The sequence below is a fragment of the Hakea prostrata genome, chromosome 11 (genome assembly GCF_041222555.1).
Source record: "Hakea prostrata isolate BN-2017 chromosome 11, UWA_Hpros_2, whole genome shotgun sequence".
NCBI classification, from domain to species: Eukaryota; Viridiplantae; Streptophyta; class Magnoliopsida; order Proteales; family Proteaceae; genus Hakea; species Hakea prostrata.
In genome coordinates, this window is record NC_142610.1 from 4,222,535 (window position 1) to 4,294,264 (window position 71,730).

A 71,730-nucleotide genomic window follows, 5' to 3' on the forward strand; every position below is an offset into this window, starting at 1 on the left:
ATAACTCAGGAAAGTTTAGTATAAAAACATTAACCTCTGTTGAATACGAAATTGAGGCCTTATTAAAAGGACTTGATTGTATGGAAATATTCTTAACAAATCGACCATTTACAATTAGAACAGACTGTGAAGCCATAGTCAAGGCATATAATAATTTAAATGAAAGGAAAATACAACATAGGAGATGGGTTCTTTTAAGAAACCATTTTTATAATAGAGGATATAAAATTACAATTGAACATATAAAAGGTGTAGACAACAAAACTGCTGATTTACTATCCAGGATACACCAAATTTTACAGGACCCTGGTTAACCACCTTTATTTTATGATTACACAGGAAGATGATATGATCCGAGATCTCATACAAAGGAGTAATACAACTCCAGAACAAAGCTCTCTGACTTCTCCTCCGATAACCCCCTCACAATTATTGAATAATACTTTCTCACCACAAACACGGCGTTTACTGCCGGCATAATGGGAACGAGTCGGTAATTCAAATACCAGTGCAGCTCGCACATTCCCTTCTTTCTCACCTCACAGAATTCCCTCTCCCCCAGAAACTATAAACTTTGGAAAACATATTCTGTTCAAAAACTCTCACATGAAGTTTGAAAATAGCAATGGCTATATGATCAGTGATGAAGAGCAAATATGTTTGGACAACATATGGTACAATGCAAACAAGTGTATCACTCAACATAAAGCTATCTCGGGATTAGCCAATGCCATACATCTTCTTTGCTTTCCTATACGGACAATTGCGAACAAAGAAAGGCAAGGCGAAGTTCTACGTCGTCTACCAAGGACACAATACTGGCATTTTTCTTGATTGGGAAGATGTTGCAGAAGCTACAAAGGGTTATCCCACTCCTTTCTTCAAGGGATATGAGACCCTCGAACAAGCACAGATTTTTGCCAAGTCGATGATTGGCCCAACATATTACGTAGATCCAAAACTACGTAATGCTCCTCCTCAACAACCTTCTTTCTCCAACATGGCTCGAGAGGAACACAACTTGTATACAATGCGAGCCAATCAAGAACAAAAACCGGGAACTCTTGGATCAAGTAGCCAATTGTTCTATGAGGATAAGCAAGTTACAAATAGAAAATGCTACAAAAGAAAGACTAATTCAGCGATTAGAAGCTTCGAACAAAAGCCTCTTAGGCTGAGCTACAACTTTACAAAGCACAAGATACTCCATCGACAAACGAAGCTCAACAAGTTGAACAAGTATCACCGGGGCTCTAGCTCACAATCACCAATGGAGGCCTTCAAAACAGAAATACTTGGAGAAATAGAAGCTCTCCTTCAACAAAAATTCACACAATACGGCGGAAGCTATCGTGGGCCCATAAACCCACAGGACGAACAAGAAAGAACATTGACCCCACAAGAAGACACTGAGTATGAAATAGTACGACGAAGACACAACAAAGGAAAGTCTCCGTCAACATCACAAAATCTCTTGGAAATGTAGATTGAACAAAGGGTGATTCCCTAACCATCCGTCTCACACCCAAATGACGTTAAACTTAGGGATGGTTTTTGTGGACCTTAACAAAACCACAAGGATTTTGGCCCAATCCATAAAGGACCACATGGTTCATGGGACGACCATGTAAAACTACATAATTGTCCTTAACCCTCGATCCGGGCTACAACGGGATCCATGCTAGTACCAAGCATGAAAAACATTGGGTAAACTAGGCCAGGCTAGTATAAAACCGGCTAACCACGAACACGGGTTACAAAGCGTAGTGTTCATCACACTTTAGCATGCTAAGGATAAAGGTATGCCAGGCAAGAACCACATGTCGTAAAATATGGGTTACACACAGAACCAAACCAATGTGGAAAACGGTAGTTTTATACTACATGGAATGCCACGGGGTGGTTCTTGAAGAAATACCAAATCTACGGTCCCCCAGCGAAGTACAAAGCTGCATGCGTAGAGGGTGTTGCATGGGATCATTCTTTAATCATTAAAGTGACACCTCGGTGGACAATGTTGTAAATACCAAAAAGGGCTAAGGGTATTCTAGTACCCTGAAAAATGTACCTTAGTCCTTTTACTTCCATCTTTGTAGTAATTTGACAAGTGTAATAGTCAATTACAACTTAGCTTAAAATAGTGACATGTGTCTTTAGGAATAGGAGGCACCCTTTGCCTATAAATAGAAGTAGTTGGTGTAAGAAAAAAGGGGAGGAAGGATAGCAAAAGGATGAAGGTGAAGGTGTGAAGTCTCTCTCTCTCTCTTCTTGGCTCTCTCTTGTATCAAGCTCTCTTGTAACATGCTTTTGAAGAAATAAAGACAAGTTTACATAATGGTATGTTTGGATCCTTTCTTCTCTACTTAGTATTTAGTTAACACTTCGGGGGATCCCGAAAGGGAACCCTAAGTGGTTAAGATGTAGCTAATCTTGTGCCTGTGTTTTTATTCTTTTTCTATTAATTTCTTAGAGGAAGGATTTGAGGATGAAAGCCTACGATCGTGCTTCTATCATCTCTCTTAGGCCCCTCTAAACTTTGACATCATGCATCATCATGCACTTTATATGTATATTTACTTCTTTCATTTCTTTCTTTAATTTCTTCGAGGAAGGATTTGGGATGAATAGCCTACAGTCGTGCTTCCTTCATCTCCTAGGCCCCTCGATAATTTTTCATGCATCTCATTAGACCACATAACCATAAATGGTCGGCTCTGCCGCTAAATTTGGTGAAAAGTGGTATGCATTTCATCTGTAAATTCCTACTCTTGTAAATAAATAAATAAATAAATAAATAAAATTTTGGTATTTATTTTTCTATATATCTTTCGGGGAAAAAACACGTTTTAATGGTCTTTGGTTACGAAGGATGAATCGGCATAAATTCCGGTCTGTAAGACCAGTTTAATTTTAGAAAACTATTAAGATCTGATGTGCTAGTCTCTAAATTCCAACATAAGTCCCGCTTCATTTAATGCTGTGTGCGTCCTCTTCTTTATCTTACACCCAGCGCAATTGGTTGTGGCTGGATCTTCCATTCGCTACGATAGACTTCGAAAGCTAGGCAGTGGAAGAGTCGGTTGCTGCGGCCGCTCCAGCGAGAGGTTGACATGCGAACAACAAAGCAAGGAGATATTACTATACTTCTTCTGTTTTCTGTTCTTCCAATGATCTTGTAAACGTGAAGGCTGCAGCGAAATCGGTAGACTCCAAGAGGATTTTTGAAACTCCGCTCCTTGGTGATGCTTTGAAGGAGCCTGTTGAGAGAAGTTGAAGAAGATGGGCTAGTGGTGGTAGCGAACCGAGCGATGACACCTTCGTTATCCCAGAAGCCATCGGTGTCGCTGCAGCTTCTTCCTCCTCCGATCTCCTCTGCGACAGCCCTTACCTTGACGGTCTCATCCAACACCTCGCCGAACCTGATGTCGCTCGTTACCACCGTCCACCACCCATCATCGACTCCTGCTTCTAAATCCTCCGTCGAGAAATCGGTATCTCGCCAGTTTCGGTTAGAAATCAGCGAGAAATCGCCGAAAATCGGCGATATCCTGCAAGTTTCGTTTCGGCCCCTGGTTTCGTTTCGCCAGGGGGCGAAACAGGCGAATTTCGCCGATATTTCGGCGAAATTCGCGAAATTTCTTTCCTTTGTATATATATATATATTGTCGAACTATAGTGTATATTTCATTTTTGTTGATTTTCACATCTTAAAAATAACAGGGTTGATTTGTTCACAAGTTATGAGGTTCGAGCCATGTTGTAAATGCTCTCGTTAAACTTACTGATGGTAGGGATAAAATTTTGGCTTTTGAATCTCTGAATCTGCAACCCTAGCATAAAAACTTTCTAATTAATATCTTTTTATGGTTAGAACCTCACAGGGGTGGACGCAGGATTCAACAATACTGGAGAGGGGGTGAATAATTATTATAAATTTTTATCCAATGTTGCAAAGAGTCTAGAACTCTATAAATAATACAAACTCTCTGATTTTGTTGTGTTTTGAATTATAGGATAGAGTTTGTTGGGTTTAAATTTAAATTTAATTTTGTGTTAAAATTCATGCTCTCTCACATCAACTATAAATAAAAATAAGTAATTAATAGGAAAGACAATAAGAAACTTTCATACTCTTATTCATACGTATTCAACATTAAAATATAAAAAATAAAAATAAAAAAAAGAAGAAGAAAGAAAGAAAAGAGAAGAAGAAGAATGAGTCAAAGACAAAAATAGAGAGAGAAAGAGAGAAAATAAACTAAAAAAGAGGAGAGAGAAATAAGAATACTTGATTGTGGTTTTTGGAAGAGTTTTAGGAGAAAAGTTTACATTTTCTAAATCCAAGTTTTCTGTTTAGTCTTGTGTGAGGAAAGTTGAGAGAAGCTGAGAGAATAAAAAAGAAGAAATTTATGAATTATGAATTAATTTCTAATTGGGAATTAATTGTTTACTCCTTAAAATTTTAATTATAATCGTGTAGAAAATAAGAATGACATGTATATCCTTTATCTTTATTTTATAACTATTTTTATTAGCGGAGGGCAAATATTGGTATTTTACTTATAAAAAAGAAAAAAACTAAGAAATTAATCAAAAATTTTGAAAAAATTCGTGTAGTTCCACTTAACCTCATGTACTGTATCAGCATGTCTTTCAAGTAAATTGCATGGAAAGAATGAAGGAAATCACTCCACACATCACTTTGAGGAAAGAGGTTTTCAATTTCCATATTCTTTTTCTGCGAAATTGACTGACTTCATCTAAGAATTCTGAATCAAGAATTTTGAATTTGAATGGAAATGAGGTTTCACCATCTTATTAGATGCTGCTTCGAAAAATCCATGAAAGGGTGAGGAAGGAAGAGTATGAAAATTCTATAATCCATGAGAGTGGGGTGGGTTACTTTTAAACTGAAAGAGACCAGCAAGTTTCTTTTTGTGAACGGCTTCTTCTTCTTTTCTTTTTTTTTTTTTTTTTTTTTTTGCCATGGCTCGCTATCTTCCAAAAAAATGGTAGTTGACGACAAATATTCATAAGCTGAGAAACCAATTGGAGCGGGTGCAAGCAGAAACACATGCAAGCTTTAACCAAAAGGAGGAGGACAGGATCCAGATACTTTTAGAGGAAGAATTGCTTAAAGAGGAGATCTTATGGCATCAGAAGTCTAGACTTACATGGATCCAAAGTGGGGATCAAAATTCCAAATTCTTCCATGCTACTACAATTCAACGAAGGCATTATAACAGAATCCTAAAACTGAAAACTGAGGATGGGTCATGGACTAAATCTCCTGATGAAGTGAATGAGCTTCTGTTGGCTCATTTTGCTGAAGTTGTTACCTCACAAGGTGTGGATACTGGGATTCTGCAGATGGCTATGAACAAAGTTCAACCTGTGGTGGATGATGCTACTAATGAGAAGTTGTGTTGGGATTCTGCAGATGGCTATGAACAAAGTTCAACCTGTGGTGGATGATGCTACTAATGAGAAGTTGTGTAGATGTCCTTCTGATGATGAAATTTTGGATGGACTGAAGGACATGGGTCCTTTGAAATCTCCGGGTCTAGATGGCTTTCCCCTTTCTTTTTTCAAACATATTGGGAAATCACTAAGGAGGACGTATGTAAATTGGTGAAGGAATTCTTTGATTCGATCCGGCTGTCTAAAGATCTTAATCGAACGTTCATCTGCTTAATTCCAAAGTGCCAAATCCAGAATTGCCAGAGCAATTTTGCCCCATAAGCCTTTGTGGAGTGATGATGAAGATCATATAAAAAATTATGGCAGAAAGGCTGAAAACCTCATTATCAGGTATCATCTCTCCTATGCAGTCAACTTTTGTTCCTGATAGGCTAATTTCTGATAATATTTATATTGCTCATGAAGTATATCATTATATTCACCATAGGAAAAAAGGCAGGAAAAATTTTTTTAGCCCTCAAGATAGATATGAAAAAAACATATGATAGGTTAGAGTGGCCTTTTATTTATGCTACATTGAGGAGATTGAGTTTCTGCAACAAATGGGTGGACATGGTGATGGAAGGCATCTCTACAGTTTCTTATTCTCTTTTAATAAATGGGGTAGAGAAAGGATCCTTTATTCCCTCTAGAGGAATCCGACAGGGTGATCCGTTGTCACCATTTCTCTTCATACTTTGTTCACAGGTTCTCACCTCTATCATCTCTAAAAGTGAAGAAGCCAATCTCATCAAAGGGATCAGTGTTCGTAATCGTGCCCCATCAATCTCACATCTATTGTTTGCTGAGGATTGCTTACTGTTCTCGGAGGTGAAACTAGATACTATCATTCATCTACAAGAATGTCTTTTGCAATATTGCCAAGCTAGTGGGTAGGAAGTCAATTTGAACAAATCCAAGGTCACTTTTAGTCCCAATACACCAAATAGATTTAAAAGGTGGTTTTCTCGAGTCTTAAAAGTCAAGTACGATGGTGGACCATCTAAATATTTGGGTTTGCCTACTGACTTTGGTATTTCAAAGAAAGAACTATTCTTGGATATTGGTAGTAAAGTTGCCAGAAGAGTACAAGGGTGGAAGCAAAGGTTGCTATCTTCAGCTGGGAAAGAAGTTCTCATCAAGTCAATTGCTAGCTCATTACCCTCCTATGCTGGTTTGCATTTCTCTTTACCAGCCTCGGTGTTGAATGATACTAGAAAAGCAATGTCAGATTTCTACTGGGGATCGGATGAAGAAAAAAGGAGGCTACATCGGATTTCTTGGACTCGGTTGTGTAGATCAAAGGAGAAAGGGGGCCTTGGCTTTCGTGATCCTATTATTCATAACAGAGCTTTACTATCCAAAGTAGCATGGAGGTTATTCACTGATCAAGGGTCTCTCTGGGGAAAGTTCATTAAGGCTATTTATTTCCCTACAACGGAAATTTTGACAGCTAGGAAAGGAAACAAGCCTTCGTGGGCGTGGCAAAGTCTTCTAAAAGGGAGAGAGTGTTTTTGAAGTGGGGCTTATTTGGTGAATTGGAGATGGCTCTACTATTGATGTATGGAATTCTAGATGGATTTCAGGTTTGCCTGGCTTTAAAATTTAGTCCCCAAAGCCTATTGGAGTTGAGGTATCTAAGGTTTCAGATCTGATAAATAGTGGAGAACCTACTTGGAATCATGGCCTACTTAATCAATTATTTTCTCCAAGAGAAGTGCATGCTATTTTGAATATCAAATTAAGGAGGTTTTTTTCCAGGGAAAAACTGGTATGGGGTGGGTCAAAGAATAGTCAGTTTCTGTTAAAAACTCCTATCATCTTTTGTCCAATCAGAAAGATGACCAAATGAGTCTTGAAGCATCATCATCCAGACAGCATTATTTGACACAAATTCAGTCCCAGGGATGGATGACTAGCTGGAAAAGCAAAATGCCTACCAAAGCTTAAAGCTTTTGTTTGGAAAGCAGCAAATCAAGGTATCCCTACTGTAGATAATCTTTTGCGGCGACAAATCATGGTGGATCCCGGCTGTAAAAGATGCGGGTGTGATTGTGAAACAACTGATCACATGCTTTTTGATTGCCCATATGTGAGAGCTATTTGGTTTGGTTGTAATTTGGATGCAGTTATTAGAGGCAATCAACTAGCAAATTTACCAGCTCTCCTAAACAGGTGGCGATTACTTAGCCTACCTAATAGTTCGGTCAAGAAGGATATGTTGGGGTTGGTTTTTATGGTTTGTTGGTCTATTTGGCTTGCACGTAATGAATTGATCTTCAGGGGTAATAATTGGGACCCAGGTATAGTTGTGGATAAAGCTTTGAAGGCTCACGCAAAGTTTACTTCTGCTCAAATCATGAACTCTCCTTTGCCTTCTGCAACTAGATTGAGATGTCACTATCGGACTTCCCCTCCTGTTGGTCAGCTGAAATTGAACTATGATTTCTCTTGGCTTTCCAACGAATCTCGTGGGGGTTGTGGATGCATTGCTCGTGATTCTAGTGGTGCCCCCCTTTTGGCTCTATCAGTACCATGTCAGTCTCAATCAGTTTTCGTGGGCGAAGCTACTGGTGTCTTAGAAGGTTTGTTAGCTGTGATGGAATGTGGTTTTAGCGAGGTAATTGTTGAGATAGACAATATGTCTCTTGCTCACATGATTAATCAGGAGATCCTCCCGCTTCTTGAAGTGGGCCCCCTCATTGAAGACATTCAATATATTTGCTCTCTTCGGGTGGATTTTGTGGTTAAGTATATTTCTAGGGATGCTAATTCAGTTGCTCATTCCTTAGCTAGGATGGCCGTGTCTTTGGCAAACAAGACGGTTTGGCCTATTTCCTCTCCTTGGCTTCTTGGTCTTTGTAATCAGGGTGTCTAGGTGGTAGTTTGCCCCTTTATTTAATGAAAATTTTCTCTTACAATAAAAAAGACAAATACTTTTAAAATGATTGGCCAGAATTATTAAAGATGAAATCATTAAAATGTTGAATCAACATACCTTTCAATTTCAGACAAAATGTTGGATTGGTATTGTTTGTATTTATAGCTTCGGTTGGGTTAAGGATTTGGTTCAATGAACCTTTGAATGAGTTTATTTGAAAAGAAGTGTGAATAGTATAAACTCACTCTCTCGTCTTCTTCAACAAAAATACACATCCGTCAATCAACCCTATAATGAGAAGTGTTAGATTTTGAGGTGACAAATCTCGTCATGTAAGTCTTTAGTGCCAGATTTAATTATAATGAGAAAGAATGAAAATTTTCATCAAAATTTGTAACAAAACTAATTTTCAAAGCTAGTGTTGGTGAAATATTCAATATTTCATTATGTTAGGTTTGGGTGACTTGTATTTTGTGAGTCTGTATAATTATAATTTGTTTGTATTTGTAACTAAAACAGAGTTTGAATCAATTATTAGTACTGTATTAAAATTGTAACTATATTAAGATTAAGGTTCTAGGTTTCCCTATGAATAATCTATGTGGGATAACCTAGATTTATCAATCTGTGTAGGGGAGATTGAGGAATCCATCTTGAGAATAGGGATTGGGGGCAAACAAAAGGGTAACACTTTGTGAGATGTGAGAGTGGTGTGATGTTTCCTGGAAATAATAGAATCTCTTTCTCTATGGTGGACTAGGTAGAGTTTTGTCGAACTACATTAAATTCATCTTATATGTTTTGTTTGTAGTCTTCTTCGTTTGTAATTGTACATCGATACCCTCAACACATTATGCCAAAGCTAGGCTTTGCAATTGATATGATATTGGCTTAATATGGAAACTACTAATTAAAGTGCGTAAGTAACATATTATATATAGCCCGATACAGAGATATGTTTGGTTACTTGAGTCTGTAGATTTAAAAAATTTAGAGATTTCAAATCTACAGACTTCAAATCTCTAGAGTCACGGTTTGTAAAATTAACTGTTTGGTTAGTTTGAATTTTTGGAATGAAATTTCTAGATTTATCCTAAAAAAATATTTATTGAATTATGGTTCAAATCTTTAACGCTTTGATAGTATGGGTGAAATCTCTGGATTTCACCTCATACCCATAAATCTACAGATTCACGTTTTTAGTGTAAAAATGTGAATCTCTAGATTTCATGAATCTAGAGATTCACACAACCAAACAGGTAAAAATCTCCCATTTGTGAATCCAGAGATTTCAAATCTCTGGATTCGCATAACCAAACAGGCCCTACTATGCATACGATTCTCCAAAACCAATATAAGTATCCCAAGAAGTATCATTAATTTTCAACAACATTTTTATTTGTGTCACCATATACTCATTTTTAACGAAAATTTTTCGAGAGCCGTCAGGGAACAAATATTTGGCGAGAAATAGATATATGACAACGATTAGAAAAAATCATAGCCAAAATCATAGCCAAAAACCCTTTTTCTTGTTGTGATTTAGGAGACCTATTATTGTGCTAATTGGGCTCAACCTAATTCACCTCAATTTTGGCTAGATTTGAAATCTCCTACCCAAATGTGCTTTTTTTTAATATATTTCTTCACCACATAATCTGAGAGAAAGATAGTCCATCTCTCAACACTCACAAGATTAATCTTTGATATTACCGTTGTAAAAGAAGCAACAAAATTTACAGTTTTGCTAGATGATCCGAGAAAAAATCCAAATAATGATGGCACACCAACCAAAACGGAGAAGGGAAAGAAACTTAATTTCAGAACCTATATGGCTATATGAATGAATTTAATAGTGGGAAAGTCAAAACGATTGAGATCTAACTGATGGCTCTCACGACTCATTCATTTATTATTTGGTCCCCCACCTGTCCTTCATTTCGTGTTTCACGTTTCAGGGTTTCTTTCTTTCTTTGATTAAAAGGACGTTTTCGCAGTTCAGAACACGTTAGTCGCTTTAAATAGTGAGTACTGACTGGCACCGGCCCATAATTCATCATCTAGATTTATGAAAGAACCGCATTAGATAAGGTGTGGCATCCGCCGGTATGGGTCACTTTTTACAATTAATTTCTGGTGTACGAGGACGCTTTTCTATATATAAGAAGAGAGAAGAAAAGATGATATTACATTTTTTTTTTGGTAAACAGCACTTCATTCAGTAAACTAAAGAAAATACAGATATCTGCATGAATTCACAAGATTTGAACCGAACCAAGGAGCGGAAAGTGACCAAACTGTCATACATGCAATCGATATAGTCATCCAGGCTAAGGGTTGGGATAAGCCCAAAATGGGTCACGCCCAAAGAAACCTTAGAACAAAGACTGTAACAACTACAGCAGCAAATATAACACGCCACATAGGGCGGAGATACAACACCCTCATAGGGGGACATACAACACGCCTCAAGGGCGGACACAAAACTCGTGTGGTTGTTGTTGTGGTAGCATCAAAAGTGCGGAGGAATGTCGGACCTGCCATCCGGCTCCGCCGTAGAGGTGTACCTATCAAGCTTGCCGCAGAATAACTTGGATCCAGATTTGGAGTTTATCGGCGGTGTGCACCAATGATCACTGCAACCAAAGAGTTTATTTTTATTTTAAAACTGAAAAAAGGAAAAAGAAATGCTGCAACCAGGGAGAGAGAGATCGGCCGGAAAAACAAACAGATCTAAAGCAAAAAAGCTACAGACCTGGGTGTCCGATCAAAAAGACAAGGAGGGAGAGGAGCGGATGAGGAAAGGAGGGAAGTAGATGAGGAGGGCTGAAAAATAAAACAAAATACCAGATCTGGGATCTGGCGTTCTGCGGCAGCGAGGATGTTAGGGTTAATCTGGGAATTTCCTTTCCTAAGCTGGGTTATTATTAAACCAGTTGGTTCATTTGTTGTATATCATATTATTGTCCGGTTTAGTCTCATGATGGGTATGCAAAACATGATTCAGATTTTGGGGGTTTCTGGAATTGGGAAGTCCAACTGAGCTTTGGCGATTCTGGCTAAGGCATCGTTCTACCTTGTTCTTCATCTTTGATCCTTGTTCTTGTATGATCCTTGTATCATCTGAAGAGAAGATGCTCAGTAGAAGGGAAGGAACACTCGTTGGCTTTCGTGTGGCATTTCGGTGAAGGCTTGGCTATGTTTCTGGCTGTGTGAATCGTCTTCTCTGGTATGTTCTTTGGAGTTATTCGAGAGGTCTTTTGCTCTTCAGATATGGAGGGATACTCGATGATGACTTGAGCCAATTTGGTTGCCGTATATGGTGACATCTGTAACCTTATTCTTCCCTGTTTTTCTGTAATTGTTGATTGATTATAGTGGATCGGACTCCAGTCTTGAGTCCCAGAGACGTAGGCTCAAGAGCCAAACTCCGTCATCAAACGCCTGTGTCTCTTCTTCTTCTTGCTTCCAATTTTCTTGTTAAATCACATGACCGAATGATGGTTAGGCTAGGTTAGGGTTTATAGGTTGCGTTTCTTCTTCTTGATTCAATTGATAATTCATATGTGTTAATCACCTAATGCAAACATGATTTAATACTTGGGAACAACAAATTGGCATCAGAGCTCAGGCTAGGTGTTTCGGTTGAGCTTTGGCTACTGCTTTTGCTAGTTCCGGTTTTGGCTACTGCTACTTCTTGTTAGGAATTGATGACATACATAATTTTTTTTTTTTTGTTTGTATAATTTCTGCCTGTTAGCATGTCAGCCTGTTAGCCATGTTAGTCTAAGATAGCCTGTGTTTCGGTGATTTTCTTTTTCTTGTGATTCTGTGGAGACTAATTGCTATTATCTATGAGTTTTATGCTTAATTGGTTTATATGATCTCATAGGTAATTTCAGGTTAAATTATTGAATCATTTTTCTGATTATATAATTTGTGTATGCTTCAGCTGCTGCTCTTCTGGCCAGGACTTGATTATATACAGTTGTGTATATTTTTCTGCATCTGTTGGTTAGAATTGATGATATACATTTGTTCTGTATAGTTTCAACCATTGCTGGTTCGGATTTGATTATATATATAATCTGATTTTTTGTTTAGTTCTACCACTGTTAGCCTGTTAACCTGTGTTAGCTAGTTAGCCTGGTTAGAAGGTGATGTTTGTTCTCATACGGTTCTTAGGTTTTTTACATTTGTTAATTTTCTGATTTTGCATATACCTACTTCTGCTACCCTGATCATATTTGGTCCTATGCTTAAGAAGAATTTTAATTAGTGTAATGAAATAAGCCTATGTATGAGAAGATATTCTGATATGGTTAATGTTTAATTAATCACTGTTATATATTTTTTGCTAAATATTCTTTTATAAAATTGCATTATTATATTAGTTTGCTAATATTGGCACTTTACTTGGTTTGTATTGGCCTGTTGTGTTAACATCTAATGAAATAAATGCTGATGTTTTTGTTTTGAATGATATTAGCAAACAAAGTGTGATTAATTGATACTTGATTAGTTTAATCTTCCTTTCTCAGAATTGTTTATATCAGTATTGTTTGAATTATTTCTTATATACTGATTTGTTGTGATTTACTTGCTTCAAAGTGGAGCCAAGCAAGGGATTTGGTCTACCAGGGGAGGGCACTCCTCCAAGTGTGGTCAGTGGGGTTACCATAGGCTCGAGTAGAGCAGTAGGTCTAGGGTTGAATCCTAGTTACCTAAATTTGGATACTCCTATGGGGGGTTTCAGGGTAGATATAGAGAAGTTTGATGGGACAAGGGACTTTGAGATATGGAAAAGAAAGGTTAGGGCTTTAATGGCACAACAGAAACTCCTAAGATCTATAGATGACCCAGTTGCTTTCTTTGAAAGCATTGACCCAGTCTTGAGGACTGAAGTGATGGAGAATGCAATTGGTTGCATGCTCTAGAACATCACTGATGGTGTTATCAGGTGTTTGGATGATGATGACAATACCCCTATTAAAGTATGGAATAAGCTTGAACAAATCTACCAGAAAAAGAATCTAGGTAATAAGATTTATCTGAAAGAAAAATTGTATGGGTTTAAGATGGACCCTACAATCAGCCTTGATAAGAACCTAGATGTATTTAAGAAGTTGATTCAAGACTTGGCCAGTACTGGGGAAAAGACCAAATTGGAAGACCAAGACTTGTCTATTATCCTATTGAATTCCCTTCATAATGACTATCTTGTTGTTAAGAATTCAATTAAGTATGCTTGTCAAAACATTTCTCTAAAACAATTGATTGGTGCTCTGAGGAATAGGGAGTCAGAGTTGTTGACTTATGGAAAGACTTCAGGGAGTGGGGACAATTTGTTTCTTAAGGGCAAGGGCTCTTACAAACATGGGAAGTCCAAGGGAAAGGGTAAAATGTATGACAATCATGAAAATAACAACAAGAATAATAATGAGAATAATAATAAGACTGATTCTAACACCAAGAGATGTTATTTATGTCATAAAGTGGGTCATATTTAGAAAAATTATTTTGCATACAAGAGAAAACTGCAAGAAGGTGAGACATCTAATAATAATGTGTCTAATTCTTGTGAAATAAACATGTTTGAGGTCCTTTGATGACCTAGGTGCTTTCTGTGTTAGCATAGACCTTGTTTTAAGACCTGGTTGTTTGGGTTTCCATTGGGTGCACACTTTGGTTTATCCTAATTTGTTCCTTTGTTAAAGGGAGGTGGTCTATTTATCTTTAAGGTGATATGCTTGTGTAAGGAAGCTGTTTATTTTAATAAATCTGGGACAATATGTTTTGTACTCTCATGGATGCTTTTATTTGCATTGATATACATGTCTGACTGAGTTTTTTATGCTAAAATGGTTATAGGTGGTGTTGAGACTGTTTAGTACAGTTGGTTACACACATGAGGATTCCTATTTCACTTGGTATAGCATTAAGTATATCCCTGGTGTTTGGAGAGGTGTAGTCTCCATGTTTAGCATGAGTGCTGGTCTTGACATAGGAGATGTCAAGAGGGTGTGTCCTCACAGGTTGTTGGGGTTCACATAATATTCAGGGGATATGGTCTGTCAGCTTGTATGATTTTGAGTGGGAGTAATTATTGTCAGATTTATGGAGTTGTCTGGTAAGATGACTTGCACCAGTTTTATTGGTTAGATTATGTCTTGTTTGCAGTTATATTTTTATGTGGTCATTGAGTCTGGTCTTGTAGGTCAGAGTTGTTAATTCTTATTGAGTTTACTTCTTTTATCTCTGGTTTGGTTTCTACTCTAGGTGACCTGGATGTGTCTAGTTGTGACTTGTGCCCGTCATGTGTGGTGAGTGGGTGAAGAGGTCCTGGTTTGAGTAGTGGTAGTAAGCCAGTGATGGATTGAGGAGTGTTATTGCCTATTTGGATTTGTTTAGAATATTTTCATCTTGTTGGTTAAATGTAACGCTATTAGAATGTTTGCTATCCTGAGTTACTCTCTTCATTATTTTAATGGGTAATTGGATACTTGTTGTCTTTCTTTACTTTAGTGTGGAAGAAAGAAAGATTTGCAACTTCTTTAGGCATTTTAACAACTGAATTTGAAAATATGACTTGTTAATGAATTCTGTTGTGATTTCATTTGAATACCCTTGGCATTGATATATAAGACTTGATGTTTGAGTTTTTTGCATTGTATTTGCATTTTTAGGTTGACATTGCCTCTAGTTTCTCATTTCATTTCTGTGTCTTATATCTGCATCTATGTGGTTTACATATTGATTGCATGATTGTATTCCTTGGGGAAGGTTTTAAAATCAGAATTTGAAATGAAAATACATGGATTTGTTAGGAATTTCCTAAGTTTTGGAATCTACTGATTGAGGGGGAGAGATTTATGCTTATTTGTTATGTTTTATATTTGAATTATTCAAACTCTCTTCTCTAGGTTGGTTAAGTTCTTTTATGTATCATGTGATATGTTTTAACTTGACTTGGCTTATATTGTAAGCATTTTTAGATTCATGGGCTGTATTGGCATTGTCAATTATGTCTGGATCCATGTTGTTCATCTGTTGATGTTTGTGAGGATCTGTTAATCTGTGTTGGTTTTGGATATCACCATGGATTTCTTGAAGTTATACTTGTCTCTTGTTTAAAGTCTTACTTGTTTTAATTCATATATTTATTATGCTTTGGTTAGCATTAGTAAGTCTATGTGATGGATTATTACCTTTTGTGGAGATTGTATACCTTGTTTTTCATTTATCTATGGTGTGGTGATGTCCAGGTATGTCTTTTGTTTGTTTATCAGGTTTGCATATGTTGCAGTTTTAGGGGAGATGCTGCCCAAATTTTTATGACTCTTGTTCAGTTTTTCTCTGTTATGAGATATATGCCTGGTGTGTGCATATGTACTCTCAATGTTGATTTGGTTGAGTTGTGAACTAGGAGTTGTTGTTGTTTATGGGTTTCTCTACCTGATGCAGTTTGTTGCATGGTGTGTCTGCAGTGAGTCCTTTAGTGTTGCATGGTTAGTTCATGTCTAGGTACTTTGCATATTTTTTGTTTGCGTTGTACTGTGGTCTCTTTTCTTTTGTTTGTGCACGTACACTTGGACGATGACGGTTGGAGCCCGGTCTACTATAGTTTAGAAATTACAGATTAAGGGGGAGATTGTTAGGGTTAATCTGGGAATTTCCTTTCCTAAGCTGGGTTATTATTGAACCAGTTGGTTCATTTTTTGTATATCATATTATTGGCCGGTTTAGTCTCATTAGGGGTATGCAAAACACGATTCAGATTTTGGGGGTTTCTGGAATTGGGAAATCCAACTGAGCTCTGGCGATTCTGGCTAAGGCATCGTTCTACCTTGTTCTTCATCTTTGATCTTTGTTCTTGTATGATTCTTGTATCATCTGAAGAGAAGATGCTCAGTAGAAGAGAAGGAACACTCATTGGCTTTCGTGTGGCATTTCGGTGAAGGCTTGGCTATGTTTCTGGCTGTGTGAATCGTCTACTCTGGTATGTTCTTTGGAGTTATTCGAGAGGGCTTTTGTTCCTCAGATATGGAGGGATACTCGATGATGACTTGAGCCAATTTGATTGCCGTATACGGTGACATCTGTAACCTTATTCTTCCTTGGTTTTCTGTAATTGTTGATTGATTATAGTGGATCGGACTCCAGTCTTGAGTCCCGGAGACGTAGGCTCAAGAGCCGAACTCCGTCATCAAACGCCTGTGTCTCTTCTTCTTCTTGCTTCCAATTTTCTTGTTAAATCACATGACCGAATGATGGTTAGGCTAGGTTAGGGTTTATAGGTTGCGTTTCTTCTTCTTGATTCAATTGATAATTCATATGTGTTAATCACCTAATGCGAACATGATTTAAGACTTGGGAACATCAGAGGAGAAACGGGATGAGGGAGAAGAAGAGGGAGGGCGGAGACAGAGAGGCGGGATAGGAGAAGGAGACCGGATGAGGGGAAGAGGAACAGGGGAGACCTGAGATGGAGAGGCGAGAGAGAAGAAAGAGATTGAATGAGGGGAAGAGGAACGGGAGAGGAGGAGATCGGGAGAGGCGGGAGAGGAATAGGGGAGGGAAGAGGAACATGGGAGGCGAAGAAGGGAAGAGAACAGGGGAGGTGGAGAGATCACTTAAGCGAGTCTCTCCGCCTCAAGCATTGCGATCTGGAGAAGTTGCAGAGCGTCGGTGGGAGAGTTGCAGAGCGTCGGTTCCCCTCACCTCATTACTACCATGCCCTCTTAAGAAGATATTAAATTACTATCAAGCAAAGTTGAAATATGTACAGGCGAATACAGTTAAATAGGAGGTGTAATTTCAAATGTAGATGACAAATTTTTGGGAGGATTTATAAAGAGAGCGACGAAACAAATATTTTGAAAGTTGAGCTACAAACAATCTTCGAAGAAATCAAATTTGCACGTGAAAGGGATTTCATGTCTTGATATGTGAAATCCAACTCTCTCAAAGATATTGACATGCTGAAGCCAAATGTAAGAATACAAGGGAGAATAACGAGAATGGTATATGTGATAAGGACAGAGTGGGAAACACAGGAGGAATCAGATTTCAACATATATGCCAGGTGTCCAACTATGTTGTTGATTGGCTTATGAAGAAACCAACATCTTTAGAGGAATCTTCACAAATCTTTTTGGATCCACCCCAAAAAATGGAGGAGATCCTATTGGCAGATAAACTTTTGCATGCTTGATTAGTTTTTTCAGGGTTATTTAACCCTGTTTGTTTGTTAAAAAAAATAGTTTTAACTCATGACCTTTTCATTTAAGGGTACGTGTAAACAGTGCCGTTTTTAAATGGTATCAAACTGAAAAACATCAAGCTCAAACATAGCCCATTTGCAAAATAATGGTTCCAGTTTGGTGCAATTTGTGTGAGTTGAGTAACAGTTTGTGCTAACGGTTTGTATTCGAGTTGTTGTGGTTTGAAGACTATTGCCATCCCTGTTATCAAACCGTTATAGTCCATTTTGCATTATTGTTATTCACTATTAACAATAGATTTTGAACAGAAAATAGAGAGCATTTGAAGCAATATAATATTTTTATGGCATTGGGTGTAAAAAACTCGAAATATGTTAGTCCACTAAACTTCACTAAAAGTATACTTTAGGAAAACTAACGGGGCAGCATACGGGCTGGTCTGAACCAACCCAAACCATTCAGACTTTGCTCCCTCAGTCCAAATACAACCTATTAAGATTGCGTTTGGGATATAAGAGACTGATATGGTTTGATTTTAACTGTTCAGATTGCAAATTGACACCCCTTCACTATTTTGATATGACACATATGGGAATGACCGGATCAATAAAAACCCAAAACATAAAACAACATGGATTGATTTGGTTCGGTTTGGTTCAGTTATGAACCATTTTCTCCCTCAACCCAATCTATGAGAAAATTAGCCAATTAAACTAGAGCCTTGAGCTACCGGAGCCTTGTCTCATCTCAGCTAAAAGAAATCCTCTTCAGCTTCCACACCTAGTCAAGTCTGAAAGTTCACACTTGAGACAATATCCTATAAGAATGAAGAAATTTATAACAATGTCAATTATGAAGATAAGTGATAAGGAAAGAATAAATAAGCTTAAACCAGTTCGGTTTGAGCCCAGTCCGACCAGATCGAAATCAAACCAGTTCGGTTTGAACCTAACCCGACCAGTTCGGATCAAGTTAAACCGACCAAGTCAAGGTCGGTCGAATAACAAGGTAGATCTGAATAAGATTCTAGCCAGAGAAACAGTATTCAGTCAAGACTCTACTACTCATGTTCGAATAGGACTCAATAACTAAGATTCAGATCGCAACCTAACTAAGGTTTAATCCCACTCAACCTCATACTGAGAAAATCTATGAAAATATGAGAACACAAGAGAAATGTACACTGAATAGAATTATCACTATTCGTATTATTATTGTTCATTACTTTCTTGTCTTCTTTAGTCGGATTCCTAATGAGATCGTCAGAGGTGAAAACTCGACCTCCACGGTCGAGCTCATCCTTGCAGGTTCAACCGGCTGAAGGGACGAACAGGATTGTGCAGCAACAATAAGAATATAAAAAAAAACGCTTTGGAGTCACCTTGTAACACCCAAGAAGCTCGCGTTGTAATTTCTGGGTTTCTCATTATTCCACATTTCCATGACACGCGTATACCGATTCTAACTCACTAGTCCCACCAGGTCCCCCCAGTGGTTTCACATTCTCACTTCCCCACCCATTATAAATGTCTAACCTCACCACAATAGAAATTCACAGCAGCAGCAGCAGCAGCAGAAGCATCTCTTTCAACTCTCTTTTCAATCTCCAGCAACAAAGACCCATTTTTCAGTACCATGGCTTCCTCTTCTTCATCTTTAGCTTCCTTGAAGTTCACTGTTCGACGGCGTGAGCCGGAGATGGTTGCACCGGCAAGGCTCACACCACATGAGTTTAAGAATCTCTCAGACATTGATGACCAAGAAGGTTTACGTTTCCAAATTCCGGCGATACAGTTTTACAAGAATGAGCCTTCCATGAGAGGACAAGATCCAGTGAAGGTCATCAGGAAGGCAATAGCAGAAGCTTTGGTATCTTACTACCCATTTGCTGGTAGGCTCAGGGAAAGGCCAGGAAGGAAGCTGGTGGTGGAGTGCACCGGCGAGGGTGTCGTCTTCATCGAGGCTGACGCCGATGTAAGACTTGAACAGTTTGGTGAAGCACTTCAACCACCATTTCCTTGCTTGGAGGAGCTCCTTTATGATGTTCCTGGATCGGGTGGTGTTCTTGATTGCCCTCTCTTACTGATTCAGGTAAATTTATTAATTTATTACTGTTAAGGGTATTTTTTCGGGTCAAAATTTATAAGGGTTTTAATATTCTAATAAATTATGTTAACCCCAAAAAATATTCTAATTAATTATTTATTGGAGGGTTTCTTAGATTCTAATGAATTTGAAGATACCTTTTCATTGGTCTTACTAACTTATGGTTGAAGATTTTTTTGTTCTTTTGAAGACTACAGAGTCTATTTCATTATTTTTTTATGTTTTTTTTTTTTGGTAGAAAAATGAAATATATACTAAGAAATTATGAGAAATTACATTAAAAAAAATTAAAACTATATGAATAAAGTGTATAATCATGCACTGCTTCTATATATAAGGATCCGTTTTGATTTCTCAGTTCTTAAGATGAAATTAAAGAAGAAATTGAAAACCCCTAATTGACACTCGTGCATGTCATATAAACTATCCTATGCTCATGCAGAAAGCACAAGATTGGATAACATTCTTCTCCTCTCCTCTTTTTAATGTTATCTTTTATTTTTATTTTATTTATTTTTGGTATGTAATTTATCAAATACATTTTTGGAGAAAAAAAAAGTTTCTTAGACTCTCAACAACCATAAAATTTACATGATTCTAATTATGCTACATACAAGGAATATGTAAAAATTCTGAATTTTAAGATATTAATTGGATCAAACACAAATCAAATTCTTATGGTTGAGAATTCTATCCAAAACAAAAATTCTTTAGGGTTGAGACTTGAGAGGGGCTTTAATGGAGTCGGGTTATGTTGGTTTTCTAAAATTTTGATGTTGACTCGTCAAAGTGATAATATTAGTTGATCCTTATCTTATTGCTGGACCAGGCTTGGCCATAATTCAAGGCCACCCTAATTTAGCTCTGACCATTATTCAAGTTCACTTTGATTCGGCCCCAGCTTACAATTATAAGCCTAAACTTATGGGGTCGAGATAGGTTTAGACCATTAGAGCCAAACTTGTACCCCTAGATTGACATCTTCAGCATAGGGTTAGATGGTAGATCCCTATAGTGGAACTGAGTTGTCTTGAAATCACCTACCATTACTATAACCCTTTGATAAATTTAAATCAACTAGTATGACTCTAGAATTGTTCTTTTTTTTTTATTGGTAAAAGGATCTTTAATTAGAAAAATGGCAAGAAAAAGCCAAGATATCTCAAGTACAAGCTTCAAGAAACCAAGGAACGGAATTAGACCAAACAATTCTACTTGCCAAGGAAAGGACCTTCCTAGCTAGAATATCGGTTACAGAGTTAGTGCATCTAGAAACATAATGAACCGACCAGGAAGGTTCAAGAGCAAGAAACTGACAATTGTCCTTACATGTATTATTGTTATAATCTAATGACCCTAAAATTCTTTATTTCAATTTGGATGTAGGTGACCCGTCTGATGTGTGGTAGCTTCATTTTTGCCCTCCGGTTGAACCACACCATGAGTGATGCAGCCGGTTTGGTCCAATTCATCTCTGCCGTAGGTGAAATAGCGCGTGGCCAGGCACTGACTGTGCCTCCCGTGTGGGCCAGGGAACTCCTTTGTGTAAGAGACCCACCAAAGGTAACATTTGCACACCGCGAGTACGATGACGTGCCTGACACTAAGGGTACACTCATCCCTCTTGATGACATGGCACACCGATCTTTCTTCTTCGGGCCCACTGAGGTGGCTGCTCTGAGAAAGCACGTGCCACCTCATCTCCGGTCGTGTTCCACATTTGAGGTTTTAACGGCATGTCTTTGGCGATGCCGTACAATTGCTATCCAACCCGACCCGGAAGAGGATGTGCGTGTGATATGTATTGTCAACGCACGTGCCAAATTCCAACCTCCATTGCCGGCGGGATACTATGGCAATGCATTTGCTTTTCCGGTGGCGATATCTTCATCGGAGAAACTATGTAAGAATCCATTAGGGTATGCATTGGAGCTGGTGAAGAAAGCGAAAGGCGAAGTCACTGAGGAATACATGAGATCTTTAGCAGATCTGATGGTAACGAAGGGTAGGCCCCATTTCGCAGTGGTGAGGGCCTATTTGGTTTCGGATCTGATACGTGCCGGGTTTGGAGAAGTGGATTTCGGGTGGGGAAATCCCGTATACGGTGGAGCAGCCAAGGGAGGAGTAGGGGCAATTCCTGGAGTGGCAAGCTTCTATATACCTTTCAGGAACCATAAAGGAGAGGATGGAGTTGTGGTGCCAGTTTGCTTGCCTGGACCAGCGATGGAGAGGTTTGTGACAGAAATCAACAGCATGATTAAGGAACCTCCAGTGGATCAGAGCCCCAATAGTAAGACCACCTTCATCATATCTGCCTTGTAACTTTCATGTTTTTAAATATCCAAGATGGGGATCTTGACCCCAAAAGGAAAAAAATCTTCAGAATGTGTGGGTGATTTTTTCTTCTTTTTCCTCTTCCCTGTATGTATGTATCAATGGGTTTTAGTTAATTTTGTATGACGATGGATGATGGTTGAAATGCCATGAGTTTTCTTTGGTTGAGTTAAAACTAATTTGCAGCCCATCCATCTTACTCTGATTTGAACCAGAAACGTGGATGCTTCAACTGGAATCAAACAGAGGTAGATTGATACAATAGAAACCTATGATAAAATATCCGCCAATAACCCAATAGATAAAGTACATTGCATAGTTCATTCAATGACTTTGGCACTGAACATTCACAAAATGGTGGGTCCAGTGAATTCAATACAATAATAGAAGCCTATTATGTTCATTTTTCGACACTCTGATTATATTGTTTATTCATTTCTTGATTTTAAATCTTTTGTTTATAATATTTAAACCTTGATTATTTCCTGTTTATGATTATGTTATTGTATATGTGGGAGGATGATTTCCTCGATACTTGATCTTCGGGGTTGTGGATCACACTCCCGGGTATGCCAGTTATGGTATCGGCTAGGGGGATGTGACAGTTTGGGTATATCCTTTGGCAACAAGCCTAGCTTTATATCTGTCAATTGTGCCATCACTATTGTATTTGGTCTTATAAACCCATCGACAACCAACTGGGTGTACACCATTTGGGAGTGGAACAATATCCCATGTATGATTCTTATCAAGAGCCTTTAGTTCATCTTCCATAGCCTTCATCCACGCTAATGAATTCTTGGCTTCAAAATAATTAATTGGTTCCTTATGATCCTCAATAGTAGTTAAAAAGGCAAGGAATTGAGGAGAAATATGATCATAACAAATATGAGATTGAATGGGATATTTTACTGTATGATATGTTGAGAAGTCATGCAATCTGATGGAAGGTTTAGAGACTCGAATTGACCTTCGAATTTGTATAGATGATGTCTGCTCATTCTCAAGTGGAGCCAATATTTGTGGTTCTTCTTGAGTATCAAGATTGTTTTGTTGCTCAATGTCAATTGATGAGTTATCTGACATATTTGGTAACGAGGTAGGAGCAAATTCTTGCACAACAAGTTCATTATAATGATCCATATTCTCCCCTTGAATTTGACTCCTGTCAGGATAAACATGTAAGTTTCATTAAAAGAAACATCACGAGAAATAAAAACTTTCTTGGTGGAAGGATTATAGCATTTATATCCTTTTTGTGATGTCATGAAGCCCAAAAACACACACTTCTGTGAGTGAGGATCAAGTTTGCTACCATGCTGCGAGTGAATATAAGCAACACAACCAAAGACTCTAAGATGAGTCATTGTAATTGGACGATTATAGAGAACCTCCAATGAAATCTTGAATTGTAACACTATTAGAAGACGATTAATCAAATAACAACTTGTAAGAACAACATCAGACCAATAAATTTTGGGAAGATTTCCATGAAAAAGTAAAGAACTGGTCCCCTTAAGCAAATGCCTATTCTTACGTTCAGCAACTCCATTTTGTTGAGGTGTGCCAACATATGATGTTTGATGCAAGATTCTCATATTTTTTAGATAGGACTGGAAAGGAGTATTTGTATACTCTGTGCCATTATCTGTTCGCAAGGTTTTAATACTAATTTGAAATTGAGTATGAACCATGTTGCAAAAGTCTTGAAATATCTGCAAAACTTCAGTCTTGGATCTCAATAAATATAATCACGTGGCTCGTGATTTATTATCAATAAAACTAATGATTAATTTAAAACCATCTCTAGAATCCATAGGAGAGTGCCAAACATCAGAATGCATAATCTCAAAAAACGTACTGGAAATATGAGTACTGTTTGGAAAGGACAACCTATGTTCCTTAGCAAAATGACAAGCATCACAACAACTGGAATCAAAAGAAAAAGAATTCAAAAAATTTAGAATTCTATCAGAAGGATGGCCCATACGCCAATGCCAAAGTTGGGATTTCTTAGGGTTTCTCAAAGAAATCAAAGCACTATTTGGAGAGTCCAACACATAGAGACCATGTTGCAGGCGACCTTCACCAATCGTCAGTCCGGTTCTGTTGTCCTGAAATATTTCTTTGTCCTTGGAAAAGATCACATGGCAATTCAAACTTTTAGTGAGCTTTCTAATTGATAGTAAATTCATAGACAAAGATGGCACAAATAATGCATCTGCTTTGGTTGAAAATAAATTCAACTTCCCATGTCCTTGAATAGGAATAGTGGTGCCATTAGCAACCGTAATAGGAGGGAAAGAATCCACTTTATCAGTATTCAAATCAGATAAACAAAATGAAGAATAACACATATTTTTAGTTGCACCTGAATCCACTATAAAGTAATTTTGAGATGAAGTTGAAAGTGCAAGGTGAGTACCAGTAGTGTGAGCAACATTGCTTGATTCAGCTGTTGAGCGAATAGAACTATTTGACTGAAGGAGCTGTTGTAGTTGAGTTGCAATCTGTTCAAGAGAACCCTAAAAATCTGAAGAGCCTGCTTGAGCAACAATTTTTGGATCTAATGTTTTAGTGGTAGTCGAATCCTTTGAAGAACGTAAGTGAGGGTGCAACTGTCAGGATAGTTCTTTAGAATGACCATCATGATTACAATGATCACAATGATAAGTAGGTCGAGTTCCACGACCTTTCCCACGATGCCGACCATAAGAGACTTGATTTCCCGAGCCAGAATTAGGAAAAACTCAAACCTAGAACATGATGAAAGCATGACTAAGGGTAGATTTGCTATGTAATGGGTTTTTTTATTATTATTATTATTATTTTTTATTTTGAGGTTCGTTCGGGCCATCTTGTGCGCCCACCTTGATTACATCCTCAGGGGAATGCTTGTCGTTCGCAAGGGTCGAACCCATGACCTCTCAACTGAGAAGTATGGATCTTATCACTCTACTACCAACCCAACATTGACTATGTAATGATTTTCTTTGTACAAGTTGTAATGATTCTTTTTTCAAGAGTATAAAATCATTTTGAGTGAAACTTAAATTTTGTATAAAACCGAAAGGGAAAAAGAAAATTATATCTAAGATATTCTTAAAATATCTGATAGTTATATTCGAAAATTTTCTGGACTGGGCTGGGTTTTCAGCCCATGGACCAGCTTAGGGTCCAAAAATCAGCCTGAACGTTCTCAGATAAATATTTTTTTTTGTTTTTTATGTTTTTTAAATTTGGTTGGAAAATTTGATTCCTCTTCAATTTCCTTGCAACTAAGTAAAAACAAAGGAGACACTCTCGCTTGAACAAGATTGCAACATTAGGAACTTGTTGAATCAGCCTTGCACTAGACACATACGAGGAGAGTCATTTTTTATAGGTGTTTATTGTGTTTAGATCCTCTCCATCAGGGTAGGCTGTCCTCCATTCTCTTACCCTCACACAACTTATCCTTCATTTTGCATTTTACATTTTATTGTTTACATTTTTTTATCAAAAGACGTTTTACTTTTAAGACTATTAAATCCGCTCTCTCTTGCCATCTGAGTATTGCTCAGCCAGTAATGACCAATACTCTTAGTGAAGAGGTCCCGATTTAACTCTCCTTGTGGTATATATAACAATCTCCACCCCCTAATATAAAGTTACCAATTCCCTGAAGAAAAAAAAAAAAGAAAAAAATTGCTCTCTCTCTCTCTCTCTGTAAACATTGAAGCATCAACCTATCAATTCATCTTCTTAGATTTGTTTTACCAAAAAAAAAAAAAAAGATCTTCTTAGATTTGTGAAAGAAACATATTATATAATGTGTCAATCCCCCAGTTTGGATTAATTTTAGACTCAGTTTCTTTCATTTTAATGCGGGGAGGAATTATTACAAAGAAAAAAGTGCAAATTGCACTGGCACCCCAAAATGGAGACCTTAAAGTACTGACACCCCCACTTTATGTTTAAAAAGCACATAGACCCCAAAATTTGATTTTTATTTGATATATTTGTCAAATTTATCACTAAAAACAGTGAACTCACTGTTTATTTTAAAAAATACCCCTATAATAAATAGTGTCTGAAAGGTTTTCAGTGACAAATTGGACAAATATATCCAATGAAAATCCAATTTTGGGGTCTTTGTGCTTTTTAAACATAAAGTGAGGTGTGTCAATGCTTTAAAGCCTCCATTTTGGGGGTGCCAATGTAATTTTTTTAAAAATAAAGATGTTTGGAAAGAACCTGATAGGTGGCTGAGATAATAAACAACCAACCCATCAAAGTAAGAAGGTTAAAATTTGAATCCTTTGAGGCCAGGGATGAAGCTCCGCTATATATTATATAGTACTTCTGTTGTATAGTCTTAGTCCCACATCTAGTATAAGTGAGAGTTGTTATCCCACATAAAAAAGAAGTGGGAGTTTGTTAAGAATTTTAGTCCCAATTCGAGTAGATGTGGGAGAAGGTAGGATGGGGAGAGGCTATAAAAGGATGTCTCCCCCTCCACATGTAATTCATCCCAAAATCTTCCTTCTTGTATATTTCTTTATCTATAGTGGAGTTTTCTCTCTTGCCCGTGGTTTTTTCCCTTTAAGGGTTTTCCACTTAAATTCGTGTGTTCTTCTTTTCTCTTATTTGCTGATTATTCTATTCGGTGGGTTTTTTCATAACCCAACAGTGGTATCAGAGCAAGGTTTTGTTTTCATCCTACGGAGGAGTTGCATAAATTTTTTGAAGTCGTTATTCGCGTATTTGTTTTCTTTTTTTGTATTCTAGAAAGGCATATTGGGTGATTAAGTGCATGTCTAGAAAAATTTTGTCTAAGGAGTCTGGTATTTAAGCGGACCAGTTGTGTCCCTCCAGTCTTTCCTGGAAATTTTCCTAGTGTACTTTGGTTCAACAATATACCAGTTGGAGGTAACCTGAGGAGATACTTTTCACATGAAATAGTGAGAGTATTATGTAGTCAAAAACAGTTCGTGATAGAAGCAATGGAAGCAAAGATCGACATCGGCAAGTTTGACAGCACGAAATTCTCATTATGGAAAATGAAGATGAAGGCATTATTGATAAAAGATAACTGCCTGGAAGCCATCAGTGTTCGGCCGGCGGAGATTACAGATAACAAAAAGTGGAACAGAATAGATGCAATGGCCATTTCCAATTTGCATCTGGCATTATCTGATGATATTTTAGCAGGCATAGAAGAGAAGAAAACTGCTAAGGAGATTTGGGATCACCTCATCAAATTGTATGAAGCCAAATCACTTCACAACAAAATCTTTTTGAAGAGAAAGTTGTATACCTTACGGATGGAAGAATCTACATCAGTTACAGAGCACCAAATCACTTCACAACAAAATCTTCTTGAAGAGAAAGTTGTATACCTTACGGATGGCAAAATCTACATCAGCTACAGAGCACTTACATACTCTGATTTCATTATGTTCTCAACTTTCAACGTTGGGACATAATGTTTCACCATAGGAACGTGCTGAAATTCTACTCCAAAATCTTCCAGATTCATATGACCCAGTCATCATCAATTTAACCAGTAATATCCTCTCTGATTATCTGGTATTTGATGATGTCGCTACTACAATTCTTGAAGAAGAAAGTAGACGAAAAGGCAAGGAAGATAGACATGCAAGCTCACAACAAGTAGAAGCTCTGTCTATGACTCGAGGAAGGTAAATGGAAGGTGATTACAGTGGGAGTCACAATTAAGGGAAGTCAAAATCAAGGGGTAAGAAGAATTTCAAGTGCTATAATTGTGGCAGAAGGAGACACTTAAAAAATGAGTTTCGATTAAAAAAGGGTGTAAATAATGCAGAAACATCTCAAGGGTGCGTTGCTAAAAGAGATATTATTTACAGCGAAGCAGAACGGTATCCAAGGATAGATTGGAGCTCACTAATGCTTGGATCTTAGATTCGGTAGCAACATGACGCATGACCTTTCGCAGAGATTGGTTTCACGCTTATGAACCTATCTCTACAGGGTCTGTGTACATGGGAAATGATCATGCCTTGGAGATTGCTGGAGTTGGCACCATCAAGTTGAAGATGTACGATGGTATGGTACGCACTATTCAAAATGTGCGGCATGTGAAGGGCTTAAAAAAGAATCTATTGTCTTTAGGACAATTAGATGAAATTGGGTGCAAGACACACATCCAAAATGGAATGATGAGGATCGTCAAAGGAGCGCTAGTTGTAATGCAGGCTGAAAGGGGCGCTGCATATTTGTACAAATTAATGGGAGAAACATGTCTGGAGGCAGAAGCATCAGTTGCATCAATCGGTACTGCGGAAGAGATGACAAAAGTGTGGCATAAAAAATTGGGCCACATGTCAGAGCAAGGGTTGATGGTTCTTGTTGAAAGGAAATTACTCCCAGGCCTCCCAAAGGTTTCATTACCCTTTTGTGAGCACTGTGTTACAAGTAAGCAGCATAGATTGAAGTTCAATGCATCAGATGTTTGGCAAGCATCTGTTACATCTCTGGGAGGAGCAAAGTACTTTGTATCTTTTATTGATGATTATTCCAGAAGATGTTGGGTGTTTCCTATCAAGAAGAAATCAGATGTGTTTTCATTTTTTAAAACATTTAAAGCGCAAATTGAACGAGAAACTGAGAAGAAAATCAAGTGCCTCAGGACGGACAATGGCGGAGAATATATATAGGGGATGACTTCGCTGAGTTTTGGAATCAAGAAGGCATCAAGAGACAATTCACGGTGGCTTACACTCCTCAACAGAATGAAGTAGTAGAGCTTGAATAGAACTATACTCGAAAGAACGAGAGCCAACATTGCCTGCTATGTGATTAATTGATCACCAACAAGATTGATTGATCTGAAGACACCGATGGAGATGTGGACTGGCAAGCCAGTTGATTATTCATGCCTGCACACATTTGGGAGTCCTGTGTACATGATGTATCATTCCCAAGAAATTTCGAAATTGGATCCAAAATCCAGAAAGTGCAGATTCTTGGGATATGTTGATGGAATCAAGGGGTATCGACTGTGGGATCCCACTGCCCACAAGGTCGTCATCAGCAGGGATATTATTTTTGCAGAAGATAAGCTGCAAAAGGAAGATGTGAGTAGCATTTCAACAAAAATTTCGGAGAGTACAACAGTTCAGGAGGAGAGAAGTCCAACCCAGAAAATTCTTCTGGAGTAGAATCAGAAAATGAGGAACAAGTACCAGTTGTATAGTCTTAGTCCCACATCTAGTATAAGTGGGAGTAATTATCCCACATAAAAAAGAAGTGGGAGTTTGTTAAGAATTTTAGTCCCAGTTCAAGTAGATGTGGGAGAATGTAGGATGGGGAGATGGAAGGTAGGATGGGGAGAGGCTATAAAAGGATGCCTCCCCCTCCATATGTAATTCATTTCAAAATCTTCCTTCTTGTATAATTCTTTATCTATAGTGGAGTTTTCTCTCTTGCCCGTGGTTTTTTCCCTTTAAGGGTTTTCCACGTAAATTCTTGTGTTCTTCTTTTCTCTTATTTGCTGATTGTTCTATTCGGTGGGTTTTTTCATAACCCAACAATTTCCGTCTCCAATATATAGAATTGCTTATTCCAAAAGATGTTTCGAAGGAATTTAAACCCAAAACATAAACCGTCCTTTCTTCACTTTGGTCTCCTCTTCCTATTCATCACCATCATCACAACCATCACCACCAATGTCCATTGTTGCCCTGAAGACGCCCATAAGTTGGGTGTTTGTAATAGCGTGCTGCAGAGGTTGCTCAAGATAACTGTGAGAACCTTACCCACGAACTAGCTCTTGCTACATTCTCATCCAAAATCTGGTTGATCTTGAAGCTGTTGTTTGAGGGCATTAAACTTTGCGATATCCCAGTCTCCTTGAGTTTACTATTGAACAATTGTGCAAAGAATGTCCCGTCCGGCTACTTGTACTCTTAAGCATGTTATCATATTTGCATACACCACGATGCTTTATAGATTTGTGTTCCTTGTATACTTCTGATCCTCTCTTCTCTTTCAGGACTTTGGAAATGGTTATTGTAAGCTCTCCTCTCACGTAGAGTCATATGATCAATATAAAAGCTTCTAGCCTCATATGACTTGTATTTCAATCCTAAGTATATCATAATTTTGTAACATTATATGCTATTGAATGCAATGTACAAATTCCATGCTCTTATACACCCCCCCCCCAAAAAAAAAAATCCATGCTCTTATACTTTTATGGCTTCTGTTTTTGAGCTATTTCTTGATGTTCAACTGTTTTGTAGCCTTGTTGGTGGATTACAGTATCTTACTATGACTCGTCTAGACTTGTCTTTTGCAGTTAATTTAGTTTGTCAAAGTATGTATACACCAACAGTTTTGTGCTTGTTGAATGTATTCTTCATTATGTCTACGGGACTCTTCACTATGGTTTACGTATTCATCAACATGATTCTTTTTAGTTATATAGGTCCTCAATGCTTATTGAGCCATATGTCCTATTACTCGTCTTTGTATACGAGTTTTATATATTTTTGGGTACTAATTGCATTTGTTGGAGTGATAAGAAGCAGCCCACCATCTCGATCTAGTTCTAGTATTGGCATCTACCACAGACTATCTCAATTAGATAAGTTTCCTTCTTCGAGACATCCGAGTTCCTTAGCCTAGCCCTACCAATCTCCTTTGCAATAATTATAGTGCATCACATATGATCATCAACCCTAAATTTCATGTGCACACCAAACATATCAAGCTTGACTACCATTTTGTTTGGGAGAAAGTTGTTGGAAAACAAATATTTCTCGTCTATGTGTGAATCAAAGACAATTTGCAATATGGAAACAAATAAAACAAAGATAAGCAATCAAGCATACAACTACATGAACACCAGAATTTTTAATGTGGAAAACCCTTCAAAACGAAGGTAAAAATCACGGAGCCTAGCCCAGACAAATCTTCCACTATATTGTAAATAATGAGTTTACAAGCAACATTTCTTCTCAAACTTTCTGCCAAATCTTGAGGATAACACAACTATCAAAAAGAGAACAAAATTCTTGAAAAAACCAACAAGAATATAACCAAAATGGTCATATCTCACATCTTAAAAGTTCAATACCAAAAAGCTTAGATATTACCTTCAAGCTGAAGACAACAAGAACATGAGAGATAACATGAAAGAGAACCTCCAAAATAAACAACAAAGAAGAGAGTGCTTGTTGAAATATTTTTGGAAAAATTACTTGATTAGCTAGTTTTAAATTTTCATTTACAAAAGTAACTACTCAATGTTTCATTTTACAAAGTTAGCTAAAACTGAGTTTGGGTTTACAAAACTAACCAAAATAGTGATTTTTCATCCATCTCGTCCAAAAATCATTATTTTGACTAGTTTTGTAAACCCAAACTCAGTTTTAGCTAATTTTGTTAAGTGAAACATTGAGTGGTTATTTTTTGTAAAGGGAAACCTAAAAGTGACTAATCACGTAATTTCCCAATATTTTTCTGCTCTACTTTCTTCTCAAAAAAACTAAAAACGTTTCTTCAAACAATGACTTCTACTCAATATTCTCTCTTTAAAAAGCAAAAGTTGAAATGTCACTTTTTTCTCTCCTAGAAAATTACTCAACAAACATCTTTTAATTTTTTGTACATTATTTTTGCCCAACCTAAACGATTTTTTATTTTTTATTTTGGCGTCGTCTGAGGTTCATTCGCGCACCTTAATTACATCGAGGGAGTTTTGTCGTTCGCAAGAATTAAACCCCATGACCTCTCCATTGAGAAGTATGGATTTTATCACTCAACCAATTCTACATTGGCTTCTTCACATGAGTATTTTTTTTTATTATTATTTTACAAGAAAGTGGGGTCTTCACCCAATAAATGTCTCCTCATGTGTCTGGACCCAAGATAGGTCAAACCAAACAAAAGTAACACTTGATCATTTGGTTACTCGATTTGTGTCTTGTAAACGTCGATTGACTGATATGTTTACCAAACCTCTTCCTCGTAGGGAAATTGAGGGCTGGTGTAGCAAACTTGACCTAGTGTCTCGACCTCATTTAAGGGGGAATTTTGAGATAAAATCAGCCTAGCCACGAGTATCTTCTAGACTCTTGTATTTAAGTCCTATATATTGTAGTGTTGCAACATCATATGCTAATAATACAATAGACATTCCATTCTCCTATAAGATATTCAGTTTTTATTGGGCCAATTTTTGCTAATGAATTAATTGGGTTGGCTCAAAATGGGTCTCATTGGTCGAATTGATCAATTGTCAATTGGTTTAGCCCAAACCTAATCGAATATACAAATAAAAACGAACACTGAAACTAATCCAATGAAGTTTCAGATCATCTTGGATCAGGTTGAATAGGGTTGGAGCTGCTCAGTTTTATTTGTTTGGTTTTGGGTACCCCTACTGCCAAGATAGACTTCTGCCCCCATATCATATGCAAGAAACCAAGAAACAATAATGGAGCTTATCAGATTTGAACCATAACTTCTTGATTTGAGCAATGAAGGAACAAAAGCTTCCTTTTTAAAAAGACAACACATTCCTTAGGTACCAAACTTAATGGTTAAATTTCAAATGTAGGACCCATTTACTGTTTACTGAGCCTAGTATAATGTTCTCCATCATCCCAAGGGGTAATCGTGTTGGCGGAGGTCGACAATTCTATAAGGGTCTGCTTGGTTACAAATCTTTGGATTCATGAATGCGAGATTTGTACCCATTTGATTGTGATTCATGAAATCCATAGATTCATCTTTTTTCTTTTTTTGGTTGCCAACCCCGGTTTCCAAGGCTTTGCCTTGACTAAATCCGGTGTTCGACCCAGGTCACACACTTGACTGTGGTAAGTAGAGTCTCCCAGCTGGGATTTTTTGCATTCACAAGGTTTCGATACTGGAACGTTGCTTAAGCGGACCAAGTTGCTTACCACTTGGACCAACCCCCGTTAGTCAGAGATTCAAATTCTTCTTTTTACACTCAAAATGTAAATCTGTAGAGATTTCACCCCTACTATAAAAGCGCTAAACATTTTGCGCATTCACAAAAATCAAGTCAACCAAACAGTTTTTCAGGATGAATCTAGTTATTTCATTCCACAACTAGACAGTTAATTTTATGAATTATGACTACATAAATTTGAAATATTTAGATATTTAAAATTTTGAGACTTATGTAACCAAACAGCCCTAAAGAAGTGTGAAGTCTTATAAATTTGACCCCATCGTTAGGACCACGGAAACAAGATTTTTCATTAATAAATACATGGGCTACATAAGTCAATTAAGTTCAGAGTCTTGTTCATGGGGCAGTTGCGTTCGTCCCTCATGACCACGAAAGGATGAAGAAATGCATGTGGTGGTTTCTCATTAATAATATTTGAATGAATTAACATTCTAGAAAGTATGGTCAAGGACGATCACAATATTTTAAGGTGATGACTTTCAATTGTTAACAAATAAGGATTAGTTGAACATTAATTACTTGATAAATTTAAGGGTAATTTTCATTTAGACCTCCTAGGGTTTGGTCTAGGTCACTTTTAGTCCAAAAAAACTTTCCCTTTGCATATGGCTCCCTTGAAGTTTCTAGCAATGACTAATTAAGGTTGACCAAAAAAGAGACTAATTAAGGACAAATCATAACTTTAATGACCAAAATACCCTTATGGTGCAATGGTCAAGATTGTACGGTGTATGTCATTTCAATCTAACAATTTATGTTAAAAAGAAAAATGATAATTGCAATTTTAATCTTTTTACTTTATATTCAAGGGTCTTAAGAATTCAAATTTACAAACTTTACCCTTGATTAAAACTCAATGCAATCCCATTCCCATTACAGAAAGCATGAGAGGGCCAATTAGGGCTTTGATCTGCTCCTTCTCCTGGTCAAAGATTGGGATAGTTCAAGAATTGGGAGAGAGTTTGGTGTCCGATGCAGGTGCCGGAGCCCGCCGCGCACATACATGGTTTTGAAGCTAACAATGATGACCTAATGAATATGTTCATCCACCGAGGGTACCGCAACAAGGCGGTGAACAGTGAGACCGTAGTTGGCCTTGTCCGCCATGTCAGAAATGGCCACTTCAGCCTAGAGGCGAGGCCTAGGATTGTGAGATAGGGTTTGAAGGAAGCATTGAGAGAGATATTCTGGGGTTTCTCCCATTGTACCAAAAAGAAACCTCAACCCTAGTCTCCGTCGTCTATGACGGTGTCTCCCTAGTCTCGGAGAGAGAGATTTAGAGATGAGGGGCCCAAATCAATAGACAAGAGAGCGTGAAAGCGCACACACGGTGGTTCTGTAACCAACGAAGAAAACCCTTGTTTTTTTGCTCTCTCTCTCATCTTCTTTGTGTATGCCGTGTTCTTGCTTAACGGAGTGAATCAAGATCTCTTTTTCTCCCTCAAATCAAACCAGATGAGAGAAAACATGAACCAAAAAGAAACCCCAATCCTAGTCTCCGTCGTCTACGACAATGTCTCCCTTGTCTCAGAGAGAGAGAGATTCAGATTCAGAGATGAGGGGACCAAATCAATAGAGAAGAGAGCGTGAGAGCCCACGTGCAGGCAGTCTGTTCAATATCGACGGCAAAGCCCTTCCCAGTTTTTTTCCAGTAATTCGCAGCCGGATTAATCACCAATGGCTCCTCAATATCCACCCTTGATCTACTCAGATCTTCACTTGCAACGCTGTACTTACTCTCCCGTTTATACAGTAGCCCTGGCTTCACCAGCCCCAGGTTCACCCCTTGTGGTGACATCATCAACAATGCGCGCAGGCAAGTGTGAGAGCGCACCTCTCCCATTGTTTTCGATGAAAATGTCTTTTCTTGTGGATGGAAGATTAGAAAATATGCTAAATATTTATTCACAGCTGGGGTTTTCCTTTATCTTCTACTAATCTTGAAAAGGGAAACTACGGAAAAATGGACAAATCAAATACAGCGAAACAAGGAAAACTTTAGAAGATCCAAAACCAAGAACGTAAGCAGGAAGAAGAGATAGAAATAGATTAGTACGTAATTAGCTCCCATTACTTTTCTAGGAGCAGGGTTTGGAATTAGTAGTTTTTATTCCCGTCTGAAATGGGGAATGAGATTTCATTGAATTTCAATCTAGGTATAAGTTTGTAAATTTGAATTCTTAAGATCCTTGAATATAAAATAAAAATATTAAAATTGTAATTATAATTTGTCTTTTTAATATAAACCGTCAGATCAAAATGACATAAATGGTACAATCTTGACCATTGCACCATAAGGGTATTTTGGTTATTAAATTATGATTTGTCCTTAAACAGTCATTTCTAAGAACCTCAGGGGAGCCATATGCAAAGGATAACTTTTTTCGGACTAAAAGTGACCTGAACCAAACCTCAAGGGGTCCAGATGAAATTACCCTAAATTTAATTAGCACAATCATTAATTTAGAAACAGTACTAGGGTTTGCCTTTAATAGTATCTACGAATACCTTTCAAACATAAAACTATGTCCTATGAAGGTTGAAATTTCGTTTTCACGTACACCTCATTTAATGTTACAATCATAAATATTGAACAAGGTTGATTTGTTCATAAGTTATGAGGTTCGAGCCGTGTTGTAAATGCTCTCGTTAAACTTACCGATGGTAGGAATAAAATTTCTGCTTCTGAATCTCTGAATCTGTCACCCCAATATAAAAACCTTCTAAAATTAATATCTTTTTATGGTTGGAAACTCACAGGGGTGGACCCAGGATTCAACACTGGAGAGGGGGACAAACATTTATTAAAAACCCAATGTTAAAGGTGTTAAGAGTCTAGAACTCTAGAAATAATACAAACTCTCCTATTTTGTTGTGTTTTGAATTCTAAGATAGAGTTTGTATTTCGTTGGGTTTAAATTTAAAATTTGAATTTGATTTTGTGTTCAAAATGCAAGCTCTCTCACATCAACTATAAATAAAAATAAGTAATTAATAGGAAAGACAATAAGAAATTTCATACTCATATTCATACGTATTCAACATATTAAAAGAAAAAGGAGAATGAGCCAAAGACAAAAATAGAGAGAGAAAGGGAGAAAATAAACTATAAAAGAGGAGAGAGAAATAAGAATACTTGATTGTGGTCTTTTTGGAGAAGATTTAGGAGAAAAGTTTACATTTTCTAAATCTAAGTCTTCCGTTTAGTCTTGTGTGAGGAAAGTTGAGAGAAGCTGAGAGAATAAATAAAGAAGAAGAAATTTATGGATCATGAATTAATTTCTATTTGGGAGTTAATTGTTTCTTCCTTAAAAATTTTAATTATAAATAAGAATGACATGTATATCTTTTATTATTATTTTAAAACTGTTTTCACTGTGAGGAGGGCAAATATTGATATTTTACATAAATAATTAAAAATTAAAATTAAAAATAAAAAAAATTCTTGTAGTTCAGCTCAACCTCATGTAGTGTATCAGCTGGTCTTTCAAGTAAATTTCATGGAAAGAATGAAGGAAATCACTCCACAAATCACTTTGAGTAAAGAGGTTTTCAATTTTCATATTCTTTTTCTTCGAAATTGACTGACCTCATCTAAGAATTCTGAATCAAGAATTTTGAATTTTGAATGGAATTGAAGTTTTCATACTCGACTAATATCTGAACCATCTTATAGATGCTGCTTCGAAAAATCCATGAAAGGATGAGGAAGGAAGAATATGAAAATTCTAAAATCCATGAGAGTGGGGCTACTTTTAAACTGAAAGAGACCAGCAAATTTCTTTTTGGTGAGCTTCTTCTTCTTCTTCTTCTTTTAAGCAGTCACAAATGAAGCCATGGCTTGCTATATATATATCTTCCAAAAAAATGGTAGTTGACAGATACTTTTAAAATGACTGGCCAGAATTATAAAAGATGAGATCATTAAAATGTTGAATCAACATACCTTTCCATATCAGACAAAATGTTGGATTGTTATCTGTTTGTATTTATAGCATTGGTTGGGTTAAAATGGGTTAAGGGTCTGGTTCAATGAACCTTTTGGATGAGTTGATTTGAAAAGAAGTGTGAATAGTATAAACTCACCCTCTCGTCTTCTTCAACAAATACACATCTGTCAATCAACACTATAAATGAGAAGTCTTAGATTTTGAGGTGACAAATCTCGTCGTCATGTAAGTCTTTAGTGCCAGATTTAATTAATGAGAAAGAATGCCAATTTTCATCAAAATTTGTAACAAAACCAATTTCGAATGCTAGGGTTGGTGGAATATTCAATATTTCATTATGTTAGGGTTTGGGTGACTTGTATTTTGTGAGTCTATATAGTTATAATTTGGTTGTATTTGTAACTAAGACATTGTTTAAATCAATTACTGGTACTGTGTTAAAATTGTAGCTATATTAGGATTAGGGTTTTAGAATTTTTCTATATAAAATCAATGTGGGATAACTTAGATGTATCAATTCCTGTAGGGGAGATTGAAGAATTCATCCCGAAAATAGAGATTGGGGGCAAGTAAAAGGGTAACACTTTGTGAGGTGTGAGAATAGTGTGAGGTTTCCTGGAAATAATGGAATCTCTTTTCTCTGTGGTGAACATAGGCTGAGTTTTGCCGAACTATGTTAAATTCCTCTTATGTGTTTTGTTTGTGGTCTTCTTCGTTTGTGATTGTACATCCATATCCTCAACACATTATGCCAAAGCTAGGCTTTGCAATTGATATGATATTTGCTTAATATTGATACTACTAAAGTGCGTAAGTAACATATGATATATAGTTCGATAGAGAGAGATATGATACTGATACTTAAAACTATGCAGACGATTCTCCAAAACCAATATAAGTATCCCAAGAAGTATCATTAATTTTCAACGACATTTTAATTTGTGTCACCGTATACTCATTTCTTATGACAGTTTTCCGAGAGCCGTCAAGGAACAAAATATTTGGCGAGAAATAGATATATGACAACGATTACAAAAAATCATAGCCCAAAACCCTTTTTCTTGTAGTGATCTAGGAGAACCTAATTCACCTTAATTTTGGCTAGATTTGAAATCTTCTATACAAATGTGTTTTTTTTAATATTTCTTCACCACATAATCTGAGAGAAAGACAGTCCTCTCTCCACACTCACAAGATTAACCTTTGATATTACTGTTCTAATTTCTAAAAGAAAGAAAGAAATTTACAATTTTGCTGGATGATCCGAGAAAAAACCCAAATAATGATGGCACACCAACCAAAACGGAGAAGGGAAAGAAACTTAATTTCAGAACCTATATGATGAATTTAATAGTGGGAAACTCAAAATGATTGATATCCAACTGATGGTTCTCACCACTCATTCATTTATTATTTGGTCCCCCACCTGTCCTTCATTTCGCGTTTCACGTTTCTGGGTTTCTTTCTTTCTCTCTCTTTGATTAAATGACGTTTTCGCAGTTTCAGGACACGTTAGTCACTTTAAATAGTAAGTGGCACCGCCGCACCCGCCCGTAATTCATCTCCTAGATTTATGAGAGTCTGAATCAACTACCCGTCAGACGGAGCACAGAGGCTTTACCACCATAAATACAGAGACCCAGAAATTGGGTGATGGGATTTTTTTTTCCTTCCTGTGGGTCCCATTGGATTTGTGGAAAGGCGAATATAGTTAGATAGGAGGTGTAATTTGAACTGTAGACGGCAAATTTTTGGGAGGATTTGTAAAGAGAGCGACGGAAACAAACATTTTGGAAGTTGAGCTACAAACAATCTCTAAGGGCCTGTTTGGTTACATGAGTCTGGAGATTTCGAATATCTAGAGATTTCAAATCTATAAATTTCAAATCTATGGAGTTATAATTTATAAAATTAGATGTTTGGTTGTGGAATGAAATCTATGGATTCATCCTAAAAAACTATTTGACCGACGTGATTTTTGTGAATGTGCAAATGTATAGCTTTTTTGAAATCTCTGGATTTCACCATTTACCCATAAATCTACAGATTCACGTTTTTAGTGTAAAAAGGTGAATCTCTAGATTTTATGAATTTAGAGATTTTTACAACCAAACGGGTATAATTCTCAGATTCATGAATCCAGAGATTTCAAATCTCTGGATTCATATAACCAAACAGGCCCTAAAGGAATCAAGTTTGGAAGTTAAAGGGATTTCATGTATTTGTGAAATTCAACTCTCTCAAAGATATTAACATGCTGAAGCCAAATGCAAAAATACAAAGGAGAATAGCGAGAATGGTGTATGCGATAAGGACAAATTGAGAAACACTGGAGGAATCAAATTTCAACATGTATGTTGGGAGTCCAATTATGCTCTGTTGATTAACTTATGAAGAGACCCACATCTTTAGAGGAATCTTTGCAAGTCTTTTTAGATCTACCCCAAAAAATGGAGGAGATCCTATTGGCAGGTTATTTAATCCTGTCTGTTTGCTACCCAAAAAAAAAAAAAGGAGAGTTGAACTCATGACCTTTTCACCCCCAATGGTGTTAAAGGTGAAAAGGTCCAGTTTGGGGCAGTTTCAATTTGGACTTAACGTTCTCGAACTGAAAAACACCAAGCCCAAACATAGTCCATTTGCAAAATAACAATGTCGGTTTGGTGTAGTTTGGGTGAGTTGGGTATCAGTTTGTATTCGAGTTGTGGCGGTTTAAAGACTATTATAGCCCATTTTGCATGATTGTTATTCACTATTAACAATAGATTTTGAAGAGAAAATAAATAGCATTTGAAGAAAGAAGAAAAAAAATGTACTTTTATGGCATTGGGTGTAAATTAACTCGAAATATATTAGACTAGTGAAGCTCAAAATTGAACCTATGAATGTTTCATGAATGTGAATGCAATTAAGTAAAAAACTGCATCTCAAAACTATATCTTATTAGAAAAATAATATCTCTCAAAAAAAAAAAAAATTAACGGGCTTAATAGAACTAGTCCTCTAAAACCTTGCTAAAAATATACTATAGGAAAACTAACAGGGTAGCATATAGGCTGGTCTAAACCAACCCAAACACGACCCATCAAGATTAGGTTTGGGTTATAACGGGACTGATACGGTTCGATTTTAACGGTTCAGATTGCAAATTGACACCCCCTTTCACTATTTTGATATGACACATACGGGAATGATCTGATCGACATAAACCTAAAACCAACATGAGTTGGTTTGGTTCGGTTCGGTTTGATTCGGTTCGGTTATGAACCATTTTCTCCCTCAACCCAATCTATGAGAAAATTAACCAATTAAACTAGTGCCATGAGCTACCGGAGCCTTGTCTCATCTCAGCTAAAAGAAATCCTCTTCAGCTTCCACACCTAGTCAAGTCTGAAAGTTCACACTTGAGACAATATCCTATAAGAATGAAGAAATTTATAACAATGAAAAATGGCTAAGTCATGAAGTCAATTATGAAGATAAGACTATTAAAAAACGCTTTGGAGTCACCTTGTAACACCCAAGAAGCTCGCGTTGTAATTTCTGGGTTTCTCATTATTCCACATTTCCATGACACGCGTATACCGATTCTAACTCACCGGTCCCACCAGGTCCCCCCAGTGGTTTCGCATTCTCACTTCCCCATCCACTATAAATGCCTAACCTCACCACAATAGAAATTCACAGCAGCAACAGCAGCAGCATCAGCATTTCTTTCAACTCTCTTTTCAATCTCCGGCAACAAAGACCCATTTTTCAGTACCATGGCTTCCTCTTCTTCATCTTTAGCTTCCTTGAAGTTCACTGTTCGACGGCGTGAGCCGGAGCTGGTTGCACCGGCAAGGCTCACACCACATGAGTTTAAGAATCTCTCAGACATTGATGACCAAGAAGGTTTACGTTTCCAAATTCCGGTGATACAGTTTTACAAGAATGAGCCTTCCATGAGAGGACAAGATCCAGTGAAGGTTATCAGGAAGGCAATAGCAGAAGCTTTGGTATCTTACTACCCATTTGCTGGTAGGCTCAGGGAAAGGCCAGGAAGGAAGCTGGTGGTGGAATGCACCGGCGAGGGTGTCGTCTTCATAGAGGCCGACGCCGATGTAAGACTTGAACAGTTTGGTGAAGCACTTCAACCACCATTTCCTTGCTTGGAGGAGCTCCTTTATGATGTTCCTGGATCGGGTGGTGTTCTTGATTGCCCTCTCTTACTGATTCAGGTAATTTATTACTGTTAACGGTATTTTTTTTGGTCAAAATTTATAAGGGTTTTAATATTCTAATAAATTAGGTTAACCAAAAAAAAATTTATAATTAATTGTTTATTGGAGGGTTTCCTAGTTATTCTAATGCAATTTCATTGGTCTTACTGACTTATGGTTGAAGATTTTTTTTTTTTTTTTTTTCTTTTGAAGACTCCAGAGTCTATTTCATTATTTTTTTATGTTTTTTTTTTTTTGGTAGAAAAATTGAAATATATAGTAAGAAATCATGAGAAATTACATTAAAAAAATACTTAAAAAAATACTTAAAAACTATATTTGTCTTAGATATGAGTAAAGTGTATAATCATGCACTGCTTCTATATATAAGGATCCGTTTTGATCTCTCAGTTTTTAATATGAAATTAAAGAAGAAATTGAAAATCAGTAATTGACACTCATGTCATATAAATTACCCTATGTTCATGCAGAAGCACAAGATTGGATAACATTCTTCTCCTCCTTTTAATGTTATCTTTTATTTTTATTTTATTTATTTTTAGTATGTAATTTATCCAATACATTTTTGGAGAAAAAAAGAAGTTTCCTAAACTCTCAACAACCATAAAATTTACATGATTCTAATCATGCTACATATAAGGAATATGTAAAAATTCTGAGTTTTAAGATATTAATTGGATCAAACACAAATCAAATTCTCTCCCCCCAACTCCCAACCCCCAACCCCCTCTATTATTAATTGAAAGAAGCACAAAAAATGGGAAACTAGGAACAGAGCCTTAAATCCTTGGCTCCTAACTTCCAATTACCTCTTGTCCTCTATATTTTGTTTTCTCATGTCCAACATCCCATGAGGGGTAACATCAATACCTTTAATAGTGTGGCATTTGATTTGATATACCAAATGCCTATTCTTAGGGTTGAGAATTCTACCCAACAAAGAAAATTTCTTTAGGGTTGAGAAGAACTATAATAGAGTCAGGTTTGGTTGCTTTTCTAAAATTTTTTGATGTTGATTCCCAGTGATAATACGAGCTTGATTCTTTTCTTATTGCTAGATCAAGCCAATCCTTATCAAGCATTCAATCCGACCTGCTTACAATTATAAGCCTAAACTTATGGGTCGAGATAGGTTTAGACCATTAGAGCCAAACTTGTACCCCTAGATTGACATCTTCACCACAGGGTGATATGGTAGATCCCTATAGTGGGACTGAGTTGTCTTGAAATCACCTACCACTATGATCCTTTGATAATTTTAAATCAGCTAATATGACTCCACAATTGTTTTTTCTTTTATTTTGGTAAAAAGATCTTTAATTAGAAGAATGGTGAGAAATAGCCAAGACAGCTTGAATACAAGCTTCAAGAAACCAAGGAACGGAATTAGACCAAACAATCCTACTTGCCAAGGAAATGACCTTCATAGCTAGCATATCGGTTACATAGTTAGTGCATCTAGAAACATAATGAACCGACTAGGAAGGTTCACAAGCAAGAAACTGACAATTGTTCTTACATGTATTATTGTTATAATCTAATGACCCTAAAATTCTTTATTTCAATTTGGATGTAGGTGACCCGTCTGATGTGTGGAGGCTTCATTTTTGCCCTCCGGTTGAACCACACCATGAGTGATGCAGCCGGTTTGGTCCAATTCATGTCTGCCGTGGGTGAAATAGCGCGTGGCCTGGCACTGACCGTGCCTCCAGTGTGGGACAGGGAACTCCTTTGTGTGAGGGACCCACCAAAGGTAACATTTGCACACCGCGAGTACGATGACGTGCCTGACACTAAGGGTACACTCATCCCTCTTGATGACATGGCCCACCGATCTTTCTTCTTCGGGCCCACTGAGGTGGCTGCCCTGAGAAAGCACGTGCCACCTCATCTCCGGTCGTGCTCCACATTTGAGGTGTTGACGGCATGTCTTTGGCGATGCCGTACAATTGCTATCCAACCCGACCCGGAAGAGGATGTGCGTGTGATATGTATTGTCAACGCACGTGCCAAATTCCAACCTCCATTGCCGGCGGGATACTATGGCAATGCATTTGCTTTTCCGGTGGCAATATCTTCATCGGAGAAACTGTGTAAGAATCCATTAGGGTATGCATTGGAGCTGGTGAAGAAAGCGAAAGGCGAAGTCACTGAGGAATACATGAGATCTTTAGCAGATCTGATGGTAACAAAGGGTAGGCCCCATTTCGCAGTGGTGAGGGCATATCTGGTTTCAGATCTGGTACGTGCCGGGTTCGGAGAAGTGGATTTCGGGTGGGGAAATCCTGTATACGGTGGAGCAGCCAAGGGAGGTGTAGGGGCAATTCCTGGAGTGGCGAGCTTCTATATACCTTTCAGGAACCATAAAGGAGAAGATGGAGTTGTGGTGCCAGTTTGCTTGCCTGGACCAGCGATGGAGAGGTTTGTGACAGAAATCGACAGCATGATTAAGGAACCTCCAGTGGATCAGAGCCACAATAGTAAGACCACCTTCATCGTATCTGCCTTGTAGCTTTCATGTTTTTAAATATCCTAGATAGGGATCTTGACCCCAGAAGGAAAAAAATCTTCAGGATGTGTGGGTGCTTTTTTCTTCTTTTCCTCTTCCCTGTGTGTATGTATTAATGGGTTTTAGTTAATTTTGTATGACGATGGATGATGATTGAAATGCCATGAGTTTTCTTTGGTTGAGTTAAAACTAATTTGCAGCCCATCCATCTTACTCTGGTTTGAACCAGAAAGGTGGATGATTCAGATGTAAGTACATTGCATAGTTCATTCAATGACTTTGACACTGAACCTTCCCAAAATGCTGAGTCCAGTGAATTCATTACAATAATAGACATCTATTGGCATTCCAACCAGCTTTCTCCACATTCCCAAAATGGTGGGTACAGTGAGACGTCTATTGGCATTCCAACCAACCTTCTCCACATTCCCCAAATGGCGGGTCCAGTGAATTCGGTACAATAATAGACGTCTATTGACATTCCAACCTTCCTTCTCCTGTCAGGACCTATCTAAAAGTGAATCTAGTACCTCTTGATAGTGAATATCTGAATATCTGAATAGGGTAATCACCCAGTCTAACCAGCTTCAAGCTCATCTAATTAGGCCAATGCCAATTTAGAGAATGGTCTCTTTGGCAGGCTAGACTTGTTTGGTTATTCCCTTTCTGGGTTAGAATTGAAATTTTCAATCCGATAAGTAATAAGAACCATCCAAAATTCTTCCCAAGCCACCTGGGTATGCATTAACTGGTCATAAAATATTCAAGCAAGAAGGGCTACAACCCATGATTTTGCCAAACACAGAATGTAGGGAAAGTGCTCAGTCCAGCAGTGCAGCTCACAAGCCTGCATGAGAACCAAAGTAGTGCTTCCTTTTTGGTTCAATGCACTAGGACAAGAAGGAGCTTATCTTTTATAGGAACTCTCATGAAGACATGGAGACACAAACGTTAGCACAAGAGCCCTGCTCCCAGAGACTATCAAGAAATTTATAAGCACCCAACATAGACTAGCTACCTTGAAACTTGCTTTCTATTTTTAAAAGAGACACGCAACTTTAGAAAAGTTAGCTTAATTTCCTGTCAAGTTGCATCTGGTACAATATTAGAAAGAGGAGATCTTATGCTACTCGGTATAGTCTGGTTTCAGAGTGGAATTATGTTTGTTATGAATACATAATGATACGAACACCAGGCATTATCAAACCTAGATGAAATTTTACAATTTCCTTCTGATCTGGCTGAAGAAAATTGAGACCTAGAAGGGCTAATCTCCAGCATCAATTGCTTTGATGATCAAAGCCGACAACACCTCAACGTTGCATCTTTCCAGCTTTGTCGATCAAATACAAAATTAGGCGAGGTAGGAATCCACAAATCATTAACAGACAAATTTTCTCCAGTATCCAGCAAACGAAAGAGAAACCTTCTCATAGTTTGCTCAAGCATTTGATCAAGTTGTAGCACCATGTGCAAGTGAAAATTTTCCTCTTTTTGGTAATCCCTTGTGCAAGTAAACTTAATTCTCAATCAGAGTTCAAAGACATGCCAAATGAATTACATTCATACAGCCCAAAAAGGCAACCGTTTGACTTATCAAGTCCTTTTCCAAGGGAGTATTTTCTCTCTTTGTAAACAGCCTATCTGTTAAGGGGCAGAGCTGCATACATTATGATTGCCAAAGCCCCACAGTGGCAGGAGCCTCATGTACCTGGTTATAATCCCAGGGGTCAAGGAATGCTGCACTTCCAACCAATCCCCCTCTCCCAGCTCCCAAGCCAGCAACGTGGAGCGGCTAGTGGAAAGACTGTTGATATAGGAATTGAAATATGAAATATCTATTCAATCCAACACGATAGTGCAACACCATTGTCTTCTTAACCGGATTTCACAAGACCAATTTATTTGAATTACTATTACACAACATATAGACAGAAAAATTAAGCACCCACAAGATCTGCATACATGGTTCAGTTTTCACTTCAAATATGGCAAAAGATGCAAGGAAAACTAGAGTTTGAAATTACAGTAATAAAACACCCTACTTCAATTTGATCTAAACCAAAATTAGGGGTGAAAATACAATGAAAGAAAACACACCTGCAAAACATTGCCAAATCTAATAACATTTCCCCCTCTTCGGTTGACGAAATGATATGCTGGGGAAGATATACGGAGGTAGTCAAGGTACAACCCCAATATCCTTGAAATATTCATGCTCAAGAGCATTTCGTGCAGTGACTCTTTTACTGGGATCCAAGCAAAGCATTTTCTGGACAATTATATGATGTATATAAGTGATAGGAGCCACAAATCTGAAGCTAAATGTTGACAACTCTTCCTTATTTTGTCTAATTGTTAATGTACTTAATGATCAATTGTCAAACTCCATCTTATGGTTTTACAGAATGTCCTGATAGCAACTAAAGAAGACTCTATTTGCATATATTTAAGTGAACAACCATTAACATTTCAAAAACCTGTTGGGGGATTATACATCCTCAAAAAAGGGAAGGCAACAGCATTTTTTGACCGGAAAATTGCCTTTAAAATGGTGTGAAATTCTGGATCAAAAGTTGCGATAAATTTATGCTTCTGTCTTCATTCAATGTTCTACAAGTGTGTGCCTAAATTCAAGTCATCCAACTAGTGTTGTTTAACTTGTTTATATGAATAACCCAAAAACCAAACTTACCGAAAGTAGATCTACTCCAGCTGGATCAAGATTGGGGACCACAGTTGCCAGTTCCTGCATATGAGAGGCACTGTTTAAATCTCTCTACATATTTTCAGAAATTTACTCACAAAAACCCACATGAAAACCCCAATCACCTTAGGAGGCCACTTGGGAAAGGCAGTTTTGAAATCAGGTAACGAAGTCACCCCAGGCCAAGTTTCTTCATTTGGAGTACCCAAAAGTCTTCAGGAAGGAAAACACATGTAAATGGAAAAAACATAAGGAAGAAGGATAATGTACACAAAAGAAGGGTGTACTGGTAAGTGAGCACTGGCACCTGAAAATTTTGAACAGTTCATCAATCTCAGAGTCACCAGGAAACAAAGGTCTCTGGTTCACCATCTCAGCAAATATACAACCCACTGACCATACATCAACTGGAGTGGAGTAATGGCGAGACCCAAGGAGAATTTCTGGTGCTCTGTACCAAAGTGTTACCACCTGGATAGGAGCTTAAAGGTATGAGAAACATGGACCAACTGATGAGCAACTGGAAATCTGCTGCTTTGAGATGACAAAGGTGGTGCATATCTTTTCACATAAACTAAATGGTTTATACAGTACAACCACTCATACATATTGTCAAAGTGCTTACACTGAATGCTAATCTAACAACTAAAATACACATTCAGTCCACTAAAACTTACCCTTGCAAATCGCAATTGCTTTATAAAAATAAAAGCTTCGTAAAATTGTTAGTCATGATTATAGCAAGTTCTAAGTTTCTCTGTGCTTTCAGAAAATCATCACAAAACATCAATTTACAGAGAGTCCTAGACACGTAACTCCCACAGGCATACCTAAAAATCAAACTGATCTTTCATAAAATTAACTTGCAAATCAAGAAAATAAAACCAACCCCCAGTACAAGAGATTTGCTGAAATTAGGTTTTAAGTTTTGGGTCGAGTTAGGTGTAAATAAGAGCCAGTACAGGTTTTCTGTGGTTACAAACTTTCAATTTCTTAATGGTTCAATCCCACCAAAAAAAAAAAAAAAGAGGCAGCATAGGATTGCTATTGGAAAGAGCTAATTGGCTGGTAGAGTAGCTAGGTGGGAAAAGAATTGGAAGGAAAGCTTCAACCAGATAAGCAGTTGTATGCAATTAACTGGAGGTTGTTTTGCTCTTTTGTTTCCTTATTTATTTATTTACTTTTTTCCTTTTTTTCCTTTTTTTCATTTTTCTTTTTTTTTTTTTTTGGGGGGGGGGGGGGGGGCTCTGTAATAAAAAGATTGAAGTGAAAGACAAGAAGATCAGAAAAGCACTACAAATCTGCAGGCTAAACCTCCTAAAGTAATTTATATTGCATTCAGTTGTAGAATATCAAGCCTAGCCAGTTGGACCATTTCCTAGTAATGCCAGTCTATGCTGGCATCCAGGCTAGTAGCCTGGACTTTTTAAGAATGAAGGAAGAAGCATTTTTCTTTTTCAGTACAAAGCTGCAACTTCTGTAAACTGTAGATCAACAGTCATGAAAGCTGTCAAACTGCATCCATAACACAGACACCTTCAAAGTGTTTGGACTTTAGATTCACTTCACAAAAATGATTTTCAATTACTAAATTTTATATTGACTGCTTCCATTATATGTAATTCATAATTAACTCTCACACTTCATGAGAGTAATAATCATAGATATATGGAAGTCTACTTTGAATTTCAAGTGAAATAGAGGATGAGAAAACGGGGAAGTTTGAAGATTTCTGAAAGCAGGCCTAGTCTATTTCAGACTCTGAAAACACACCTATACCCTGGTAAATAGCCAGGCACTTACATATTGTTCTTCCATATGAGAATCAAATAAAAATGAGTAACTGCGATGATGGAGGATTATTGATTGGGGAACAAGAGAAAAGCACTTAACCATCACATTGACAAAAAAGAAAAGAAAATTCAGTTAAATCTAGGTGGTATGCCTTAAGTATAGAATTATAGTTACACAAAAGAGACATGCCTTTTTTATGATTTTATCGATCCTATTTGAGGGACAAAAAGGTTCAAATGCCAATTTCAAGTTCATATTGATGTTACTTCCCTAATTATTTAAGAATGGTGATATTATACTGTTTGACTCACAGATCTAAACTCAAGCAAAAAGAAACTAGAAATAAATACTGGGAAACTAAAATACGTGTAGTACCTCATGAGTAAACGTTCTCACAGGAATACCAAATGCCCTTGCCAGTCCAAAGTCTGCAAGTTTCAGTGCATTGGTGCGGCGGTCTATCAGCAAATTTTGAGGCTTCAAATCCCGATGGAGAACTCTATGAGAATGGCAATATGCAATTCCTCGAAGGATCTGATACAGGAATGTCTGTAAATAAAGAAAGAAAATTACTTCATGAGAGTTAACAAGGAGCACTCCCCGCAGTGATCATTCTTCACGATACTGAGAACTATCTGGCAAGTCAAGAATTGGTGAAACAACAATGAAGAATCAATAACCAGAAAGTTAAAGCCTAGCAAATGAATATAATCAGTCAATGAATAGCTTGTAATCCAAGTAAGAATATCACTAAATGACCAATGAGAGTTGTCACAGTCCTAAACCTCTACAATCCAACCCTAGACTAAAAATGTCACAACACCATAACTGTGGAAACTATCCAGGTTTAAAAGTAATAAATATATTGTTTAAAATTGCAAAGAACAAATTCATCTCTAAAAGGAGGAAAGATCTCACCCACTTTTATTAGACGAGGATCTTTACCAAACTCTGGACAGGAATCCATGTGCTTCTTTAAATCAAGGTCCAGATACTCAAAAACAAGATACAAGCGTTTCTCACTGTGTACAACATCCTGCAACCTGTTGCCAAAAATTGTTTTAACTTGGTCCAAGAAATGAAATATGCTACACAATGTCACAGTAACCAGACAGAAAAGAACCACTTAAGTCGACCAAATACAGGCCACTTTTAGCTGATGAACAGCTTTAAAAATGTCTCAGAAACCAGAAAGTCAAATCGTATTAGTCATCTACCATACGTTAATACATGATGTTAATGATTACATATACTCGGAGATTAATATTCATAACAATGCAGAATATTTAATCAAAAGTTTGAATGGAGAGAGTTTTGAGTCAAATGGAACTATAAGTAATTTTTTCTTAGCTATTCGTGTCGTTTCCCCTAACCCCACCCAGATCATTTTCATTTTTTTGGGGGTTGAAAAGAAAAATTTTAGCAATCTTCTAACAAATTAACCTTTATGCATCATCTTGCAACCTTTATCAACTAGGTAAATACATTACCAATTACTATGATTCAACAGGATATTCTTTGAACCATCCATAGCATTGAACCAGGTGAAGATCGGCTTATCAATATAAAGCTAAAGCTAGGATCATCCTTTATCATAGTTTTATGTTGTCTGGTATCAGGGCTTTGGCCGAGCAGAATTCTCTCCATCCTATGCATCATTGTCTACTAATGATCTTAATATAATTTTCCAAGCTGTCCTGTGTTTGGCTGCCAAATTTGGTTCTACTGAAAGACCAATCCATAAATAATGGATATAAGGCTGAAATTTGTCCCAACTATCATACACCCCCAATGGAAGCCACCACAAAAAAAAGTCAAGAGTTTTGAAGATGGAATATTCAATGAAGGTAGGCTTAGTAAGCACAACCTTTGAATCCATTCCAGATAGATTGGTGTGAACCAGAATTTGGAGATGAATTGGATATTGATACTGCCTTGAAGAAGTGTAAAAACACCATTAAAATAACATCTATGAGGTTAATGTTGAAGAAATTCTTACAGTTTCTACCCAAACATACACTGGTTGCTGATGATTGAAATATTTGAGATTTACATCAAAGAAATTGAACCCATGGACGATCCAGTTGACAAAGTGGTTGAAGAAGCCACTGAAGAGAGTATGAATGACAAAGAAGAACTAAATGAACTTGAGTTTGAAGAGTTTTGATGACCCAATGGACATAAAGAATGATGTGGAAAATAGGCATATGGAATTTGTTATTCCACCTAAGTACTTCGAAGGACGGTCTCCACGCATCCTGGATGACAATCATATCTTAAGGAGCTTCAAGAATGTTTGGGAAAAAATTTGACATCCACCACACAAGATCAGCCCTACACACTTAATAAGATTCGAGGCTAAAATTTTTTCTAAGAGAACAGCTGATGTAGAATCTAAGCATAATCATATCATCCTCACTAGAACCAACTGAACTGAGCCAAACCTGATCAGCAGGTCTTCTATAAGGGCCAAAAAGAGGCCAGGACACTGTTCATGTGAACAGTGTCATAGCTCCTTTGGTCTTAATTAGAATACTGTTAGAAGATTTGGAGGGGTCTACTTGCATCTACAGCATTGAATGACTGAAGACTTATTAGTTATAGGTTTTAGTTTCTATTTTATAAACTAGGTTTCAATTCCAGTGAAAGAGATCTTATCCTCCAACCATTGAATAGATTGAAACTTCCAGCACTTCTTTACTATCAAACAAGCTTTGAATAAAAGCCAGGCTGATCAGACTTTTGAACACTGGTATGGCTCGGATCCTAAATTGAATATTTCTATCCTAATTGCTGTTAAATCTAGCAGTCAAACACTCGATAGCTTGTTAACAACATTAGCAGACAAGGGAGCTAATGTAACCCAGGGTTTTGGGTTAGATTTCTAGGATCTTCTAGATAGGATTATAAGGGTGTAAGCGGATCAGATTTGAATCAGATAGTGGTAAGACCATATCTGCATCCTATTATATTTGGACGGATTTGAATAATATCCTATTGGTTTTCAGATAGATTCATTCGAATTCGGATGCTAATAAGATAGTTATTTTTGTAAGTAGATTCTTTTAAATGGGCATGAATACAAATTGAATAGAAGTTTTCGACTACCCATTGACATCTTTACCATTTTATTTGTGAGGCTAGGTTCAAAATTTAAGAAAAGTTACTTTAGTAGAAAATCTAGAAAAATAGTCACATATCTCAAGTAAAAAACTATAAAAACAAGAAAAATAAATTCAAATAAGTAACTTAATTGGATATTTTATCGGACGTATAATAATTGATAGGAAAGGGGTATACCATATCTGCATCCTAGTAGTGATCGGATGGTTTTCGGATACCGCTAGACAGATACGGATGCGAATTCAGAAGCGTATTTCAGTTATCCATTTACACCCCTAGATAGGAACCAGCACTGCTAGGGACTGATTGGTAGCAGAAATTAGGGTTTTCAGAATCTATAAGCGCAGGAAATTCTGAAATATTTTCTGGTTTTCTGTTCTCTATCAAATCAGAGAACTGAGTGGAGGTGGGGAGGCCTTGCTGGTGATGAGAGGGTGCGGGAAGGCTGGGAGCTAGCTGGAACTGACAGGGAAGTGGAAGAGGGAAGGTGCGATGGGAAGGGGATGATATTCAACTTACTTGACTGCTATGAATTGTGTGTGCACTATTGAGGGAATGGAATGATTGCTGGATTCTAGAACTGAACTTGAGAATTGCTCTCCAGCCCAGGCCGTAAGGGTTTCCTTCCCCACGGCCCAAGCCTCTGTTTAACTCAAATAATCCAATTTGCTTTTCTATGAAATAAATAGGCTATTTATAGCCAATTACAAGACAATTTGACTCAAATTGGGATTCCCTATCTAATAGGAATTCCAACAATCTTACTACTTAACAAACACTTACTAAAATAGGACTCAAACAACTAATTTTAGAAATAAACAAACTCTAAAAGATAAAATCCCCTTCTAGATAAGGAGTCTTATCCACAATTAACTAACTCAACATAATTTTAAAAGGACTATAACCCTTAAACAACAAACTCAAACAGAAAACCGAAAGTAGATTCCTGACCCTTGGATCAAGGGGATTCTGTCAAAGGGGGTTTGGAAAATGATCAAAATACCCCTGGGGTATTCGGCCAGCTTTAAGTGCCCCTTTTTTGGGTTTGGCTTTTGGCCCAATTTTAGGGGATCCAACCTTGGTTACATCAGAAACATAGGAAAGATGGTTAGAACTCTCCCCAACCACAGCTCCGAGACCAAATAAAGTAAAGACAAAGCTGTAAACCACAAACAGAGAAATAACAATAAGGACAAAACAATCAACTTAGGGTGTAAACCAGTACTCAAAAGTATGATAACATTGGTTGAAAATTATCACTATCATTAGCATTAACATTATCAATCTATCCTTATCATTATTTGTAAAACAAATATACCCCAATGGTGCAGGAAGGTCTTTGAACAACTGCATTCATTGAACACCTGTCAAAGGTTTAAGCAGTGCTCCAACTATGCAAAAAATAAAATACTAATATACGATTCGAGTAATTTCAAAGTTCACAGAATAGATATTGGGTATTGCATTAAGAGTACTTTGGTTGATGTGAACCAAGATCTAGGGTTTAATGGATTGATGCAAGCCCTATATCTAGGGCTACTCTCAGGATCCTCTTCAAGTGAACTAGCAGTCTTTTACGTTACGTAATTCCCTACAGTTGAGGGAATTGAGTCGAGTAGGGGGTTCTAAGGTTGTGAATGGGGTAGGCTTATGTTGGGTTAGGGTTTAGAAACTAGGTATAAATATATATACCTGCTGCAACTTTGCTGTCCTTTCAATTTCTGAATTGAATTTTAAATCTAGGGTTTGAAAATTAGGGTTTCTAGGGTTTGAACTAGGGTTACTGTTATTGTCGAGAGTCTCTTAGGGTTGAGGGAAGTTGATTCCAGAAGGGATTAGGGTTTAGATGAGTGGTTAAGGAGATTTAGGGTTTTTGAAGTTTTAGGGTTTCTAAAGAAGAAGATGAATTGAAGAATTTTCTAGGGGTTAGATGGAAGAGGGGGGCTGCAACTTAGGGTCGATGGCGGGGTATAGGAGGCAAAATCTAAGTCCTAAAGGGGGTGGGTATACGTCAAGGGGATCGGGGAATCTAAGAATTATGGTGTGGCTGCAGTTCTGAATTTAATGAAATCTGGAAATTTCAGAATCTGCCACAAGCTTAGAAGAAGAAGAAGAAAGAAAGGAAAAAGGGGAAGGGCTGGAAGGGAGGGGGCTAGTGAGGGTTTGAGGGGCTGCCACAGGGTTGGCGAGAGTGGGAAGGTGACTTGCGATGGGGGGAGGGGGCTGAAACCACATGAACTAGGGTTTGGGGGAATGGTGGAACGGTGCGAATGGAAGGGACTGGGTTTGGGGTTGGGGTTTGGTAGTTAAATGGAGAAGGTCTAGGGCATTCGATCTTCCCAAAATTCCACAGAATTCTTTGATTACTGACTGCCACAAGTTCCCTCCATGGGAACCCATGACTTCTCACTCTTGCTCCTTCAACTCTCAGCTTTATTTCATTAATCATAATCTGATCTGTTACATTGTAGAGAGGCTTTTATAGCCTTTAGAAGGAACTCACACTAGGACTCTGTTGTAGAAGGCAAATCATACTAAGATTCCTACTTGGATCAATGACTCATATCATGCAAGGACTCTTTCATATCTCACAAAACTAAGAATAGATATGAAAACCTTGCAAGAAGTAGAAGAAAACTTGGGGATTACCTTACAAATTAGAAATCCTAACTTAATAAGAATTCTTCAATCACTTAACAAATTACTCAAACTCAAAAATAAAAGTAGATCTAGGGTCCCCCAAACACAATGGACCTAATGAAACCCTAAGTTGACTAAACTGAAAAATAGAAAAATTACCAAATACCCTTGCTGGTACTAGAGGGCCGTAGGGTATGGGGATGCTACCCTAGGCCCTATTTCGGCCTTGATTCTGGTTAACATCATTGGAGATACTATATGTCTATATCCAATCAGATAGACAAGATACAATAGAGGTATGCATGAAAATGGTCAAGAAATGAACATACTTAAATAGAACCATGATTCTTTTTAATTCTATTGCTATCACTACCTTGATACAGTTCAGTACATGAGTATCCCATAAAGGAATGGATTCAACAATGAACAGCTATGCACATAGGAAAAATAGAATTTGAAACTCAAATCAATTGCATATCATTTTTGCACTAAAAATTGATACTGGATGGCAAGCATCCATGCAGCCTATCCCATTTAGTTAGGATAAGGCTTGTGTTGTTGTTGTCGTAGGTGAAACTCTAAACTCATTTTCATATCCAGTAATATGCTACCCCTAGGGCCTGAAACAAACTACTTGAGATGCAAGGAATTGAGTCACGTTTACCTAATCCAATGATCCATAACCAAAAATAAATAAAAGAAAGAAGCAAAACCATATCTATTTTTCCTCAACTGGTTTTTGTTTGCAATTTGAGCACCATAGTGTATAAATCCCCAAGATCAGCTTAAATGATGAAAATAAGAATCACTTTTTATGCCAGACAACTTCCCAAACTCAAATCTAAGAGAAAGAAGAATCCAAGGCCGTTGGCTGATCCCTGTCTCATATCTCACTCAAGGAGACTCCTTTACAAGCCTGAAGGAGGTGTATTAAGTATATCTTACCTGTGTTGTATATCATTTGGTACAGTGAAGACAGATTTTTTTTTTTTTTTTTTAACTTATAGAATTCAGACTGTAGTCTATACTAGTATGATGAATCTAGATACTTGAACTATGTGCTAGAATTCTTCAACCCCCATACTGAAAGTGTAAAACATCAATTGCAAATAAAGAAAATGTGCAACTGCAAAAACATTTTTATGTCGAATTAAAAAAAAAAAAAAAAAAAAAAAAAAAAAAAAAAAAAAAAAGAAAGAAAGAAAGAAAGAAAGAAAGAAAGAAAGAAAGAAAGAAAGAAAGAAAGAAAAAAAGAAAGAAAGAAAGTGAGATGAATAGAGTGTTCTTTGAACATGTATGCCATGAATGATGAAGTTTGAAATGCCTTTTGAATGCTAAGCATTTTGAAATATACAAACAAAATTTAGACAGTTTCATTGGACAGGTAAATTCAGCCCGGTTATACAGTATGTGTGGCATCAAATTGAGCAACCAACCGTAGACAAATCATAATATGGTATAATAGGTACTGAGGTGTATGGTTGATAATAATATAGAGGATAAGACTAGAAACTCATTAATGAGAACTTAGATGTAACAATGACAGATCAAAAGATGAGAGAATGTCATGGCAAAGTTTTTCTATGATTACCCTTCTCTTGGAGAGGGTTTCTAAGCAGGACCTATAAACACCACATGGAGTGGTGATTGTACAATACCAATAGTGAGAAATCTAGATAATTATTTGGATTGACAAGGAGTCAAATTTCAAACTCATATTCAATAAAATAACTCCATGTACATAAATGGCTTTATTTTTCAGCCCTCCATTTTTTGACGTATACCTTCTCCCCTCTTTGTGGTTCTTCAATTTTAGATACCTCATTTTGCAGATTCACCAACTCTGATTGGGACACAATTTGATATGAGAGCAGGAGACCCTAGGGTCTACCTGTCCATAAAATTATGGACCCATTTGACAAGCCATGTGACAAATCAAGGCCTACTTGGAGAACCCTCTGTAAATTGGAATGCTTAGACTCCAGACTCCAGAAATCATTCAAGATAGTTGGGAACCATACAGTTGATAAAGGAAATAAGTGGAATTGCAGAAAACCTGACTATGTTTCCATGCTGCATTTCCTTCAAGAGAGAAATTTCTCTTATTGCCGTGCTTGGCACCCCTTCATCTTCTTGCTCCAAACGAATCTTTTTAAGAGCTATAGTCTCATTGGTCAAACGGTCACGAGCCTTGTAAACTACACCATAAGTTCCTTCTCCAATCTTTTCAACTTTCTCATACTGCCAAAATTAACAATTTAACCTAAAAAAATAGAAATCCAAAAAGATAAATCTGCCAAGCAGCAATAAGGGGATCGACTACCTGGTCCATTAATTTCTGACTAAATTGCTTCACCACACAAGACAAGCCTGAAAGCCAAATGTCAGAAAGATTCGACAAGAGCCATAATTTCAATCTATAGTTTCAATTAAACATGCACAAGTACAGATGCCAGAGTAAAACACTTACAAAACAGAAGGCATTCAACCAATATTTTAAACTCTACCCAGATATGATATGAACAAGGATTCAAGTGTAAGACACAACTATTATCGAAGAATTAAACATGAAAAGAATTAGTAAATTCGACAATCTCATTATTACATAGTAAACATACAACAACAACAATTAGCCTTGTCCCAACTAAATGGGGTCGGGTACATGGATTCTTGCCTTCCAATCAACTCTGTTTGAGGTCATGCTACATACAAGGCCTAAGATATGCATATCCTTTCTCACCACTTCTCTTAAGGTTATTTTAGGTCTACCCCTAGCTCTTCTAGTTTCTTCAATCTAGATTATATCACTTCTCCGTACAGGGGCATTTATAGGTCTCCGTTGAACATGGAATCGAAAAGATAGGACCATAAAAATTCTCAGGCATTATGAACCCTCCCAAAGAAGTAGCTGTAATAATATTGACAATGCCAGCTATCAGACTCTTAGTAAGTAATAAAACAAACTAAACTAATAATAGAAGACTACAGGGACAGGCCACCAATGGTGAATAATTACAAGGAAACTAGAGTACAGAAAGACAATAATATCACCGTATTATAGATCTTGTCACTGCTGGGTGTGAAATTTGGCAGAGTACCCATATTGTTGCGATTGTAGAACTTCATCCTACAACTATTGCCCAATACAGCCTTGCCCTTGACAATGGTTAGAGAGTGTGTTCCTTGGTCTACTAGTAAATCCTACAGGACAAGTAGGTGCCGGATGTCTTCTGTTCTCACCAGCTTCATATCAAGTTGCCTCGCCTGGGGCTTCAATACTTCCTCAGTTCATAACACCTTCAGAAGACAGTCATGTAAGACATAGATGTCAACAATGCCACTCTTTAATTTCTTTCTATAACCATAACTTGAATCGAGATTGCAAATGTATATCATCTTCTTCAACTCCCTTTCATGAAACAAGAGAGTCAAATTGTTCCATACATTTGACTACTGTAAAGGGGCCCTGCCATGGAACAAGGGCATAAAGGTGCGGTGAAGAACTGAGAGAGGTAATTGCTCATCAGCTGTTTGTTTAGTGTTGGACCAAAACTGTTGGTTTAGTGTTGGACTAAAACTGGTCCCAAAACTTGGATGTAGGTGCTTACTTCAGGTCTGGTTCTAGGATGAATCTTCTCCTTGCACACATACTGGCGTTGAACCTTGACTCTGCATCAGATGAAATTATGATGTAGTAGGTTTCTAATGGTGTTCAGTTGCAGCAAAGATGAACAGGAATATTTTGAAAATTATGGCACTGAGCTTGCAACAGCCTACGCATTTATATGTTCTGTTCTTCTTTCTTTCCCTCGTCCTTCTATTCCTCGTTCTTTTTCCTTATTTAAAAATTCCCTACAATGTAAAGTTGTCAATCCACCCACCCAAGTCAACATACCTGACTGTTATATGGATAACAAATACCAAGAAGCCAAGTCCTGTAAAGAGTAGGAAGTTCCTCCACATTAAAAGGGCATTTTAGACAAAGAGTAAAACCATCAAAAATTACGGAGGCTGGGAGTCATAGAATGAACAGGATTTGGAGTTTAAAATCCTATTAAGTTTCCATGATATTTTCCTAGTTAACCTACACTTGTAAATTGATCTATAAATAGTTGAATTACTTCCTGGAGTCTTCACCAATTCATAGTGAAGCTTCCACACGAAAATCGTGGCTCTCTGCTTCCTTTCTCTCATCGTTTCACTCCAAGTTTCATCATATCAGAGCATACAGTCACTTAAGAGTCCTGTGATCTCATCCTTCAACATCTCTGAGGTTCTCTACTGCAAATAAGGAGCATCAGCGCTGTTGTAAAGTCCATTCTAGTTTGCGGATAAGGGGGAAAAGCAGTGTGGATGTAAAACACATTGAATAGTATCAGACAATGAGAAATCCACACCTTGAACCTCAAATTTCTTGTTTAACAGAGTATCTGCTCCACAAATTTATCCACTTTGAACTGGACCGCTATCCACGGTAGTATCCCTGTCTATCAAGTACACAACTGGTGACTGATCCACGGCATGAACTAGTAGCCATGTCTACCAAGTACACATAAAATAACCAAAGCACATACATGAGCTAATTAAGGCTCCCTTTTTCCTCCTTTTTCAATTAAAAAGACTTACTTGCATGACTGGGATCACTCAATAAGAGGCCAACCTGTTGACTACACAGTATCTTGACAATTGGTAGATTGCTAGACTCCTCTCCATTTTAAAATATGTAAAGGTAAAAACACTTTGCACCACTCTAAGAACGCAGAAAGGGAATAGCTCCTTTCTCACTTTCCCTCTTTAATATGCAAGTAATCCAAAATGGACACAGCATATTCTAAATGATGTTAAAAGCAACCAACTAAATGATAAGTGACCTCTTCAATTTGAAGATGGCGGCGTTGCATGTGTCTCAACAATCACAGTAAAATGGAGTAACTTATAATTGTCAACGAAAGTAGAAAGAAAAACAAGAGAAATTCTACCCAAAGAGAAATCAGCATCATTCAACCATAAGCCTTCCACCTCATCTAATTTAAGAAGTACACACGATGATACTAGTTCAGAAAATTGCTTTTGGAAACCGCATTGTGGATTCCTACTTCCTACGAGATAAAAATAACTGAAAAGATCTTACGAGGCATTTGCAGTTTGAACTTCAACATAAGTACATCCAACATAGTTTATGTGGAAAGCACAAGAGATACTGACTTATTAAGACTCTTAAAAAGACAAATATCACAGGATCAGAATTCCAGAGACCTTCACTAAGACTGGAAATTAATGAAACCCCAAATCCTATAATACACATCATCTGCTGTTAACTTCTGTAACTTACTTCAAAACAGTTTAGCAGACTAAAAAATTCTATCAGCAAACCTTCAACAATCTCGTCTCTACAGACTTGTAATTTATTAATTCGAACAACGGAAACAAACATCATCGAAGCAATGCGATTGGGAAATACGGAGAGAGTTAGTCTGCACTTACTAAACAAAGCAGCCGTGAAAACCGCCGGAATTCTGCGAGTGCAGGCGAGATCTGACCGTGAGTGGTCAGATTTGCGCCGGAAGTTGCAGAATGACAGAAGAGGGAAACAGATGAGACAGAATAAAAACAAAGGTAGGAGAAGACATGAACTGCGCGAGTAGGGAAAGGACCAGGATGCAATTGGTATTATTGTTTTTCTTTTGTTCTATTTGGGTATTGTGAGTGTGAATCTGCTGCTCGCTTTTATTCTGACCTGAGTCGTAGAATCTTTGACCAAATCCGCCTTCCTTCGGGGTTTTTACTTCCCGAAATCTGAGTAGGTAAGCGGGGAAGTTTTACTCTGGAACCGTAAAATTGTTCTATCTCGGGGCTGAAAAGGCTGATGACAAAAAGCAAATTTTCACCCCTAACGCCTTGTGACATAAAAAGCTATAACAAAAAAAATTTTAAGGTGGGATCCACAGCATGTCTCTTGTGGGTTTATATTTTTGTGGTCATCAAATATCATCGGTAAAGGAGGTGATCCAAACCCTTCCTAGATGTGCTTATAGCCGTTGTACAAAGTGTCAGCGAATAATCGTCCAGTCGCTAGGGGGTGACACAACTCCCCCAATGACATGAAATATGCAATAAGTCGACGACATATTGTCGAGAAATCGGCGATATATCGTCAATGGTCAATTTTTCTTCTAATGTATAGGTTACGCAAGGACTATCGTTGACAACTCGGGTAGCAACCTTCTCGACAATGTCTTTGCCTCTGAGGTAGACATCAAGCCATTACAGATCTGGGACAAGAACGAGGTTTTTTTTTTTTTTGTCTCTTCGTCTTCCTTGGAAGTTTTTCCTGTGGATTAATGTAGAAAATCCATTGAGGGCAAGATTCTTCTTCCTTCACTGCTAACCTTGCAAATCTTACATGCACTTCCATTACCATCGAAGCCCAAAAAAATTAGGGTTTGGGAACTTTGGCAGAGAACTGGATTGAAAGGGATAAGAAAATCACTATAAGTCACCGGCAAATGTATGTCCTTGTGAAGATCCGGCGACTGGCTGTACATAGGTACCCAATTCGCATTGTTTCCACCATCTCACTCACCAAGTCACCCCCAAGTCCCAGCCTGAAGTCCAAAACTGCTTCCACTCTCTGCCTCTCCTTCACCAGCCCTCAAGCCCAATTCACCGTCTCTCTATTGCATGCCTTCCCCATCTTCTCAAAAAGTCGTTTGAAATTTTCCCCTATGTCGCCGTGTCTGTGGCTGGCCAATGTAATAGTAAGTTCAAGAAAGTTTTGGGTTCAAGCTTTTTTCCACACCTTCCAACCTTTTTCCCATCTACTACAACTATGAGCCCCCAGCCCTCATGATTGGTCTAAAGACGACAAAAAAAGTTTGTTTCACAACCACCTAACCAAGGGTGTTTTCCTCCCAATGGTGGATTAGTAGAGCGGTTAAAAGCCCAACTTCCCACTGGGAGGTCCTGGGTTTGCACCCATCTGGCGGCATCTATATTAGTAATATTTCCCTACCCTATATATAAACTCTTCGGATTCAAAAAAAAAGGTGTTTTCCTTCCTTCCTCTTCTTATCATTTATTTTTATTTTTAAAATAATCTTAGGGTTTTGGTATCATGATTCTAGGTATCATGATTGTATTATCTGTATCAATTTTCGTGACATAACGATATTGATATTGTGTTGTAGACTGTAGTTATGTCGGTTGCATAGCATAGACAAGGGTACAACCAGTGTACATCACCAACACACGGCAATAAATCGAGGTGTCACTGGGGGGCGACATGAAACCCCCTAGCGACACGACACATACACTTTATCGAAAAGTCGACGTTGATAACCTCGGATTGCAAAGGCTTGGAATGGTAGTCGGTGGAGTTTGAGTTGTTATTAAGATCCCGAGTCATAGCGTGAGTCGCCATGAGTGGGAATGAGAAGGAAAGATAATCGCATTGCCACACATCTCGGTTTAGTGGATCTTCCGATCAGATCAGATATGAGTGAAGAGAGGTAAGAAATTATAAATGTATCAGCAGTTCAACACAGAGAAGACAATAAATGAAAGGATTGTTCACTTTTCGTTCACACAGCTCAAGTGCTCTGAACCTAAAATCGAACGGCTGAGAAATCTGCTCGTGATGACGAAGGCTATAGTGGAGGCCAAGCGATTCGTGGAGCACAACGATCTTTTCAAGTGCTCACCATATGCTCTCTTTGTCACGCACGTTGCTGATGCAGTCGAGCTCCATTTCAGCTGCAAGTGCTCAACAAGGTAAAGCAGGAAGAAGAAGAAGAATCAAGGAAAATAGTCACCCGACATGTTGATTGTGTCACCGGTTTCGCCAGGCACCAACATGGCGACACCAGGCGACATGTCGGACCGTGGGTACAACAAGGGGTGAAATATTACCGTGTTGGGCGGCCCAAATTCTCCTTAACCTTGACTCAAGGTGAAAAAGTCTCAACTTAGTCCCTATGATGTTGGGTTTAGTCCAACCCAAGCCTGCTTTGATTGACCTTAATTTGACAAGGTTAGGTCTAGTTGACTCTAATCCTGTTGGCCCTAACTCGCCTTGAAAAACCTCACATTAAAAGAACAATGAAAATGCATCGTTTTCAAATTTCAAGTTTTTTGAAACCTTAAGTAAAAGGAAACACCCAAGGCCTCTCAATCTTAATGAAGCTTGACCTGTGCTAAGGTTTGCATTTACAAAGCCTATCCTAGTTGAAAAAACCAGCCCAAACCGTGTTCAAGCTTAGGGTGGGTCAATGCGAGTTCTGACCATTAGGACCACATCGATACCCCTAGTAGAAGGTCTGTGAATACATTTTTGAGGGTATAAAGGACAAATTTATCTGATATATGCCAATACTAAAGCTCTTTTTGTTATCAATTCTCATTCTCAATCATACATATTTAAAAGAAATAAGTACAAGAATTCATTATTGGTCAAGAATGAAAAATGGTTTGGTGAATTTTATCAAAAATAAATTATGAAATAAAAAATAAGTTTGGTATGTCAAAATAAAAAATTATTAGAAAATATTAGTGAGAAAAGAGAAAAGAGAAAGAAAAAAAAAAACATGGTTTTTTAAAAAAAGAATGTGCATTGACTATTTTACCCTCATTTTAACTATAAAATTTTAAACCTTTGCATAAATGAAGATGAAGAGAATGAAATTCTCACCATAATCCTAATAGACAAAAAGTCAATTATGAATTTTGGAGGGCTTCTCTATTTTTTTAAATAAAAACAAAACTGATAATAAATACCAAACAATTTAAAATAATGAAAACTTCTCATGATTGAGAATGATAATTGTTACCAAAAAGAGCCTAAATCCGATAATATATCAGTCCCGTGCTAGGAATTCATAATCTGATACCATGCAATAAAACCATATTTTGATGTAGCCCATAATATCTTATCAAATCCTTATTCTTGTTCTTCCCCTTTCTAGCATCTCATTCATTTTAATGAAGGAAAACTCCATCTTATTTTACATAATTTTCCCCCTTTCTTTTTCATGAGAGAAAAAACGATTATACCCTTAGTTTAGTTTTCTTTGAAAGATGATTATCATAAGTGATGCACAACCTAAAATAAATCAATCTGCTAACCCATAATTGACATTATACTAGACCATAATGAAATTAAACAATAATAAACCTTATCCCAACAAAATGGAGTCAACTAGGTAAGCCTTTCCCTTCAAACAAATAAACAAACAAACAAAAATCAATTAATTTAAGGCAATACTACCTATAAAGTCTAAACCTAAGCTATATATCATTTCTCGAGTCCGGATCAGCTACCCGTCGGGGGAGCACTCTGTGCTTTCCGACAGCTTTACCACCATAAATACAGGGGGACCAAGCATTGGGTGATGGGTGCTTTTTTTAAATTTTATTATTTTTTACCCCTGGGCCCCACAGAATTTGTGGTAGTATACCCATCGGCTCCCTTGACGGGTTGATGATCCGAATTCTCATTTCTCACCACTTCACTTAAGGTTATCTATCTTTTACCAATAAAAAAAAAAGGGAAAAAACAAAAAAAACCTAAGGTTATCTATCTCACGTCTACCTCTTGTTCTCCTAATTTTATCGATTTGAATTAAATCACTTCTTCGTATAAAAAATTTTAAAACCTCCATTAGCTGTGCCAATATCACCTCAATCGACTTTCTCGTGGCCCATTGTGATATAGAAAAAGGTCATGCATCAAAGAAAAACCTACATTGAGGTTCTTATGTTCTAAATATACACACCTGTTAAATAACACCATCCAAACAAGCAAAAAAAAAAGAGGGGGAAAGCAGGCCACTACACTTAAACCCATGTGAAAATTGAACCTGAACCCTTCTCTGGTTCTCCTTGGTACAGATACTGATGAGAAACTCCTTGGTATGCCACTCACAGATAGCTGATGCGCTTGGTTTGGGCTCTGCTTCAATTTAACCAGCCTGACTCCTCTGTCACCATCCCCACTGATTTACGGAATCAAACGTAAACAAAACTCCACCATGAATCGAATAATCAAGGTTTGCATGACCAAGCCACGATCCATTGTTTTGGGATCTCATCTTTCACTTGAATTAAAATCAGATTGAACTGTTCATGTCAGTTTGCTCTCTCACAGGCCAAACAAGCTTAAATTTGAAGAACCTATAGGACCTGCTATTTAGGAATGGGGAGTAGGAGAAGAACCAGAAACACTTGGGGTGAGCAAATTTAATGTCTGAAAAGCAACTAGAGTGGTAGATCTCAAACGTCTACAAGGAGATGTGCCACTTTCCATCATACATATACCAACAGTCCAAAATGTAAGCACAAATGAAGATCCAACTCTACCAATACAACAACTCAGCTTGTAAGCACAGATGAAGTTCTAATTCCATCAATTAGCTTACGTCTAAGAAAGAAGAAGATACACATCATTTTCCTTCTTGCATGTTATCTACAAGGCCAGACCCATTGCCAGTGCTGGTGCAAGTCACTGCAGCAACAGCCAATGCAGCATCGGCCTTTGGTGCATCAGGAGTTACTGTATTACTGCCGCTGGCATTTTCAGCCTTCATTGTTTCGGTTGATGCAGTTTCTGCAGTAATGGTTACCGTAACAGGCTCCTTGTCAATTGGTGGGGGGCTTAATGCGACATCAGCATTGACCATGGGTGATGGATTCACTATGACAAACTCATCTGTATTCTCATCCACCCTCCGTTGCTTCTTTGCCCTTTGAGATGCTGAATTAACATCCCTTGATGTACTGACCAAGGAAGGATCTTTACCGGGGTTCCGCTGTTCTGATGATGCAAGATCCTTCAGAGCATGCAGTTGCTGCAGTCGGTAATCAGTTTCAGGCCGACGGCATACCTTCCTCAAAGGCACAATTTCCTGCAAATGGAAACAAGCTGCTGAAGAAAATATATGATTGGAATCATTAGCAACTCATAAATGGGTTTTACAGCATTGGATGCCTGAGCAAGAGAGCATGACATTAATTAGATACATGTATTATGCAATGGAGAGTCTACATGGCACAACTGTAGGTTTATTTCAAATTAAACACGTTTTAGCTGCCCTTTATCTTATTCCCAACAATTCTTCAGGGAAAACAGGTGCAAATGGGTTTTCAAAAATAATTTGAATGTGGCATCATCATCTCATATCGTAAGGTGTCCCTGTCACACACATTCTTTTGGTACATGAGAAATGATACTATCACCCTCATTTGGAAAAAAAATGTCATACTGGAAGGTCAAAAATTGAAGGTCATAACTTATTTAGAAGAAAATCCCATTACTAAATGGCAATTGTTCCCACTTCTGGGCAAGGCAAGGCAATGAGGCATTGATTTTATTATGGCGCATACAGAAGAAACATGGCATGTTGTTGCACAAACAACCATGCAATTTGCCCCAACAGTAAGGAGATCGAGGCCCTTTGATGCAGGAGCACCATGCAAACAGCCATGCGCATTGGGAATTCAAAACCAGGTTCAATCTAAATGATGTTAACACTAGAATATTTATCATTTTCAATTATTTAATTTGGATAGTCGTGTTATCTTTTAGTTGGTAGGTTAAGTAGAATATCAGATTTGTTTCTCCAAGTGGCCTGGTTAGAGAGTTAATGAAAAATGAGAGGAATGATAATGCAAGTTGTAAGCCTGGTAGTTCTCTGTGTGAGAGTTGCTTCCACACCCCTCAACACCCCACCCCATCCAGCGGCAGTCTGTGAGGTCTCTCTCCCTTCTAATTTTCTTCTCTTATTCTTCCTTTCCTTGCATGTCTTCTTCATGTAATTTTTCGTAATATTATTTTACCTGCTACTACTGAACAAGCAAAGCTGGGAAGGATGGTCAAACTCTTTCATCCCTGGCCCTTTCGGGTTTAGATTTTGCAGTGATACTCAACTCCAAGGGCAATCTATTCTGTACTCTTTTGTGCTCACTATCTGCATGGAGTGTGAGACCAATCAAACTCAGATCTAGATTGTTCTTCCTGTGGAACAAGTAGCAGCAATTTTATTTCATTCTTAGACTTGTGTTAGAAGGCGTATAAATTGGTGTCAATTGATCATTGAACAGAGTGAAAGAAGTAGCGAAGAGAAGTAGAATTTAATAATCAGCCAAGGAGGACTCACATTAGACTGTGAGGCTCTCCAACAACCCATCTTGTATTTACAGAAGTCTATAGATATTACAGTCCAACTAGGAACCTAAACGTAAATAGAAAGAATACAACTAAAACTAGAAAACCAGTATCTAGTTAGCACCAGGTGCTAACTCAAGATTCCCCTTTTTTTCTCCCTTTTTGCCCCTATTCCAACATTCTAACACTACCCTTTAAGCTGGAACACAGAGATTCAACATGCCCAGCCTATTACAAATATAATCAACTCTTGCAACCCCAATAGATTTTGTGAACAGATCATCTACTTGCTTCTCCAGTACAACATGTTCTAGAGAAATTGATCATTGTCACAACTTCTCAAAACAAAGTGGTAGTCAAATTCATTATACTTCGTACATTCATGAAACACAGGATTTGTATGTGAGTAGCTGCCTGATTATCAAAATACACTGGCATTAAAAAATCACCACCAAACTCAAGCTCTTCCAATAACTGTTGAATCCAAATCAACACGAAAGGGACCTGTGCTATGGCCCTATACTCAAGACTCTGTACTTAATTTAGCCACAACTGTCTGTTTCTTACTCTTCTATGATACAAGGTTACTTCCAACCAAAGTAAAATAACCCGTGGTTGACCTTCTATCAACCAGTCATCCAACCAAATCTGCATTAAATAGACCTTCAACTCTCCTATGACCATGATATTTGTAATGTAAGCTATGGTCAAGAGCCTTCTTTGGAAACCTCAACTTGTAGAACAACATCCAATGAGATGTCCAAGGAGCAGATGGAAATTAACTCACATCTTTGTCTGGAAAAGCAATATTAGGTCAAGTCGTAGAACAACATCCAATGAGACGTCCAAGTTGCAGCTAGAAATTGACTCACAACATTTTTTGGAAAAGCAATATTAGGTCAAGTCGTAGACTAGGAGGAGAGGATGTTACATGCATAATACTACTCAGCTCATACGATGGATCCACTCTTAGCACTCTTCCTGGCACTAATTTGTACTTTCCTTTTATTGTCAGTTACTTTGTATTTGATGTTTTGAAGTTAGAAATTATAAATTGAATGTTATGTACTTAAGTAGTTAAGTTTATAGTGTACTTCTAGTACAACTCTACATTAATGTTATGTACATTGAATCATGGTGGGAGATCTCGCGAGATATCTCGGTTTTTTCATAAACCGAGACGAGATCAAGGGCGAGATCTGCGAGATGGGATATCTCGCTCGAGATCTCGCTATATCTCGCTATATCTCGCCATATCTCGCCCCAAATCTCGCCATATCTCGCTGGAACTCTCATTTTTTACCAAATTTTTTGTAGATTTCAGCCAAAGTTTCACTTGCAACTACTCTTAGCACATCTACAACATCAAAGAAAGCTCAATCATCCTCTACTTGTCTTATGAACTTATGCGTTAATGACTTATATAAAACTTCTAACGGTTGTATACTTTTATCATTCTATTCTCGATAGTTAAGATTGTAATACTCATATGAATGTTATCTTGATGACATTGAAGTTATTTGATGTATTTGATACACATGATTTTCATTTATATGCCTTAAGGTTTTATATTACATGTTATATAACCTTGCATTCTCTAATCCTATAGCATTAATGGTTTTATATTATATGTTATATAACATTGCATTCTCTAATCATAGAGCATTTCGGTTTCACAATATGGGTAGACTTAGAAATCATACTTAGGGCTGTTTTCTCACAAATCCAAGGCCACTAGTGTGTTCAAAAGGCATCAAATAGGCTAAATACCAAGTTTTAGCCTAACTGGGACCCTAAAACCCACCGAGATGGGCTGCCGAGTTGATGGCCAAAAAATGGCATATCTCGACCGAGATCTCGCCGAGATGGTCGAGATCTCGGTTTTTCATGGTAGCGAGATCTCGCTCGAGAGCGAGATCTCCCACCATGCATTGAATGACATATCTACATTGATTTTTTTTAGCAAAATACAGCCAATGTGTTCTTTATACTCTAATTAGCTTAAATGCAGAGTCCCACCCTAAAATACTCCCTAAAACCTGTCGAAACTTGCACGAAAAAGTCTCAAGTTTCCTCGAAAATTTTCAATTTCCCACCTAGGTTTCCCATTTTCACCTGGTCAAAACTTGAGTTTCCCTCGAATTTTTTTCTATGCTAATAACAATATCATTAGTGTATACTACATGGAATAAATTTCTAGCACAAGAACAACGAAAAAACAACTATGGTCAACTTCACAAGAAGTTTGTTTAAAGTCAATCAGAACAAAATTAAATCAATTAGACCATGCTCGAAGTGATTGCTTGAGCTTGTACAGTGACTTCTTAAGTCAACAAACCATACCACTCTCTACTTTGAGCAACAAATGCAAGAGGTTGCTCCATATAAACGTGCTTATGGAGATCACTATTGAGGAAAGCATTCTTCACATCAAATTGATACAAAGGCCAATGAAAACATAAACCAAAGAACAAGCGCAGAAGTAATCCACACCATAAACTTGTGCATACCCCTTTGCCACAAGTTTGGCCTTCAAGACAAGTAAGGCTACCATTAAGGTTAACTTTGGTAGCAAACAGCCACCTCAACCGAATGGCTTGGTAACAGATCCCAAGTATGTTGTAATGTATGGCAGACAACTCCTCCTTGGTATAGCAACTGTCCCACGTACACTTGTAATGTAACTATGTAAGGTAGGTGGACAACTCCTTACCATAGCAACTGTCCCAAGTACAGTTGTAATGTGAGGCAGAAAACTCCTCTGGATAGCAACTTGCCAAGTACAGTTGTACTGAATTTTGAGTTTTATTTATTGTTGTCTCTGAGGTACAATGACATAGCATCTTCCACCCTTCTCTCTCTCTATCTCTCCTTCTCTCTCCCTCTCTATCTCCCCCTCTCTATCTCTCTCATGCAAATTTTTCGCATTTCTTGTATGATCACTTATCTTCTCTTTTTCTCTTTTCTTCTCCAAGAATATATTCTCATTCAACCTGACCTTCAACAGATTTCAGTTAAATTATCCTAAATCCTAATTCGACTTTAACTAATCTTCTAAGCTTCTAAATCCTAATTTTTTTTCTTTCTATTTTCATTTTCCTTAAACCTTAGCCATTAGAACCTATCTCCAGCCAAAACTAACCACACATTAAATTATTAGAAATTCATCTCATAGCTTATATTTATCATCCCCTTATCTTAATTAAAAGTTTACATACCATCCAAAATCCAAGGTTCTACACACCTTTATTTTCGTGCTCCCTAGAAAAACCCAAATTTCAAATTTAGATCTACACCGAGAAAGAGTTGATGGCTGTGGTGTTAGCAATTCAAAAATGGCGCCATTACCTGCTAGGGAGGCATTTCAAAGTGCACATGGACCAAAGAAGCTTAAAGTACTTGATGGACCAAAAGTTGGTAGCTGAGGATCAGCAAAAATGGATTATGAAGCTGTTGGGGTTTGATTTCGAAATCATTTATAGGCCAAGTTGTGAGAACAAAGCTGCAGATGCATTGTCACGAAAAATGGAAGGCACAATACGACTCTCTAACCTATTGCCAGCAACATGGGAAGAAGAGGAAAGTTTAGAAGGTGAAATTCAGCAATCCGAGCGTTTAGAAAGGTGATGCAATCACTAGTCAGCGGCTCTACTGAATTCCCAGATTGCAAACTGCAAAATGGGATACTCTTCTACAAGGGGTGACTGGTCATCCCTGAAAATTCCAAATTAATCCCTAAATTGCTTGCTGAATTCCACTCCACTCCTTTTGGAGGTCATTCCGGGTACTTTCGCACTTACAAAAGATTAGCAGCAGTAGTGTATTGGATCGGCATGAAGAGGGTTGTGAAGGACTTCGTGGCAAGTTGCGACACATGTCAATGGAGCAAGCACCAAGCCATGAAACCAGCTGGGCTGCTTCAACCTCTCCCCATGCCGGACCAAATATGGGAAGACATCAGCCTAGACTTCATTGGTGGTTTACCCAAAACTATACTTGTGGTGGTGGACAGACTTTCAAAGTATGGGCATTTCATTGCAATCACACATCCATATATAGCAAAAGAGGTGGCTATGGTTTTCAGCAAAGAGATAGTGAGGCTCCATGGGTTTCCAAAGTCGATTGTATCTAATAGAGACAGGGTTTTCATGAGTAACTTTTGGAAGGAACGAACCTTAAGTTTAGCAGCGCTTATCACCCTCAAACAGATGGCCAAACAGAGGTGGTAAATCGAGGGTTGGAGATCTATCTCCGCTGTTTCTGTGCTAGGCAACCAAAATATTGGACCACTTGGCTGTCGTGGGCTGAATATTGGTATAATACCACTTACCATTCAGCCACCAAAATGACTCCCTTTCAAACTATCCATGGCTGAGAGCCTCCACCTTTGCTCAAATGGGAGGGGAATTGTTCCAAGGTGGAAAAAGTTGATGTTTTCCTACGTGCACGGGATCACATCCTAGATGAGTTGAAGACCAATTTGCAAGTGGCTCAAGACTGCATGCACTCCTCTACAAATCAGCATCGAAGAGATGTCACTTACCAAGGGGGGAAGTTTTTCTCAAACTCCAACCATACCAATTCAAGAAGCTAGCCAAGCGCCCCAATGAGAAGCTCAGCCATTGTTACTATGGTCCATATCCTATTGCAGCTCAAATTAACCTCGTAGCTTACAAACTTACACTCCCACCTGACTCCAAAGTTCATTTGGTTTTTCATGTCTCACAATTAAAGAAGGTGGTGGGTAATAACATCATTACTCAGCCACTGCCATCATGTTTAGCAGAAGATGGAGAGATCCAACTCACCCCGGGGGAGTTATTAGACATCCATTATTCACCCCATGGAGCACTTGAGGTGCTGATCCAATGGAAGCATTTACCTAGCTGTGACTCTGTGAGAACACTTGGGAGGACTTTCTCGAATTGCATAATCAGTTTCCTGATTTTCATCTTGAGGACAAGGTGAAACTGAAGGGAGGGAGTGTTGATAAGCCCCTCATAACTCGGGTGTACAAATGCAAGAATAGGGGGAGCCGGGGAGGAACACAATATCACCTTCAGCTGCTGCAGGGGATCAAGGTAAAGGAAGGACAGATGACAACCTTCTATTGGACAGCAATGACTACTCTGCTCACAGCAGAGGTGCAGAAGGGACAGTCCAGTTGGCAGAAGAAGATTGGGAAGAAGTGTAAGAGTTTGTTAGGATTGTTCGGTTATGTAAGGCAGGGGAGAGAAGAAGAAAGGGGGGGAGGGGGGAAGAAGGTGCGAGCAGTGCTTGTGGGAGAGGGGAACCTCTTGGGAATGGTCAGGGTATTGGGCTGTTCTTGTTTATCAGAGAGTTTTAGTTTGTTTATTTTTGTTTTCCAGAATTGATTATCAGTGTGTAGAACCAGCTTTGTATTCATCAGTGATAACCATTAAGGGTTACTCAATGGAATCAGCTACTATCTCAAAGTTGTTCTTACTGTTCTGAATTGTAGCTATTCATTAGTAATTCCTTCATGTTTGTTATTAGACTAATGGGGATTCTTTGAGGGTTCTATTAGTTGTCATGGCGACAAGGCAAGGTGAGGCAATAGAGGGCAAAAAAACCAAGGCGACACCAAGCAACGTGACAAGGTGTTGCTTAGGTGACAAGGTGACACCAAGTC

The 71,730-nt window shown here is 37.8% G+C and overlaps 3 protein-coding genes across 3 annotated transcripts; 2 read left to right on the plus strand and 1 right to left on the minus strand.

Moving 5' to 3' along the window:
- Window positions 1-19,157: 19,157 nt before the first annotated feature.
- Window positions 19,158-22,268, plus strand: LOC148999654 (benzyl alcohol O-benzoyltransferase-like). Its single transcript, XM_089140214.1, has 2 exons — window positions 19,158-19,656; window positions 21,058-22,268. Exons 1-2 carry the CDS (start codon window positions 19,201-19,203, stop codon window positions 21,991-21,993), a joined length of 1,392 nt encoding a protein of 463 aa, XP_088996340.1. The 5' UTR covers window positions 19,158-19,200; the 3' UTR covers window positions 21,994-22,268.
- An 18,354-nt stretch (window positions 22,269-40,622) lies between these two features.
- On the plus strand, window positions 40,623-43,845 carry LOC148999655 (benzyl alcohol O-benzoyltransferase-like). The gene is made up of 2 exons (XM_089139028.1): window positions 40,623-41,144; window positions 42,724-43,845. The coding sequence occupies exons 1-2, from the start codon at window positions 40,689-40,691 to the stop codon at window positions 43,657-43,659; spliced, it is 1,392 nt and encodes a 463-aa protein (XP_088995154.1). The 5' UTR covers window positions 40,623-40,688; the 3' UTR covers window positions 43,660-43,845.
- A 1,600-nt stretch (window positions 43,846-45,445) lies between these two features.
- On the minus strand, window positions 45,446-59,600 carry LOC148999656 (cell division control protein 2 homolog A). The gene is made up of 9 exons (XM_089139029.1): window positions 59,405-59,600; window positions 56,244-56,290; window positions 55,977-56,161; window positions 49,080-49,200; window positions 48,533-48,706; window positions 46,671-46,834; window positions 46,489-46,576; window positions 46,352-46,405; window positions 45,446-45,928 (listed from the first exon to the last, which is right to left on the minus strand). Exons 2-9 carry the CDS (start codon window positions 56,250-56,252, stop codon window positions 45,839-45,841), a joined length of 885 nt encoding a protein of 294 aa, XP_088995155.1. The 5' UTR covers window positions 56,253-56,290; window positions 59,405-59,600; the 3' UTR covers window positions 45,446-45,838.
- Between the last annotated feature and the right edge of the window lie 12,130 nt (window positions 59,601-71,730).

Bases quoted from the DNA above. Each gene is read 5' to 3' on its own strand.
- LOC148999654 (XM_089140214.1), top strand. From the start codon at position 19,201: ATGGCTTCCTCTTCTTCATCTTTAGCTTCCTTGAAGTTCACTGTTCGA. The intron at 19,657-21,057 runs GTAAATTTATTA...ATTTGGATGTAG, and splicing joins GCCCTCTCTTACTGATTCAG to GTGACCCGTCTGATGTGTGG.
- LOC148999655 (XM_089139028.1), top strand. From the start codon at position 40,689: ATGGCTTCCTCTTCTTCATCTTTAGCTTCCTTGAAGTTCACTGTTCGA. The intron at 41,145-42,723 runs GTAATTTATTAC...ATTTGGATGTAG, and splicing joins GCCCTCTCTTACTGATTCAG to GTGACCCGTCTGATGTGTGG.
- LOC148999656 (XM_089139029.1), bottom strand. The intron at 49,201-55,976 runs GTTTTCTGCAAT...TTTTGGCAACAG, and splicing joins CAGCATGGAAACATAGTCAG to GTTGCAGGATGTTGTACACA. The intron at 45,929-46,351 runs GTAAGTTTGGTT...ATAATTGTCCAG, and splicing joins CTGGAGTAGATCTACTTTCG to AAAATGCTTTGCTTGGATCC.